This window comes from Arachis ipaensis, chromosome B6, assembly GCF_059453495.1.
Source record: "Arachis ipaensis isolate K30076 ecotype BB chromosome B6, ASM5945349v1, whole genome shotgun sequence".
Classification (NCBI taxonomy): Eukaryota; Viridiplantae; Streptophyta; class Magnoliopsida; order Fabales; family Fabaceae; genus Arachis; species Arachis ipaensis.
This window is the reverse complement of record NC_142441.1, coordinates 52092040-52164128: the sequence shown is the minus strand read 5'-3', so window position 1 is coordinate 52164128 and position 72089 is coordinate 52092040. Positions and strand designations below refer to the sequence as shown.

The 72089-nt window shown below is 39.0% G+C and overlaps 1 non-coding gene across 1 annotated transcript; it reads left to right on the top strand.

Annotated features, from left to right (window-relative positions):
* Positions 1 to 49538: 49538 nt before the first annotated feature.
* LOC148555567 (small nucleolar RNA R71) lies at positions 49539 to 49646 on the top strand. The gene has a single exon (XR_015888319.1). It is a non-coding gene; the product is annotated as a small nucleolar RNA R71 (small nucleolar RNA).
* Positions 49647 to 72089: the final 22443 nt, after the last annotated feature.

Sequence of the window (72089 nt, the reverse complement as noted above, 5' to 3'; positions counted from 1 at the left end):
GCTCAAGTCTCTCCCCCATACATACACACCATAGGCACATAGTTTATTTATTTTCTTTTCTTGAGACCTTGGTGTCCAGCACCTCTTTGGGTTACTAAATGCTCTGTAGTGAGGGTTACTCTTGATAGTGGACTTTCAGCTGATAATCCCGAGTTAGTTAACCCAAGTTACCAAGTGATAAGGAACCCCTAAGAGCTTATTCATCCAAGTAGATCCCTCACACAGGAGCACCACAGACACATGCCTCAAGATTAAAACCATTGGTGCCTAGCCTTATTGCTTACTCTTTTTTTCTTTTATTTTTCAACCTTTATTGTTCTTTCCCTTTTTCTTATTAGGATCTTCTTATTTAGCTAGTCTCATGGGGTGTGTTCAAAGCATATGATTCAGGACAGATAGTTGTCTTCCCACCTTGTGGTTGAACCAACTTAGCTAACTTATGACCACACCACAAACTCAGGAACTTACTCCATAGTATGAACTCTACTCTGGTCTTTTATAAAACACTCATTCTCTTTTCATTTGATTCAAAAGGGACAAGCATACTAGTAAGCAAAGTAAGGATGCAATAATGACATTCAGACTAGAAAACACAGCCTTAATCAATAAAAAGTTTAAAAGACAGAATTGACATGCTTATTCACAAGGAGAAAGCACACATACATACAAAGAACATAGAAGACAATCATGAAAATTAAAGTGCTGGAAATAAGTAAGAGGAGAAAGGAACTTTACCACCTTGTATTTTATCTTCATTGTTGTTGCCCTTTTCCTCCTATTCTTCCCCTTCCCACACCAGACATAGAATGATTGCTTATACTCAAGCAACAATTAAACAGTGGTGACGGGGTTTATGATGGATCATGAATGTCTTAAAATAAAGTGTGAGTATGCATGTGTTTCAGCAAGCAAGATTATGGATCACAACAAAAGCACATGAAGTAAAACAGAGACAATTTTGATTGCATTAATAAGTGGTGTTGGCATGGTACTTTGCATGAAAGTTAAGTGGCAACACTAAACTTAGTGTGCCACTGTCAATCTAGAATGTTGCAAGTACACAGTGAATATTGAAATTCAAATTGTTGCATGGCAACACCAAACTTAGAGTGCAATCATATGCCAAATTATTGAAAGTAAACTAAGCAAAGCAAGGAAATGTTACCTACGGTTGGGTTACCTCCCAACAAGCGCTCTTTTAATGTCATTAGCTTGACATGTTGTTCACGACTTTCTTCCTCTTCTTCTAGTTTGTTAAGAGGAATGGCCTCAAGAGGAAAGAGGAGCCAGTTAATACCCCTTGTTTTGAGTGCCTCTCCCCAGCAAGCCTTCTTCTGTTGTTAGCTTGAGTAAACTTGCTTGTTGGGGTAGGGGTGGGATGGCTTTTGGTTGACCTTTTCTTCTTCATGAATATTGTCCTCCTTTTCTTGGTCACCATCCTTTTGTTAGTGTTCATGTTGATTGCCTTTACCACCTTGATTTCAGGATTTGGGTATTGTATGATGGGTGGAGCATCCTCTTCATCAAGAACTTCTTGAATTGGTGGTTCAATGAACTCACCCTCTATGCAACTCTCTATTTCATTGGAGTGTAGGCTCCCTTGATTGACTTCCTCTCTTATTCTTGACCTTTGAATGAACTCCTCTGTTTCTGGAGAGAGTGAAGTGGTCTCTCTTTGTGATCTCAGCTCTTCAATGAGTTGTTTTTCAGAATAGAGTTGTGCATTCTCCCTCAATTTTTCTTCATGGTCCCTTTTTGCTATTTTCTCCTCTTCGATTGTTTTTATTATTTCTTCAAGGAGGAGTTCTATCCTAGTGAGTCTCTCCTCTACTCTACTTTTTCTGAGTTCTTCAATGATGAGTTCAACCCTAGCAAGTTTATCTAAAGGAGGTTGGGTAGATTGTAATGGTTGGGCGGGATTGGCTTGTGAATGGCATTGGTTGTTTTGTGGTTGTGTGTTCTCAAAGTGGTATGACTCTTGTGGGTAGTGGATTGAGTTTTATGGATGGTGAAATGAATGGTATGGATTTGGGATAGACTTTTGTGCTGAGGCATACTCAAATGATGAAGAATTTAGGCATGTAAAACTTGGAAGTAAGGTTGTATAATTGAGAGGTGATGGATCTTGATGAATGGGGTATGAATGAGTGAAATCTCTTTGATTATGATCTTCCCAGCCATAACTTGAGTAGTGATTAATTTCACCAAAATATGGACCATTTTGTGGCTCTGGAAAGTACCCCATTTCATGTTCTTGATACTCCCACCCACCATGAGCATAGTAAAGTGAATCATTATGTGGTGGTGGAGAGTTTCCCATGAAATTTGATTGACTAAAATATGATGGATGCTCCTTTCTTTCCTGCAGAAAGCTCTGTCTCAAACAATAATCACCAAAAGAAATTGGAATCTCCATTGTCACAGATGAGGAAATTCCCAGTGAGGCAATATCACAAACAGTTAGTTAGCAAAAGAAAATAAAGAAGCAAAAGAAAATAAAGACAAAAGAAAAGTGTCTAATCTAGTAAATCAATCAACCGGTAGTTTGTTAATCACAATTAATCCCCGGCAACGGCGCCATAAACTTGATGCACGGAAAACTTGTCTCGCAACAAATTTCCTTCGGCAAGTGTACTAAATTGTCGTCAAGTAATAACTCACAAAAGAGTGAGGTTGAATCCCACAGAGATTAACGGATTAAGCAATCAATGGTTAATTGATTATCCTAGTTAGACGAATCATATTGGAGTAATAAGCAACAAGGAATTGTAAATTGACAGAAAAGTAAAGAAAGCAATAAAGTGCAGAAAAATAAAATGGCAAGAAAAGTAAATGTAAGAACTAAAAATAAAATGAACATTGGGATCAAGAGATATTGCAATCCTCCGGATCAAATTCATTCTCATCTCTTCCTCAATCAATGCATTCATTGAACTCCTTAGCAATCTTAAGTGGTCGAATTACAATTCCTTGTAATTCAATCTCTCAAATCTTGATCAATAGCCAATTCCTTGGTCAATTGCTCATGAGAAGAGATGAAGTATGGTCACTGATTATACCACATGTATTTCCCAAATCAAGTGTTGGAAGGATTATAGTCACATATCCATCCAAACCCAATTTGGTCCAGCATGAGAAAGCATTTCTAGCATGATCTCTTCATTCCTCTTTCAAGGTTCAGAAGAGATCCAAGTATGAATAGTTTCTTTTCCAAGATAACTATCCAATTGGATGAAGATCAAAAGCTCTCTAGTAAAATCAAGAAGAAAGAAAGAAGAAGAAGAATAAGAACTACACTTAATCCATTGAATCACAATAGAGCTCTCTAACCCAATGTAAAGAGTTAGTTGATCATTGCTCTACTGGTATGCGAAATTGTTACTCAGGTTGTGAATTGTTGTTCGAAATTGATTCCCTGGAAATGGCACCAAAAACGGATGCACAGAACCATGATCTAAACATATCTTCACAACTTCGCATAACTAACCAGCAAGTGCACTGGGTCGTCCAAATAATAAACCTTACGTGAGTAAGGGTCGATCCCACTGAGATTGTTGGTATGAAGCAAGCTATGGTCACCTTGTAAATCTCAGTCAGGCGGATATAAAATAGTTATGGAGTTTTCGAAATTAATACTAAAATAAGGATAGAAATACTTATGTAAATCATTGGTGAGAATTTCGGATAAGTGTATGGAGATGCATTCATTCCTCTGAACCTCTGCTTTCCTGCTGTCTTCATCCAATCCGTCTTACTCCTTTCTATGGCTGGCTTTATGTAAGGATGTCACCGGTGCCAATGACTACTTTCAATCCTCTCAAGAAAATGGTCCAAATGCTCTGTCACAGCACGGCTAATCGTCTAGAGGCATCACCCTTGTCGTTGGTTGCATCCTATTCCTCTCTATGAAAATGGTCCGATGCGCTGTCACTGCATGGCTAATCATCTTGGAGGTTCTCGATCATACTATAATAGAATTTACTATCCTTTTGCGTCTGTCACTATGCCCAGCACTCGTGAGTTTGGAGTTCGTCACAGTCATTCAATCCCAGAGTCCTACTCGGAATACCACTGACAAGGTTTAGACTTTCCGGACTCTCATGAATGCCGCCATCAATCTAGCTTATACCACGAAGATTCTGATTAAGAGATCTAAGATATACTCATTCAATCTAATGTAGAACGGAAGTGGTTGTCAGGCACGTGTTCATAGGGAATGATGATGATTGTCACGTTCATCACATTCAGGTTGAAGTGCGAATGAATATCTTAGAAGCAAAATAAGATGAATTGAATAGAAAACAGTAGTACTTTGCATTAATCTTTGAGGAACAGCAGAGCTCCACACCTTAATCTATGGAGTGCAGAAACTCTACCGTTGAAAATACATAAGTGATGAAGGTCCAGGCATGGCCGAATGGCCAGCCCCCAAACATGATCAATAAATCAAAAGATAATCCAAAGATGATTCTTAAGATGTCTAATACAATAGTAAAAAGTCCTATTTATAATAAACTAGCTACTAGGGTTTACAGAAGTAAGTAATTGATGCATAAATCCATTTCTGGGGCTCACTTGGCGTGTGCTTGGGCTGAGCTTGAATGTTACACGTGTAGAGGCTCTTTCTGGAGTTGAACGCCAGGTTGTAACCTATTTCTGGCGTTCAACTCTGGTTTGTGACTTGTTTCTGGCGTTTAACTCTAGACAGCAGCGTAGAACTGGCGTTCAACGCCCTTTTACGTCATCTAAACTCGGCCAAAGTATGGACTATTATATATTGCTGGAAAGCCCTGGATGTCTACTTTCCAACGCAATTGGAAGCGTGCCATTTTGAGTTCTGTAGCTCTAGAAAATTCACTTTGAGTACAGGGAGGTCAGAATCCAACAGCATCAGCAGTCCTTCTTCAACCTCTAAATCTGATTTTTGCTCAAGTCCCTCAATTTCAGCCAGAAAATACCTGAAATCACAGAAAAATACACAAACTCATAGTAAAGTCCAGAAATGTGAATTTAACATAAAAACTAATTAAAACATCCCTAAAAGTAACTAGATCCTACTAAAAACATACTAAAAACAATGCCAAAAAGCGTATAAATTATCCGCTCATCACAACACCAAACTTAAATTGTTGCTTGTCCCCAAGCAACTGAAAATCAAATAGGATAAAAAGAAGAGAATATACTATAAATTCCAAACTATCAATGAAACATAGCTCTAATCAGATGAGCGGGACTTGTAGCTTTTTGCCTCTTGAATAGTTTTGGCATCTCACTTTATCCATTGAGGTTCAGAATGATTGGCATCTATAGGAACTCAGAGTTCAGATAGTGTTATTGATTCTCCTAGTTCAGTATGATGATTCTTGAACACAGCTATTTTATGAGTCTTGGCCGTGGCCCTAAGCACTTTGTTTTCCAGTATTACTGGATACATAAATGCCACAGACACATAATTGGGTGAACCTTTTCAGATTGTGACTCAGCTTTGCTAAAGTCCCCAATTAGAGGTGTCCAAGGTTCTTAAGCACACTCTTTTTTTTTTTGCTTTGGACCTTGACTTTAACCGCTCAGTCTCAAGTTTTCACTTGACACCTTCATGCCACAAGCACATGGTTAGGGACAGCTTGGTTTAGCTGCTTAGACCTGGATTTTATTCCTTTAGGCCCTCCTATCCACTGATGCTCAAAGCCTTGGGATCCTTTTTATTTGCCCATGCCTTTTGGTTTTAAGGGTTATTGGCTTTTTGCTCTTGCCTCTTGGTTTTAAGAGCTTTTGGCTTTTTCTGCTTGCTTTTTCTTTTTCTTTCTATTTTTTTCGCCTATATTTTTTTTTCTGCAAGCTTTGTTCTTTGCTGCTTTTTCTTGCTTCAAGAATCATTTTTATGATTTTTCAGATTATCAAATAACATGTCTCCTAGTCATCATTCTTTCAAGAGCCAACATATTTAACATTCTTAAACAACAACTTCAAAAGACATATGCACTGTTCAAGCATTCATTTAGAAAACAAGAAGCATTGTCACCACATCAATATAATTAAACTAAGTTCAAGGATAAATTCGAAACTCATGTACTTCTTGTTCTTTTGAATTAAAACTGTTTTCATTTAAGAGAGGTGATGGATTCATAGGACATTCATAACTTTAAGACATAGTTACTAACTACTAATGATCATGTAATGAAGACACAAACATAGATAAGCACATAACATAGAAAACGAAAAACAGAAGCAATAAGAACAAGGGATGAGTCCACCTTAGTGATGGTGGCGTTTCCTTCTTGAGGAACCAATGATGTCCTTGAGCTCTTCTATGTCTCTTCCTTGTCTTTGTTGCTCCTCCCTCATTGCTTTTTGATCTTCTCTTATTTCATGAAGGATGATGGAGTGCTCTTGATGTTCCACCCTTAATTGTCCCATGTTGAAGCTTAGTTCTCCTAGGGAGGTATTGATTTGCTCCCAATAGTTTTGTGGAGGAAAATGCATTTGAGGCATCTCCGGGATCTCATGGTGATGAGATTCATGCGCCTCTTGAGCTCCATGAATGGGCTCTCTTGCTTGCTCCATCTTTTTCTTAGTGATGGGCTTGTCCTCTTTAATGAGGATATCTCCCTCTATGTCAATCCCAGCCGAATTGCATAGGTGGCAAATGAGGTGAGGAAAGGCTAACCTTGCCATAGTGGAGGACTTGTCAGCCACCTTGTAGAGTTCTTGAGGTATAATCTCATGAACTTCCACCTCTTCTCCAATCATGATGCTATGGATCATGATGGTCCGGTCTATAGTAACTTCAGACCGGTTGCTAGTGGGAATGATTGAGCATTGAATGAACTCCAACCATCCTCTAGCTATAGGCTTAAGGTCCAGTCTTCTTAGTTGAACCGGTTTGCCTTTTGAGTCAATCTTTCATTGAGCTCCTTCTACACATATTTCCATGAGGACTTGGTCCAACCTTTGATCAAAGTTGACTCTCCTTGTGTAGGGGCGTGCGTTCTCTTCCATGTTTGGCAAGTTGAACGCCAACCTCACATTTTCCGGACTAAAATCTAAGTATTTCCCCCAAACCATGGTGAGATAATTCTTTGGGTTCGGGTTCTTACTTTGATCATGGTTCCTAGTGATCCATGCATTAGCATAGAACTCTTGAACCATTAAGATGCCGACTTATTGGATGGGATTTGTTAGAACTTCCCAACCTCTTCTTTGAATTTCATGTCGGATCTCCGGATACTCATTTCTTTTGAGTTTGAAAGGGACCTCGGGGATCACCTTCTTCTTGGCCACAACATCATAGAAGTGGTCTTGATGGGCTTTGGAGATGAACCTTTCCATCTCCCATGACTCGGAGGTGGAAGCTTTTGTCTTTCCTTTCCCTTTTCTAGAGGATTCTCTGGTCTTAGGTGCCATCAATGGTAATGGAAAAACAAAAAGCTTAGGCTTTTACCACACCAAACTTAGAATTTTGCTTGCCCTCGAGCAATAGAAGAAAGAATAGATGAAGAAGAAGAAGAAATGGAGGAGAGGGAGAAGGGGTTGTGTGTCGGCCAAGAAGAGAAGAGAGGGTTGTGTTGTATGAAAATGAGGAAGAATGGAAGGCTTTATATAGGGGAGGGAGGGGGGTTAAGTTTCGGCCATATAGGGTGGGTTTGGGTGGGAAATTGATTTTGAATTTTGAAGGTAGGTGGATTTTATGAGGTAGGTTTATAGGGAAGAGTGGATGGATGTGAGTGGTAAAGAGGTGATGGGAAGAGGGATTGAGGTGATTGGTGAAGGGTTTTGGGGAAGAGTGTTTATGGGATTGTGTGAAAGAGGGGTGAGAAGAAGTGAGTGGAGGTAGGTGGGGATCCTGTGGGGTCTACAGATCCTGAGGTGATCCTATGGGGTCCACAGATCCTGAGGTGTTCAAGGATTTACAATCTTGCACCAAATTAGGCATGCAAAATGCCCTTGCACACAACTCTGGGCGTTCAGCGCCAGGTTGGTGCTTGTTCTGGGTGTTGAACGCCCATTTGTAGCTTATTTCTGGCGTTGAACGCCAGAACCATGCTTGTTCTGGGCGTTCAGCGCCAGCTCTCCTCCAGGGTGCATTTCTGGCGTTCAAACGCCCAGATGCTGCCCATTTCTGGCATTCAGCGCCAGAACCATGCTCTGTTCTGGCGTTGAACGCCAAAAACATGCTTCTTACTGGCGTTTAAACGCCAGTAAGGTCTTCCTCCAGGGTGTGATTTTTCTTCTGCTATTTTTGATTCCGTTTTCAATTTTTATATTTATTTTGTGACTCCACATGATTATGAACCTAATAAAACATGAAAAACAAAAATAAGATTAGATAAATAAACATTGGGTTGCCTCCCAACAAGCGCTTCTTTAATGTCAATAGCTTGACAGTGGGCTCTCATGGAGCCTCACAGATGTGCAGAGCTTTGTTGAGACCTCCCAACACCAAACTTAGAGTTTGGATATGGGGGTTTAACACCAAACTTAGAGTTAGACTGTGGGGGCTTTGGTTGACTCTGCTTTGAGAGAAGCTTTTTCTGCTTCCTCTCCATGGATGCAGAGAGAGATCCTTGAGTTGTAAACACAAGGTTGTCCTCATTCAATTGAAGGATCAATTCTCCTCTGTCCACATCAATCATAGCTCTTGCTGTGGCTAGGAAAGGTCTTCCTAAGATGATGGATTCATCCTCTTCCTTTCCAGTATCCAGGACTATGAAATCAGTAGGGATGTGAAGGCCTTCAACCTTTACTAACACGTCCTCTACTTGTCCATAAGCCTGTTTTCTTGAATTGTCTGCCATCTCTAATGAGATTTTAGCAGCTTGTACCCCATAGATTCCCAGTTTCTCTATTACAGAGAGGGGCATGAGGTTTATCCCTGAACCAAGGTCACATAGAGCCTTAAAGATCATGGTGCCTATAGTACAAGGTATTATGAACTTTCCAGGATCCTGTCTCTTCTGAGGCAATGTCAGTTGATCCAGATCACTTAATTCATTGGTGAACAAGGGAGGTTCATCTTACCAAGTATCAATACCAAATAATTTGGCATTTAGCTTCATGATTGCACCAAGGAACTTGGCAGCTTGCTCTTCAGTAACATCCTCATTCTCTTCAGAAGAGGAATACTCATCAGAGCTCATGAATGGCATAAGGAGGTTCAATGGAATCTCTATGGTCTCTAGATGAGCCTCAGAGTCCTTTGGTTCCTCAGAGGGAAGCTCCTTATTGATCACTGGATGTCCCAGGAGGTCTTCCTCCTTGGGATTCACGTCCTCTCCTTCCCTTACAGGTTCGGCCTTAGTGCTTATGTCAATGGCCTTGCACTCTTCTTTTGGATTCTCTTCTGTATTGCTTGGGAGAGTACTAGGAGGGATTTCAGTGATCCTTTTACTCAGCTGGCCCACTTGTGCTTCCAAATTTCTAATGGAAGACCTTGTTTTATTCATGAAACTTACAGTGGCCTTAGATAGATCAGAGACTAAGTTTGCTAAATTAGAGGTATTTTGTTCAGAGTTCTCTGTCTGTTGCTGAGTGGATGATGGAAAAGGCTTGCTATTGCTAAACCTGTTTCTTCCCCCATTTTTAAAGCCTTGTTGAGGCCTTTGATCCTTCCATGAGAGATTTGGATGATTTCTCCATGATGGATTATAGGTGTTTCCATATGGTTCACCCATGTATTTTAACTCTGCTATTGCAGGGTTCTCAGGATCATAAGCTTTTTCTTCATAAGAAGCCTCTTGAGTACTGTTGGATGTAGCTTGCATTCCATTCAGACTCTGAGAAATCATATTGACTTGCTGAGTCAATATTTTATTCTGAGCCAATATGGCATTCAGAGTATCAATTTCAAGAACTCCTTTCTTCATAGGCGTCCCATTACTCACAAGATTCCTCTCAGAAGTGTACATGAACTGGTTATTAGCAACCATGTCAATGAGTTCCTGAGCTTCTCCAGGTTTTTTCTTTAGGTGAATGGATCCACCTGCAGAAGTATCCAATGACATTTTAGCTAATTCAGACAGACCATCATAGAATATATCCAGGATGGTCCATTCTGAAAGCATGTCAGAAGGACACTTTTTGGTCAGCTGCTTGTATCTTTCCCAAGCTTGATAGAGGGATTCACCTTCTTTCTGTCTGAAGGTTTGAACATCAGCTCTAAGCTTGCTCAGCTTTTGAGGAGGAAAGAACTTGGCTAAGAAAGCCGTGACCAGCTTATCCCAAGAGTTTAGGCTGTCTTTGGGTTGAGAGTCCAACCATATTCTAGCTCTGTCTCTTACAGCAAAAGGTGAAAGCATGAGACTATAGACTTCAGGATCTACTCCATTAGTCTTAACAGTGTCACAGATCTGCAAGAATTCAGTTAAGAACTGAAAAGGATCTTCAGATGGAAGTCCATGAAACTTGCAGTTCTGCTGCATCAGAGAAACTAGCTGAGGTTTCAGCTCAAAATTGTTTGCTCCAATGGTAGGAATGGAGTTGCTTCTTCCATGTAAATTGGAATTAGGTGCAGTAAAGTCACCAAGCATTCTCCTTGCATTATTGTTGTTGGGTTCGGCTACCATCTCCTTTAGTTGTTCGAAATTTTCAATAAGGTTGTCTCTAGATTGTTGTAATTTAGCTTCTCTTAGTTTTCTCTTCAGAGTCCTTTCAGGTTCTGGATCAGCTTCAACAAGAATGCCTTTTTCTTTGTCCTTGCTCATAAGAAAGAGAAGAGAAAAAGAATAGAAGAGGAATCCTCTATGTCACTGTAAAGAGGTTCCTTATTGTTAGTAGAAGAAGAGAAGCAGAAAAAAATTCGAACACAGATAGAAGAGGGGGTTCGAATTTGGTGAGTGATGTGAGGAAGAGATGTTGGTAGATGAATAAATAAATAAAAGGAGATGAGAAAGAAAGAATTTCGAAAATAATTTTTGAAAAAGAGTTAGTGATTTTCGAAAATGGTTTTTGAAAAATGTTAGTAATTTTCGAAAATTAAGATTTAAAATTTGAAATAATTAGTTAATTAAAAAGAAATTTTGAAAAAGAGGGAGATATTTTCGAAAATTAGAGAGAGAGAGTTAGTTAGGTAGTTTTGAAAAAGGTAGGAAACAAACAAAAAGTTAGTTAGTTAGTTGAAACAAATTTGAAAATCAATTTTGAAAAGATAAGAAGATAAGAAGTTAGAAAAGATATTTTGAAATCAAATTTTTGAAAAAGGTAAGATAAGAAGATATTTTTGAAAAGATATGATTGAAATTAGTTTTTGAAAAAGATTTGATTTTTTTAAAAATCACAATTAATGACTTGATTCACAAGGAATCACAAGATATGATTCTAGAACTCAAAGTTTGAATCTTTCTTAAGAAGCAAGTAACAAACTTGAGATTTTTGAATCAAAACATTAATTGTTATTGTTATTTTTGAAAATTTGATATAAAAATAAGAAAAAGATTTTTTGAAAAATATTTTTATAATTTCGAAAATAACTAAGAAAAATGAACAAGATTTGATTTTTGAAAAAGATTTTGAAAAAGATAAGATTTTTAAATTGAAAATTTGATTTGACTCATTAAAACAACTAGATTTTTAAAAATTTTTTAAAAAGTCAAATCTAATTTTCGAAATTTTAAGAGAGAAAAAGGGAAAGATATTTTTTTATTTTTGAATTTTTATGATGAGAGAGAAAAACAAGAAAAATGATGCAATGCATGAAAGTTATGGATCAAAATAATGAATTCATGCAAGAATGCTATGAATGTCAAGATGAACACCAAGAACACTATGAAGATCATGATGAACATCAAGAACACATTTTTGAAAAATTTTTAATGCAAAGAAAACATGCAAGACACCAAACTTAGAATTCTTTAATGCTTAGACATAAAGAATTCAAGAATGCATATGAAAAACAAGAAAAGACACAAAACATGCAAATGCAAAGATCAAACAAGAAGACTTAGCAAGAACAACTTGAAGATCGTGAAGAACACCATGAATGCATGAAATTTTCGAAAAAAATGCAAGATGCACATGCAATTGACACCAAACTTATAACATGACTCAAGACTCAAACAAGAAACACAAGATATTTTTTTGATTTTTAGGATTTTATAAATTTTTTTTTCTTTTAATTTTTTCGAAAATCATTTTGAAAAAGAAAAATAAGGATTCCAAAATTTTTAATATGAATTCCAGGAATCTTATGCTCTTTAGTCTAAAGCTCCAATCAAAGGGTCAGGCATGGCTTAATAGCCAGCCAAGCTTTAGAATGGAATTACGTCCATTGAGGTGATTAGTTGAAGACCAATCCCAAAGGAGTTTGGATATGGCTCTACAGCCAGCCAGGCTTCAACATGCTTCATGAAACTCTAGAATTCATTCTTTAAAAATTCTGAAGAAAAAAAATATAATTTTTGAAAACATTTTTATTTAAAAAAATTTTTTTTTTCGAAAACAAAGGAGAAGATTTTGAAAGATTGTTGAAAAAATTTTTGAAAATAAAACAAAAGAAAATTACCTAATCTGAGCAACAAGATGAACCGTCAGTTGTCCAAACTCGAACAATTCCCGGCAACGGCGCCAAAAACTTGGTATGCGAAATTGTTACTCAGGTTGTGAATTGTTGTTCGAAATTGATTCCCTGGCAATGGCACCAAAAACGGATGCACAGAACCATGATCTAAACATATCTTCACAACTTCGCATAACTAACCAGCAAGTGCACTGGGTCGTCCAAGTAATAAACCTTACGTGAGTAAGGGTCGATCCCACGGAGATTGTTGGTATGAAGCAAGCTATGGTCACCTTGTAAATCTCAGTCAGGCGAATATAAAATAGTTATGAAGTTTTTGAAATTAATACTAAAATAAGGATAGAAATACTTATGTAAATCATTGGTGAGAATTTCGGATAAGCGTATGGAGATGCATTCATTCCTCTGAACCTCTACTTTCCTGCTGTCTTCATCCAATCCATCTTACTCCTTTCTATGGCTGGCTTTATGTAAGGATGTCACCGGTGCCAATGGGTACTTTCAATCCTCTTGGGAAAATGGTCCAAATGCTCTGTCACAGCACGGCTAATCGTCTGGAGGCATCACCCTTGTCGTTGGTTTCATCCTATTCCTCTCTGTGAAAATGGTCCGATGCGCTGTCACTACATGGCTAATCATCTTGGAGGTTCTCGATCATACTGGAATAGAATTTACTATCCTTTTGGGTCTGTCACTACGCCCAGCACTCGCGAGTTTGGAGTTCGTCACAGTCATTCAATCCCAGAGTCTTACTCGGAATACCACAGACAAGGTTTAGACTTTCCGGACTCTCATGAATGCCGCCATCAATCTAGCTTATACCACGAAGATTCTGATTAAGAGATCTAAGAGATACTCATTCAATCTAATGTAGAACGGAAGTTGTTGTCAAGCACGCGTTCATAGGGAATGATGATGATTGTCACGTTCATCACATTCAGGTTGAAGTGCGAATGAATATCTTAGAAGCGAAATAAGATGAATTGAATAGAAAATAGTAGTACTTTGCATTAATCTTTGAGGAACAGCAGAGCTCCACACCTTAATCTATGGAGTGCAGAAACTCTACCGTTGAAAATACATAAGTGATGAAGGTCCAGGCATGGCCGAATGGCCAGCCCCCAAACGTGATCAATAGATCAAAAGATAATCCAAAGATAATTCCAAAGATGTCTAATACAATAGTAAGAAGTCCTATTTATAATAAACTAGCTACTAGGGTTTACAGAATTAAGTAATTGATGCATAAATCCACTTTCGGGGCCCACTTGGCGTGTGCTTGGGCTAAGCTTGAATGTTACACGTGCAAAGGCTCTTTCTGGAGTTGAACGCCGGGTTGTAACGTATTTCTGATGTTCAACTCTGGTTTGTGACTTGTTTCTGGCGTTTAACTCCAGACAACAGCGTAGAACTGGCGTTCAACGCCCTTTTACGTCATCTAAACTCGGCCAAAGTATGAACTATTATACATTGCTGAAAAGCCCTGGATGTCTACTTTCCAACGCAATTGGAAGCGCGCCATGTTGAGTTCTGTAGCTCCAGAAAATTCACTTTGAGTTCAGGGAGGTCAGAATCCAACAGCATCAGCAGTCCTTCTTCAACCTCTTAATCTGATTTTTGCTCAAGTCCCTCAATTTCAGCCAGAAAATACCTGAAATTACAAAAAAACATACAAACTCATAGTAAAGTCCAGAAATGTGAATTTAACATAAAAACTAATGAAAACATCCCTAAAAGTAACTAGATCCTACTAAAAACATACTAAAAACAATGCCAAAAAGCGTATAAATTATCCGCTCATCATCTACCAAAGTAGAAAAGAAAGAAATTGCAGAAAAGTAAAGATGAAGATTGAAACTGAAAATAAAACTTCCAAATTCATAAATGAAAAGTACAAAGAAAGAAAAGGAAAAGTGTGTGAGGGAAGGGAGTCCGAAGACCCCTCTTCCATCCCCTAATTCCCGAATTGTCCAGCCTTTCCCCGATGTTTTCAATGTAAAGACTAAGGCCTTTATATAGGCTCTCCTAAATTACAAAATGAAATTAAAAGCAAATTACAATTAAATGAAAATTCCTATTCTAGATGCTTCTTGTGGACTTGATTGGTTGACATTTGTGGGCTTGCTTGCTTGAGCTTTGAAGTGGACTTGAGAGAGAAGTGAGTCAAGTTGAGGTCCAGGTGCTAAAGTTAGTGCTAAAGTTAGCCACACTAATTCTAAAAGTGTGGCGTTAGTGCTAAAGTTATTGTGGCTAACGTTGCACTTGCTGCCCAGTTGGTGTTTTTGGGGCTTAAAAGATGCCTCTTGTTTGTACTTCAATTTCATGCCCACTATAGAGTATTATATATCGTTGGAAAGCTCTGAATGTCAGCTTTCTAATGCAACTGGAATCACCTCAATTGGACCTCAGTAGCTCAAGTTATGCTCCTTTGAAGTGGACATGGTCGCTGGCATAGTTGCTAGCGTTACTGGAAAACTTGAGTGCCAATAACGCTAGCGATCAGGGCTTCATTATTGCCGGTTTCTGGAGCTCAAACGTATTGTCCACCCCATACTATTATATATTGTTGGAAAGTCCTGGATGTCTACTTTCCAATGCCTTTGGAAGCGCATCATTTGGAGCTCTACAACTCGAGTTACACTTCTTGGAAGGTGAAGAGGTCAGCTGGCCTTACTACAGGTTGATACCATGTTCACCTTTGCACTTTCGAGGCAGGTTTTCTCCCTCAAATTTAGTGTCAACCATGTAGTGCCATATATGCTTGGAAAAATCTGGAATCCGACTTTCCAATGCCACTGGAATTACCTTATTTGGAGCTTTGTGGCTCAAGTTATGCGTGTTTGAAGAAGGCATGGTCAGGCTGCCAGGTGGGACTTTTGCCCATGTTAACTACCACGTTAACTTAGTTAACGTGGGTCTTTTTGCTTCGCCAACGTTAGTGGAACTCACCTTTTCCACTAACGTTGGCGTTCCCCTTTCCTTCCACGTTAGTTCCCACGTTAATCTCACTAACGTGGGTCTTCTAGCCTTCGCAAACGTTAGTGGCATATACCCCTTTCGCAAGCGTTATTGGGGCTCACCTTCCCCATTAACGTTGCTTGGTGCCTTTTGTCCCTTCGTTAGAGTTTACGTTAGTGTAGCTAACGTGACTTTTAATGTGGGTCTTCATTCCATGCTCTCCTTCTTCAAAGTTAACGCCACTAACTTTTCTCACTAACGTTGTAGCTTTCCTTCCTTCCACGTTAGTTCCCACGTTAGTGTAACTAACGTAGCCACTAACGTGGCTCTTCTCTTCTTCTTTTGGCCTGAAATCAATCAAACAAAGTGCATCAAGGTCTTGCTCTTAATCATGGGATCATGCATCATCCAATTTATCATATAATTCATGCAAAATTCTCATGAAATCATGTAAAGTGCACAATGTATGCTTGAATCAAGATGTAAGTGAATATCTACCCAAAACTAGCTTATTTCCTAAGAAAATGCATGAAACTACCTTAAAAACAGTAAAGAAAAGGTCAGTGAAACTGGCCAAAATGCCCTGGCATCAATCTGATTTCGCAATTGGGGCAGTGTTAGGACAGAGGAAAGATAACTTGGTCTATGTGATATACTATGCCAGCAAAGTCCTTAATGATACTCAAAGAAACTATACCACTACTGAAAAGGAGTTGCTGGCAATAGTTTTTGCATTTGACAAGTTTAGATCATACCTCATTGGTGCCAAAGTGATTGTCTTCACAGACCACACAGCACTTAAATATTTATTTGCCAAGCAAGAATCAAAACCAAGACTAATAAGATGGATCTTATTGTTGCAGGAATTCAATATTGAAATGAGAGACAAGAAAGGAGTGGAGAACAAGGTAGCAGATCACCTATCTAGAATCCCTCATGATAAAGGAGGAACACATGATACAAATGTAAATGAGTTCTTCCCAGATGAACAGTTGATGACGATTCACAGAGCACCCTGGTTTGCAGATGTTGCCAATTTTAAGGCAACAGGGGCTTTACCTCCAGAAATCAACAAACATCAAAAAAGAAAGCTCATCAACGATGCAAAGTATTTTGTTTGGGATGAACCATATCTCTTCAAGAAGTGTTCAGATGGAATCCTGAGAAGATGTGTTTCGGAAGAAGAGGGACGAGAGGTCTTGTGGAACTGCCACGACTCGTGCTATGGAGGCCATTTTGGAGGGGATAGAACTGCGGCCAAGGTGTTACAAAGCGGATTCATTTGGCTCACCCTATTCAAGGATGCCAAAGAACTAGTAAAGAACTGCAATGAATGTCAAAGAGCTGGAAACCTACCCAAAAAAAATGAGATGCCACAGAATTTCATCTTAGAATTGGAACTATTTGATGTGTGGGGAATCGATTTCATGGGACCATTCCCAACCTCATATTCAAACAAGTACATCTTGATAGCAGTGAATTACGTTTCCAAGTGGGTAGAGGCTATTGCAACCCCAACGAATGACAACAAAGTGGTCATGAACTTCCTCAGAAAGAACATCTTTAGCCAGTTCGGAGTCCCACGAGCACTCATCAGTGATGGAGGGAGCCATTTTTGTAACAGACCACTAGAAGCTTTCCTCCTACGATACGGAGTGAAACACAAGGTTACCACACCTTACCACCCCCAAACCAGTGGGCAAACCGAGATATCTAATAGAGAGCTAAAAAGGATCTTGGAAAAGACTGTAGGGGCATCAAGAAAGGATTGGTCGAAAAAGCTGGATGATGCTCTTTGGGCATACAGAACGGCATTCAAAACACCAATCGGGATGTCCCCATATCAACTGGTGTATGGAAAGGCCTGTCATTTACCATTGGAGTTGGAACACAAAGCCCTCTGGGCTCTCAAGCTACTAAATTTTGATAGCGTTGTTGCTGGTGAAAAAAGGGTCTTGCAGCTGCAGGAAATGGAGGAATTCAGATCTCAAGCCTATGAAAATGCCAAAATTTATAAACAAAAGGCAAAGAGAAGGCACGACCTCCATCTGACACCCAGGAGCTTCGAGAAAGGACAGCAAGTGCTCTTCTACAACTCCAAATTAAGACTTTTCCCTGGGAAACTCAAGTCAAGGTGGTCAGGACCTTTTCTTGTCACAAAGGTCTCGCCATATGGACACATAGAAATCATGGAGGAAAGTTCAAGGAGGACGTTCACTGTGAACGGACAAAGGCTCAAGCACTACATGGGCAACATGGGGGAAAGCCCCAAAATGAAATATCATCTCAACTGATGGAGAAATCGTCGAGCTAGCGACGCTAAAAGAGCGCTTCGTTGGGAGGCAACCCAACCTAAGGTAGTTTTCTTTTCATGATCATCTCAATAAAGGGTATAAGTAAGTCCCCGTATTGTGAGGAGCTAAGTTTGGTGTTGCACACCAAAACAATCCAAGAGTGAATGTGTAATTCTAAGTTTGGTGTTCCACCAAGGATTTCAGTTAGAATCACATTACACCTCTTCAATGGCAAGTTGCTAGCCCCAAACAATCAGGGAAACCACTTAACAATAGTTTAGATTCTATCTTATAGTCAGTTTATTAATAAAAGCACATGAGGTTCTCTGCATATATTCAATCTGTGCATTAGGCAAGGAACTAAGTTTGGTGTTCGCACACCAAATGAAGTTCAGAAAATCATAAGTATACATGCATGCTAACTATCACTCAAGTGCTTGGGGAACAAGCAACTTCCAATAACTTCGCAGGAATTCAATCAACCTTCTGGAAAAATAGCGCACCACCACCCAAGGAGGCGAAGAAGGACGCAGAAGCTATAGATGATGACAACAAAGAGATAGACAGAAAGCACCACCAAAAGGTTGTATTGTGACTTGATTCATTGTGCTTGGAAATGTTAAAAATTGGAAGTCTGAATGTGCCCCTGATTAATAGTCACTCTTTAGCTTAAACCACTAGAATTTAATAATCGCTTTCCCTGCTTTTGTCATATGTGTGCTGGTTCAAGTTACCTGTTTTCATCTGCATCTTGCTTATTGTATGTTTGTCCTTTTAAACCAAATAAAAAGAGATGGTATGAAAGACCAGAGTGATGTTCAAATTGTGGAGTAGGTCCTTAAATTTGTGGTGTAGTAATCACTTAGCTAAGTTGGTTCACCAACAAGGTAGGAAGGCAACTATCTGTCCTAAATCATATGCTTGAAACACACCCCATGAGACTAGCTAAATAACAAGATCCTAATAAGAAAAAGGAAAAGAAAGAAAAGTAATAAGAAATAAGGCTAGGCACCAAGGGCTTGAATCTTGAGGGATATGTCTGTGGTGCTCTTGTACCAAGGATCTGCTTGGATGAATAAGTTCTTAGGAGTGCTTCATCACTTGGTAACTTGGGTTAACTAACCCGGGATTATCAACTGAAAATCCACTATCAAGAGCAACCTTACTACAGAACATTTAGTAACCCAAAGAGGTGCTGGACACCAAGACCTCAAGGAAAGAAAATAACAAACCATGTGCCTGTGGTGTGTATGTATGGGGGAGAGAGACTTGAGGGAGTAAGTCCTTAGGGGTGTTTCAACAGCTAGCACCTTGAACCAACTGGTTTGGAAGTGTTAGCTGAAAGCTTATCTTAAAGAGTCGCCCCCTCACAGAACACTTAGCCTAAGGATGCAATAAATCGTGGAAAGACAAAGGGATCAATAAATAAAAGTCTCAAAGGGTGAAATCAAGTGAGTATTCCAGGGCATGATAAAGGTCTGAAAGCCAATAAAGGAATGAACCTAAGTTGCTATGCATGAAACCCCATAAAACCAAGGACATGACTTCCAAAATAATGATTCATTTCTCTTGTCATTTCATTCATCATTCTCTTGTTCCAGTACTTGCTTAGGGACAAGCAAGCTTTAAGTTTGGTGTTGTGATGCTAGGACATTTTGGCCAGTTTCAGTGACCATTTCTTTATGGTTTTAGGGTAGTTTCATACACTTTCTTAGGAAATAAGCAAGTTTTGGGTAAATAATCATTTACATCTTGATTCAAGAAAACATTGTGAATTTTATATGATTTCATGAGAATTATGCATGAATTGAATGATAAATTGAAAGATGCATGATCTCATGGGTTAGAACCTAGCTTTGATGCACTTTATTTGCTTGATTTCAGGACAAAGGAAGCAAGGAAGATGCCACGTTAATAGCCACGTTAGTCCAACTAACGTGACCATTAACGTGGAAAGGAGGCTAGCTTACAACGTTAACGAGAAAAGTGAACACCAATAACGCATTCGTGAGCCATCATAGCCCACGTTAGTGTCCATGTTAACTACGTTAACGTGGAAGCTAACGTGGAAGAAAAGTAAAGCTCTAACGTTAGTGGTAAAAGTGAATGCCACTAACGTTGGGGAGAGGGGCACACTTAGCCACGTTAAGAGTCACGTTAACTCCATTAATGTGAACTCTAACGTGGGAGAAGCAATGAAGAGCCAACGTTAGTGACACTCACCTTTGTCACTAACGTTGGACTAAGCCTCTATTAGCCACGTTAGTTGCCACGTTAATTGCATTAACGTGGAAGCTAACGTGGAGGAAAGGATGATGAGCCAACGTTAGTGACACTCACCTTTGTCACTAACGTTGGAGATGGCTATCACTACCACGTTAGAAGTCACGTTAACCTAAATAACATGAACTCTAACGTGGAAAGAAGGGTGCTTGGAGCGTTAGTGACAAAGGTAAGTGTCACTAGCGCTCTCGAAGTTAAGGCATACCCATGTTAAGAGTCACGTTAGCTACACTAACGTGAACTCTAACGTAGGGAAGAAGGGGCCAAGGGCAACGTTATTGGAAAAGGTAAACGCCAATAACGCTCGTGATGGATCAAGAGACAACGTTAGTGGTCACGTTAGCGCCACTAACGTTGAAGTTAACGTAACTCATCTTGGGCTAGGAACGTTAGTGCAAAAGGTGATTGTCACTAACGTTCTCGAACTCACATTTTCACTTAACGTTAACGCCACTAACGTCCTAGCCAAAGTCCATGCCTACTTCACACTTTCTCTGCAAGTAAAGCTGAGCCCATTGAAGATTCCAAACTGCTTCAACTCAAGATCTAAAGGCCCATATCCAAGACTTGAAGAGCCAACTGGAAGATTAGAAGAGTAGTATATATAGGGGTATTTTGAACTAGGGAGGAGCTTTTGGATTGAGAGGACTACTCTCTGTATCATTTTACTTTCTCTGCAAATTCTAGTTTTACTTCAGAATGTACTCTCCATCTTTGCTTTCCATTCCCAGAGCCATGAACAACTAAACCCCTTTCATTGGGTTAGGGAGCTCTGTTGTAATTTGATGGATCAATAATAGTTTTCATTATTCTTCTTCTTTCTTTTCTCTTGATTTTACTTGAAAGCTTTCAATCTTTATCCAATTGGATAGTTGTCTTGGAAAAGAAACTATTCATACTTGGATCTCTTTTGAACCTTGGAAGAGGAATGAAGAGATCATGCTAGAAATGCTTTCTCATGTTGGACCAAATTGAGGTTTGGGCGGATATGGTGACATATAATTCTCCCAATACTTTGATTTGGAAATACATGTGGTATAATCAGTGACCGCACCTCATCTCTTCTCATGAGCAATTAGACCAAGGAATTGGCTATTGATCAAGATTTGAGAGATTGTGTTACCAAGGAATTGGAATTCAATCACTTAAGATTTCCAAGGAGATCAATGAATGCATTGATTGAGGAAGAGATGACAATGAACTTGATCCGGAGAATGCAACATCTCCTAAGCCCAATGAATTCCCCATTTCTGATCTTACCCATTCTCTTTAGTTTCTGCCATTTACTTTCATGCTAAATTCCCCATTCCCCATTTAAGATTCTGAAATTTACTTTCCATCATTTATATTCAGCTATTTATTTCCAGCATTTACATTTTTTGCCATTTACTTTCCCGCCATTTAATTTCCTGCAATTCTCATATCAAATTCTGCTAAGCTCAACTAGAACATTCCTCCAATTAAAGTTTCTTGACCAATCAATCCCTGTGGGATTCGACTTCACTCTGTTGTGAGTTTTTACTTGACGACAATTCGGTATACTTGCTGAGGGAAATCTGTTGAGAGACAAGTTTCCGTGCATCAGGACTCAACAGTTTCGTGCACGACCAAGGTGATGGAAGACTTCCACGCCGGTGGGAGAAGCGTGTATGGGAGCTGCGCAACTTGACAACCCAAACAGAGGCGCAGGGTGGAGTAGATCTTATGGACTTCGCACACCCTGCACGAGGGAGTATGGGTTTCAGGAACTGTGGATGAGGCAAAGGCTCGACGGTGGCAAGAGGACAATGAATCGACAGCAGAGGCGCAGCGGAGTAGCAACGGCAGTGTTCGCACGCTTCCAAGGACTCTTTGCGGGGTTCTGAAAAATTTGGGGAAGAATCAATTAGAATTTATAGGATAAATCAAAAAGGGGTAAAACAGAAATTTAGTTAATAGATCCTTACCTAGCGGCATTTCACTAAGCAATCGCCGCTGTTGTGGTGGCATTCGAAGAGATCCTTCTTAGCTTCCGCACCCTTGCTTTGCGGTGGCAAGGTGAAATGCCGCCAATTCTCTGCCGCTCTGCTCCGTTTCAAGCCTGGCGGCATTTTGTGATGCGATCACTGCTGATGTTGCAGCATGGCGAGGGAGTCCTGCTTGCGTAGCATGCATAGTGGCGGTGAGGTGTGAGGGCCCTAATTCTTTGCCGCTATGCTCCGCGCCTATTGTAGTGTATGCATTTGTCATAGAAAAAGAAAAAGAAATAGAAAAGAAAAAAAACAAAAGAAAAAAAATAAAATGAAAAAAATAATAAGAAGAGATAAAGGTTCTCCCAAAAAGAAAAGCAGAAAAAAATGAATAAGAAATGCATGTGTTTTGAAAGGAAACTAAGTCATGAATGTGTGTGAAAAGAAGTAATGGGTGGTTAGAATGCAGTTTTTGTGGGTTGATTGATATAGGTTGAGTTAGATACTTGAGCTAATCAAAGTTTCATTCCTTTAGTCCACATAGCCACATATTCATCTTACCCTTACCCCAAACCCCATTACAACCCTATAAAGACCTTATGATACTTGTATTCATGCATCAAATACTTGTTGATTATTAGATAAAAAGCAAATATTTGAAAGCATGATTAGAGGAGTCTTGAGTGATTAAAATCCTAAACCCCGAGTGATGAGAGTGTATACACGCCAAGTGATGGTTCGATCACTCGACTCTATGTCTCCACCTCTCTTATCATGCATTCTTTCAAGTTGCTTCATTTTGATGAGTTAAATCAATTCTTTGGATTTTGTTTGCATTGAATTACTGATGAATGGAAAATTGATAGTATAGAATTTCACAATTGAAATCTCGTCGAAGTATAGTTTCTAAACCAACAATAAACCTTTCGCACAAAAATTTGTTTGTCACAAGTACAAACCCCTAATGAATTTAATAACCGAAGTATTTAAACATCGGGTCGTCTCTCAAAGGAATTGTAGGGTAGTGTTCTTGTTATTGGCTATAGACATGTATATTTTGGAGTTTTGGATGAGAAATAAGAAAAGCAAATGGTAAAGGAAATCAAATGACAAAAAGGTCTTGGCAAGGTTTGATAGTCAAGGATCTCTATCCTTATCACTAACCACAATATGATAATTGCAAGGATCAATCTCACTAAGTCATCCTCTAACAAGTAAAGGAAAGTTAAATGAGCTATATCAATCCAAGTCCATAAGTCCTAGCTATTCACTAATTGAATTAATGAGAGCTATAGTCTATGGCTACCAACTATCAATCATTTGGACATTAGTAACTCAAGAATTCCTAAGTTACCTTCCCAAGCCAAGAACATAAAATTCTACTCTAACATCTTCTCAAGCATTTTGACAAATAATTGGAAGGCATAAAAGAAAAGCATAGTAGATTGACAACAAGAATGAAATCTAACAACACTTATTGCAAAGAATTAACAACAACAATCAAAGAGAACATTATTGACATGAATTACCTCAAATTGTATTGAAAGAAAATAGAAGGAATAAGAGTAGATCTACAACAAAGTATAGAAACAAAGTAGAAGAAATTACAACAAAAGAGTAGAAGAATAACATGTAACAATAAAGAATTGAAAAGTAGGAGAAGATGAAGGCATGAATTAAAACCTAGATCTAAGCTTATTATCCTTAACCTAATCTTAATCCTAGAGAGAAGTGAGAGCTTCTCTCTCTAAAACTAACTCTAAAAAAGATCCAACTAAAACTATTGAGATTAAGATTCATTCCCCTTAAATCCTTGGTTCTTTTAAGTGTTTTGGCGCCAAAGTTGGTTTATATTGGGCCCCACAGCTTCTCAGAATTTGCTGGGCACGTTTTCACTTTAAAATCACGTGCCAACATCGACGTGTATACGTACAGCACGCATGTGCGTCCATGGGGTTTTTACGATCCACGCGTGTGCGCCCAGTGCGCGTGCGCGTCCATGAGCACATCCAAATCTTTGGCTTTTCCATGTGTTCTCCACTTTGCATGCTTTCTCCTTCACTCCTTTGATCCATTCGTAGCTTTTTCAACCTGAAATCACATAACAAACAAATCAAGGCATCTAGTGGAATCAAAGGTTAATAAAAATCATCAAATTAAGGGTCTAAAAGCATGTTTTCACACTTAAGCACAAAATAAGGGAGAATCACAAAACCATGCTAATTCATTGAATAAATGTAAGAAAAGGTTGATAAAATACTCTAAATTCAACACAAGATAAACCCTAAAAACGAAGTTTATCAATTACTTCTTTGCTACGCCCTATATGTTTATACTCTTGCTTGGGAATTTGTTGTTTGTTTTCACAAAATCAATAGGACGTTATAGATAAATAGATATATATAGTATATACAAACTTGCATTGTAACACCCTACCATACAGAGACTTATGCTTAAGTCATAATTCAGAGATGGCAAGGTATTACGACCTCTAAAAATTAAAATTTAGTACATATAGTAGTGTGAATAAAGATTATAACTAGGAGCCTTTGAAGAAAAATGGATAAAAAAAACGCAATTTGAAAGTGCAACACTCCGATCGAAAACGTGACTAACAAGGATAAACCAACGTGAGATATTATATATACAAAGGAGTGTCAAAAACATGAATATCAAAATTCATAATCCGGTTGCGAAGATAACCGGTCCGAGCATAGCAATATATACAAGTAAATAAAATAGGAAACCCAAAGGGACATAAATACAATAAAACCTATTCTCCAAAATCCCCTCTATAAGTAGTCATCACGGTTTGTATTATTCAGTGGAGATAAAAGTATCTAAACAAGACATATAAACTAAAATAGAGTCCCAAGAACAAAGGATCTTCGCAGGTCCAGAAGTCTCCAGCATGCTTCAGCGAAAAGCTTCACGTCCTGCATCTGAAAACCACAAAATCCGCATGGGTGAGAACTAAAGGTTCCCAGCATGGTAACAATTCCCACATATATAACATGTAATATAAGAGGAAAGCCGAAGGCAATCCTAGAACTCCCACCAGATAAAATCAAAGCTTATAAACAAGCTAAACCATAAATGGCAACTGACTAAAGATCCTTCAGTCTAACTAATACTTCCCATTCCAAATCCTTCAAACCTCCCAAACACCACCAGGAGTATAATATGGCAAACACGGTTATATCAGACAAGAGATATACAAATAGGAACAGATAAGGCATTTAGGAAATTAGCAAGTAATATGCAGTCAATTAGACTATCTCAAACAAATCACGTAGTATGCAATATGATGAATTCCTGTCCCTAATGGCTGATGATATCATCTATCGGTTATATAGCCAACCCGACAAGTCTTGGTAGCTAACCATTGGACTGTCCCTCTGTCGCGCATCCCCAACTCGAGTTATACTCAACATAATCGTGATCATAATCATGTTCCATATCCAACACCCTCACTGGTGTATATTCCCAGGGGCGAGCTCATCCGGAACTTTCACAGTGTCTGGCCACACTTACGACATAGGATCAACAGAGTCTCGAGTCTCCACCTAGAGCACGTGGTGGCTAGCCACTGCTTTCTTCCAGGGAAACTCGTGTCTCAGATAGTGGAAGTGCAACATTCACATTTCATTCAATAGCATATATGTATTTCATACTAATCCATAATCAATAATGGCACCGCCGTAACACGGCAATAACTCAGCCATCCGGCTCATGGTTAAATCCATAACCAGCCAATTTATAACAACTACAGCCCTTAGGCTCATGGCACATACAGCACTTCCGCCACCATCCTCCGCATCTCATATAGTCATCTTTGATCATCATTGATCATAACTTTTTCCCTTGCTTCATTCGCATGTTACCACATCCCCTAGCTCCTTTCTCATTGCTAGGCATATCATAATGATTTAAGACATAAGGGGTGAGATCAGAGGCTTAAAAGTATGAGATTTTCCTTTGAAAACTCAAAAATCAACTTTGAGATGAAAACAGGGCCACGCGTACGCGTCCTCCACGCACACGCGTGGATGGCCAAAAGTTCATCGACGCATATGCGTCGCCCACACGCACGCGTGGATGGGAAAACAGTCAAGGGATGCCTACGCGTCAGCCACGCGTACACGTGGGTGTGTTTGTGCCCACGCACAAAACCGGCACAATGTTCATACAACTCTCGGGAATTTTGGCTGGGCAACCATTTTAGCACATCGATGCATACACGTGAGCCACGCGCACGTGTGGATGGCATTTTTCTGAAAAATGACGCATACACATCAAGCACGCCTACGCGTGGGGGTCATTCTGCTAAAAATTTTTCTAAGTTAAAAGTTGCAGAATTCACAAATTAAACCACCAATCTTCCAAGGGACATAACTCCTCCATTTTAAATTATTTTTGCCCGTTCTTCAAACGGTATAATCACCCCGGATCTATTTTCAGTTTTAAACAGATTTGGCATAAAATGGAGATCCGTAGTTCAAGTTACGTCCCATCAAAGTATGCCCAAAAACCACATTTTCATTCAAAACCACAATGTGCCATATTCAAAACATCCCAATTTCATCCCTTTTTGAAATCAACCAAATCATACCAATTTTAACCCTCTTTGAAATCAAGGAAGATATACCAAAAATTAACTCAAGCCTCTTCAACTCATACATTAGCATATTTAACACATTACAAGTTAACAACTCACCATTTCATCCGATCTCAATCAAATAGCCCAATACTAAATACATTAACATGGTATATACCCTTCCTCATCACAATTTCCAATCTCATCATTACTAATTAACCAACATTACATATAATCACTACCATGCTCACTCTCACATGGTTCCATCCACAATTCAACCCTAATCATTCATCAAGCATATATCATACCATGCATTTTTCTCATATATCACACCATCAAGGCATCAATATTCATAATCATATATATGACCACATCATATATTTCAACCATTCAACAACATCAACAATTCAATGCCTATCTTAGGGCCTTTAGCCTAAGTATTTCGTACCACATTACATTTTAGATACGAGAAACTGAGACCATATCTTAGCCAATTTACCAAGCTCAACTGGAGCACTTCCAAATCACTTGTCCACAAGCTCTCAAGGTCTCAACACCTCAACGAACATATTTTTATCACCAAAAATCCCTCTTCAAGCTTTTCAAAGCCTCAATCAAGCTCCAATACCCATATATACACAATCCTAAGCCACAATCATCATACCCATACACAACATCTCACTACCCAAACATCATAGAACAAAAATTTACACTAGGGTTGAGAATCTTACCACACCCAAGGTCTAAGGAGACAAGATTAATCTTCTTCAAGAGAGTTGGGTCCTATAACATCAAAGAGCCCAAAATCTTAACATTTTTGCTCATGAAACTCGAAATCAGAGCTGGAAATTCGAAGAGCAAACCATGGCTTACCTCAAGATTGATTGTATAGTTTTTGTAGAGCTCTCCGCGGTGAACTCGTGGCCACAAACAGTGTGGCAATTGGAGCTCTAGATCAAAAGTTATGGTGGTTTGAAGATCAACCAAGGGTTAGAACTTAGAGAGAGTGTTCTTCCCCCATTTTTGCCCCATTTCAGTGTGTTTTATTGATAAGTGAGGAGAGAGAGTGCTGAAATGAGTGTTTTAGGGTTTCATTTAGTTGGGCCAAGGGCCCACTATGGGACCGGTTGGTCCGGTTTGGCCCGTTCGGTCCAATCTTGGTCCGATTTCTACAAAATTGGTACCGAAATTCTCGTCTCAATCTCCTCTATCATATTTAGCCATAAAAATCACATTTTAGGTTTTCTAGAATAAATTATCATTTATGGGTTAATTAGCCATTAATTAACTGGGTTTTACATTCTACCCACCTAATTAGGAATTTTGCCCACAAAATTCAAATTCAATTACCTGAGAATAAGTGTGGATAGTCCGTTCGCATCTCCGACTCAAGTTTCCAAGTTTGTTCCTCAACACCGCCTTGACTCCATGCCACTTTGACTAATGAAACCTCTTTTTCATGCAACCGTTTGATACTAGTGTCATCAATTCTGACTGGAGTCACTGGAAGCGTCAAATCTTCTCTTAACTGAACCAATTTAGGTTCTAACATATGGCTAGCATCAAGAGTGTACTTCTGAAGCTGCGACACGTGAAACATGTCGTGCAGGATTGAAAGATGAGGTGGTAGAGCCATCTGATACGCCACCGATCCAACCCTTTCCAGGATCTGAAATGGACTGATGTATCGAGGATTCAACTTCTTTGCTTTAAATGCCCTTCCTACTCCTGTGGTTGGAGTAACTTTAAGGAAAACATGGTCTCCTTCCTCAAATTCCAGGGACTTTCGCCTTTGATCGGCGTAACTCTTCTGACAACTCTACGCAATGAGTATTCTATCTTGGATTTTCTTGACTTGTTCGGTGGTTTCAGCTATCATCTCCGGCCCCAACAAGCCTTTCTCTCCAGCTTTGTACCAGCATAGCGGAGATTGACATTTCCTCCCATACAAAGCCTCATACGGAGCCATTATGATGCTTGCATGGTAGCTATTATTGTATGCAAACTCTACTAACGGCATATATCGATCCCAACTCGCCAGTTGGTCCAAAACACAAGCTCTCAACATATCCTCTAGTGTTTGGATCGTCCTTTCAGACTGACCATCTTTTTGAGGATGGTAAGCCGTATTTAAGCTTAGTCGGGTTCCAAAAGCTTTCTGAGATGCACCCCAAAATCTCGAGGTGAAGCGAGGATCTCTATCAGTGACTATAGTAGCCGGTACACCGTGAAGTCTCACAATCTCTTTTATGTACAACTGTGCTAGCTCCTCAAGGGTGTAAGTCATCTGAATGGGTAAAAAGTGAGCTGACTTCGTCAGTCGGTCCACAATCACCCAGACAGCATCAAAACCGGACCTAGTCCTTGGCAACCCCGACACAAAGTCCATCGCAATGCTTTCCCACTTCCATTGCGGAACCTCTAAAGGTTGCAACATCCCGTAAGGTCTTTGATGTTCAATCTTTACCTTTTGACAAGTTAAGCACTTCGAGACATACTCCGCCACATCATTCTTCATACCTGGCCACCAAAACATCCTTTTAGGTCATGGTACATCTTAGTACTCCCCGGGTGAATAGAAAATCTGCTCTTGTGTGCTTCTTTTAGGATATCTTGCCTCAAAGTGCCAACATCCGATACAATGATCCTATCCTTGAATCTCCATAGTCTATCTTTATCCTTCGACACTCTCCACCATTTTCCTTGCTCAATAGCTGGTAACACCTTCCATAATGCATAATCATCTTTATGAGCCTTTTGGAGTTCAGATTTAAAGTCACTTGAGATCTCTAATCTACTCAAACACAGGGTTCCAGATACTTCCTGAGCACCAATCTTCAGGCTCTCGTATCCCTTGAGTAACTTCTCTTCTTGAAGCATCATCCAAGCCACATACAACAACTTCCGACTTAACGCATCCGCCACTATATTCGCTTTTCCCGGATGGTAATTTAGCTCAAAGTCATAGTCCTTCAGTAATTCCATCCACCTTCTCTGCCACATATTGAGCTCTTTCTGATCAAAGAGGTATTTCAAGCTCTTGTGATCAGAGAAAACTTGGAACTTAACCACATAGAGATAATGCCTCCACACCTTCAAGGCAAACACAATTGTAGCAAGTTCCAAATCGTGCGTATGGTAGTTTCCTTCATGAGGTTTCAACTGCCGTGAGGCATACGCCACCACATTACGATGCTGCATCAGCACGCACCCTGGACCTTTTTGTCAAGCATCACAGTACACCTTGAAAGGTTTGTTCGGCTCAGGTAACACCAACACAGGTTCAGCGGTCAACTTTTTCTTCAATGCCTGAAAGTTTTCCTGACACTCATAAGTCCAAACAAATTGCGCATCCTTGCGAGTTAACTTTGTCAATGGCAAAGCTGATTGCGAAAAGCCCTTGATAAATCTTCGGTAATAGCTAGCTAAGCCCAGAAAACTCTTTATCTCAGTTACTGTGGTTGGATGCTTTCATTCCATCACTGCCTCCACCTTGGATGGATCAACTACTATCCCCTGTTTACTCACTACATGCCCCAAAAACTTCACCTCACTCTTCCAGAATTCACATTTAGACAGTTTCGCGTAGAGTTTCTTTTCCTTTAGTATCTGCAACACGGTCCGCAAGTGTTCCGCATGCTCCTCTTCGGTCTTGGAATAAATCAGTATGTCATCAATGAAGACAACAACGAATTTATCCAGAAACAGACGGAAGACTCTATTCATATAATCCATAAAAACCGCAGGAGCGTTTGTCAACCCAAAAGACATTACAGTGTCTTCGTAATGACCATAACAAGTCCTGAAAGCGGTCTTAGGGATATCCTCTCCCCTCACCCTTATCTGGTGATAACCGGATCGCAAATCGATCTTGGTGAAAACCCCAGCTCCTTGTAACTGATCCATGAGATCATCAATTCTAGGCAATGGGTACTTATTCTTTATTGTGACCTTTTTTAGATGCCTGTAATCTACACAGAGCCGCATACTCCCATCCTTCTTCTTTACCAGTAGCACCGGCGCACCCCACGGAGAAACACTTGGTCGGATAAAGTTCTTACCTAACAGATCCTCCAACTGAGACTTTAGCTCGGCCATTTCCAGTGGTGACATCCTATAAGGAGCACTCGAGATTGGTCCAGCCCTTGGCACCAACTCGATAGCGAACTCAACCTTTTGGTTAGCAGGAAATTCATCAATATCATCGGGAAACACTTCTGGAAACTCACACACAACCGGAATTTGTTCCAATCTTTGATCATCACCCGAAACACCCGCGGTCAACAATAGAATACCCTGACATTCAGTCCCAGAGCAATTCACCATCATAGAATTCAAGTAGTAACTATTTGCCACAATCGGTCCTTCTGTATCTTCTGGCATGAAGCACACTATTTTTGTAGAACAGTCGAGCAGAACATGGTTCTTAAATAATCAATCCAATCCCAAGATAAGATCAAGACCGATCATTGGCAATCAGATTAAATTATGGACAAAATCATGCTGCTTGAACCTAAAGGAAACTTGCGGGCATCCTAGCCTAGTTACCATGGCTTCATGGGTAGCATTATACACTTTTAGTTCATAATCTAAGGCTACAATCTTCAATCCTAACTCATGGGCTTTTTCAAATGCAATGAATGAATGCGATGCTCCCGAATCAAATAAAGCATTTAAAGTTTGACCAGCCATTTCACAATTACTTCAGATTAATGTCTCAGATCCTTCGGCACTTATAGCTGAGGTGGTGAACACCCGACCAGTCTGCTGTGCCTTCCCAGTACTTTGTTTCTGCTTCTCTGGACAATTCGCGGCCTTATGTCCCGCCTTACCACAAGAATAGCACAAGCCCTACCTGGCCTTGCACGGGTCTCCCGGATGGTGACTTTCGCACCTAGCACATGCCTGCTCACTCTGAGGCTGCTTCCCAAATTTCTTTCCTTGGGAGTTGTTGTTGTTGTTGGACTTTCTGAAGGAGCCTCCCCGCTTGAAAGGCGGACCTCTAGGTGCAAAGTTCTTCCCTCGGTTCTGTGGGAATGATCCTTTGTGACTTCCTCTCTCAGCAGCCATCTTCTTAACACACTCTTCAGCAACCCTACTCTTATTCACCAACTCGGAGAAAGTCTTAATCTCCATTGGTCCCATTAAATTGAAGATATCACTCTGGAGTCCTGCTTCATACTTAATGCACTTCCATTCCTCATATTCCACCGGGTCTCCTGACACATACGGGAGAACCTGAACAACTCCTCAAACTTGTCAGTATACTCAGATACGGACATGGTACCCTGCTTCAGTTGCAGCAACTCAAGTTCCTTGGCCGTCCTGGAAGAAGTTGGAAAGTACTTCTTATAAAACTCTTCCTGAAAGGTATCCCAGGTGATACAGTCATCACCCTGCTGTAGGAGACGCCGGACTCCTTGCCACCAATGCGATACTTCCCAAGTGAGCAAATAGGTAGCAAACTCAACACGCTGCCCTTCAGGTACTACCTGCGCTTGCAGTGCTCGCTCAATAGCTTGAAACCATGTATCGGCTTCAGTTGGACTAGTAGTTCCCTTTAACTTAGGTGGATTACCCTTCAAAAATTTTGCCAATATCATCGGGCCCTGAGCTCCACCTCCGTCATTGCCATGGTTGTTCATCTGTTGTCCAAGGGCCGCAGCAGTAGCCTGCATAGCAGCCGCCATATTCTCCAACGCCGCCATAATGTTACTGGTGCACAAAATTGTGATCTCTGGTAATATGGCTCCAAAAACTTGGTGCTCTAATCTCAATTCATAATTTGTCACAACTTCGATACAACTAACCAGCAAGTGCACTGGGTCGTCCAAGTAATAAACCTTACGTGAGTAAGGGTCGATCCCACGGAGATTGTTGGTATGAAGCAAGCTATGGTCACCTTGTAAATCTCAGTCAGGCGGATAATAATTGATTATGGAGTTTTCGAAAATAATACTAATTAAACAGAAAATAGGGATAGAAACACTTATGTAATTCATTGGTGAGAATTTCAGATAAGCGGTAGAGATGCTTTCGTTCCTTTGAATCTCTGCTTTCCCGCTGTCTTCATCCAATCAGTCTTACTCCTTTCCATGGTTGGCTTTATGCAAGGGCATCACCGTTGTCAATAGTTACATCCCCTCCTCTTGTGAAAATGGTCTAAATGCTCTGTCATAGCACGGCTAATCATCTGAGGTTCTCGATCATGCTGGAATAGGATTCACCCTCCTTTTGCGTCTGTCACTACGCCCAGCACTCGCGAGTTTGAAGCTCGTCACAGCCATTCAATCCCAGAATCCTACTCGGAATACCACAGACAAGGTTTATACTCTCCGGATTCTCATGAATGCCGCCATCAATCTAGCTTACACAACGAAGATTCTGATTAAGAGATCTAAGAGATAATCATTCAATCGAAGGTAGAACGGAAGTGGTTGTCAGGCACGCGTTCATGGGGAATGATGATGATTGTCACGTTCATCACATTCAGGTTGAAGTGCGAATGAATATCTTAGAAGCGGAATAAGTTGAATTGAATAGAAAACAGTAGTACTTTGCATTAATCTTTGAGGAACAGCAGAGCTCCACACCTTAATCTATGGAGTGTAGAAACTCTACCGTTGAAAATACATAAGTGAAAATGGAGTTCATTGGTCTCGGCCCCTGAGGGGAACCGGAGTAACCAAGACTCTATGATCCGAAGATAAAACTCAGGATGTCTAATACAATAATAAAAAGTTCTATTTATAATAAACTAGCTACTAGGGTTTACAGAAGTAAGTAATTGATGCATAAATCCACTTCCGGGGCCCACTTGGTGTGTGCTTGGGCTGAGCTTGAATGTTACATGTGCAGAGGCTCTTTCTGGAGTTGAACGCCAGGTTGTAACGTATTTCTAGCATTCAACTCTGGTTTTTGACTTGTTTCTGGCGTTTAACTCCAGACAGCAGCGTAGAACTGGCGTTCAATGCCCTTTTACGTCATCTAAACTCGTTCAAAGTATGGACTATTAAACATTGCTGGAAAACCCTGGATGTCTACTTTCCAACACAATTAGAAGTACGCCATTTTGAGTTCTGTAGCTCCAGAAAATCTACTTTGAGTGTAGGGAGGTCAGAATCCAACAGCATCAGCAGTCCTTCTTCAACCTCTGAATCTGATTTTTGCTCAAGTCCCTCAATTTCAGCCAGAAAATACCTGAAATCACAGAAAAACACACAAACTCATAGTAAAGTCCATAAATGTGAATTTAACATAAAAACTAATGAAAACATCCCTAAAAGTAACTAGATTCTACTAAAAACATACTAAAAACAATGCCAAAAAGCATATAAATTATCCGCTCATCACAACACCAAACTTAAATTGTTGCTTGTCCCCAAGCAACTGAAAATCAATTAGGATAAAAAGAAGAGAATATACTATAAATTCCAAACTATCAATGAAACATAGCTCCAATCAGATGAGCGAGACTTGTAGCTTTTTGCCTCTTGAATAGTTTTGGCATCTCACTTTATCCATTGAAGTTCAGAATGATTGCAATCTATAGGAACTCAGAGTTCAGATAGTGTTATTGATTCTCCTAGTTCAGTATGTTGATTCTTGAACACAGCTACTTTATGAGTCTTGGCCGTGGCCCTAAGCACTTTGTTTTCCAGTATTACCACCGGATACATAAATGCCACAGACACATAATTGGGTGAACCTTTTCAGATTGTGACTTAGCTTTGCTAAAGTCCCCAATTAGAGGTGTCCAGGGTTCTTAAGTACACTCTTTTTCTTATTTGCTTTGGACCTTGACTTTAACCGCTCAGTCTCAAGTTTTCACTTGACACCTTCACGCCACAAGCACATGGTTAGGGACAGCTTGGTTTAGCCGCTTAGACCAGGATTTTATTCCTTTAGGCCCTCCTATCCACTGATGCTAAAAGCCTTGGGATCCTTTTTATTGCCCTTGCCTTTTGGTTTTAAGGTTTACTGGCTTTTTACTCTTGCCTCTTGGTTTTAAGAGCTTTTGGCTTTTTCTGGTTGCTTTTTCTTTTTTTCTTTCTATTTTTTTCGCTATTTTTTTTCTGCAAGCTTTGTTCTTTGCTGCTTTTTCTTGCTTCAAGAATCATTTTTATGATTTTTCAGATTATCAAATAACATGTCTCCTTATCATCATTCTTTCAAGAGCCAACATATTTAACATTCTTAAACAACAACTTCAAAAGACATATGCACTGTTCAAGCATTCATTCAGAAAACAAGAAGCATTGTCACCACATCAATATAATTAAACTAAGTTCAAGGATAAAGTCAAAACTCATGTACTTCTTGTTCTTTTGAATCAAAACAGTTTTCATTTAAGAGAGGTGATGGATTCATAGGATATTCATAACTTTAAGACATATTTACTAACTACTAATGATCATGTGATGAAGACACAAACATAGATAAGCACTTAACATAGAAAATGAAAAATAGAAAGTGAGAACAAGGAATGAGTCCACCTTAGTGATGGTGGCGTTTTCTTCTTGAGGAACCAATGATGTCCTTGAGCTCTTCTATGTCTCTTCCTTGTCTTTGTTGCTCCTCCCTCATTGCTTTTTGATCTTCTCTTATTTCATAAAGGATGATGGAGTGCTCTTGATGTTCCACCCTTAATTGTCTCATGTTGGAACTTAATTCTCCTAGGGAGTTGTTGATTTGCTCCCAATAGTTTTGTGGAGGGAAATGCATTAGAGGCATCTCCGGGATCTCATGGTGATGAGCTTCATGCGCCTCTTGAGCTCCATGAATGGGCTCTCTTGCTTGCTCCATCTTTTTCTTAGTGATGGGCTTCTCTTCCTCAATGGGAATATCTCCTTCTATGAAAGCTCCAACTGAGTAACATAGATGGCAAATAAGATGAGAAAAAGCTAGCCTTGCCATGGGGGAGGACTTTTCGGCTATTTTGTAGATATCAAGGGAGATGACTTCATGAACTTCTACTTCCTCTCCAATCATGATGCTATGGATCATGATGGCCCGATCCACAGTAACTTCAGATCGGTTGCTAGTGGGGATGATGGAGCGTTGGATGAATTCCAGCCATCCTCTAGCTACAGGCTTGAGGTCCAGTCTTCTTAGTTGAACCTGCTTGCCTTTGGAGTCAATCTTCCATTGAGCTCCTTCCACACATATGTCCATGAGGACTTGGTCCAACCTTTGATTAAAGTTGACCCTTCTAGTGTAGGGGCGTGCATCTTCTTGCATCATAGGCAAGTTAAACGCCAACCTCACATTCTCCGGACTAAAATCTAAGTATTTCCCCCGAACTATTGTAACATAGTTCTTTGGATTTGGGTTCTTATTTTGATCATGGTTCCTAGTGATCCATGAATTGGCATAGAACTCTTGAACCATTAGGATGCCGACTTGTTGGATGGGGTTTGTTAGAACTTCCCAGCCTCTTCTTTGGATTTCATGTCGGATCTCCGGATACTCATTTTTCTTGAGTTTGAAAGGGACCTCGGGGATCACCTTCTTCTTGGCCACAACATCATAGAAGTGGTCTTGATAAGCTTTGGAGATGAATCTTTCCATCTCCCATGACTCGGAGGTGGAAGCTTTTGTCTCCCCTTTCCCTTTTCTAGAGGATTCTCCGGTCTTGGGTGCCATCAATGGTAATGCAAAAACAAAAAGCTTATGCTTTTACCACACCAAACATAGAATTTTGCTCGCCCTCGAGCAAGAAAAGAAAGAATAGATGAAGAAGAAGAAGAAATAGAGGAGAGGGAGAAGGGGTTGTGTTTCGGCCAAGAAAGGGAAGAGAGGTGTGTGTTGTGTGAAAATGAGGAGTAATGGAGGGCTATATATAGGGAAGGAGGGGGGTTAAGGTTTCGGCCATATAGGGTGGGTTTGGGTGGGAAATTGATTTTGAATTTTGAAGGTAGGTGGTGTTTATGAGGTAGGTTTATGGGGAAGAGTGGATGGATGTGAGTGGTGAAGAGGTGATGGGGAAGAGAGATTGAGGTGATTGATGAAGGGTTTTGGGGAAGAGTGTATATGGGATTCTGTGAAAGAGGGATGAGAAGAAGTGAGTGGAGGTAGGTGGGGATCCTGTGGGGTCCACAGATCCTGAGGTGATCCTGTGGGGTCCACAGATCCTGAGGTGTTCAAGGATTTACAACCTTGCACCAAATTAGGCATGCAAAATGCCCTTGCACACAACTCTGGGGGTTCAGCGCCAGATTGGTGCTTGTTCTGGGCGTTGAACGCCCATTTGTTGCCCATTTCTGGCGTTGAACGCCAGAACCATGCTTGTTCTGGGCGTTCAGCGCCAGCTCTTCTCCAGGGTGCATTTCTGGTGTTCAGCGCCAGAACCATGCTCTGTTCTGGCGTTGAACGTCCAAAACATGCTTCTTACTGGCGTTTAAACGCCAGTAAGGTCTTCCTCCAGGGTATGATTTTTCTTCTGCTGTTTTTGATTCCGTTCTCAAATTTTTGATTTATTTTGTGACTCCACATGATCATGTTCCTATAAAAACATATAACTAATAAAAATATAATTAAATAAAAATTGGGTTGCTTCCCAACAAGCGCTTCTTTAATGTCAATAGCTTGACAGTGGGCTCTCATGGAGCCTCACAGATGTGCAGAGCTTTGTTGAGACCTCCCAACACCAAACTTAAAGTTTGGATATGGGGGTTTGACACCAAACTTAGAGTTTGGTTGTGGCCTCCCAACACCAAACTTAGAGTTTGACTGTGGGGGCTTTGTTTGACTCTGCATTGAGAGAAGCTTTTTACGCTTCCTCTCCATGGATGCAGAGAGAGATCCTTGAGTTGTAAACACAAGGTTGTCCTCATTTATTTGAAGGATCAATTCTCCTCTGTCCACATCAATCATAGCTCTTGCTGTGGCTTGGAAGGGTCTTCCAAAGATCTTGAATTCATCCTCACACTTCCCAGTATCTAGGACTATGAAATCAGCAGGGATGTAAAGGCCTTCAACCTTTACTAACACGTCCTCTACTTGTCCATAAGCCTGTTTTCTTGAATTGTCTGCCATCTCTAGTAAGATTTTAGTGGCTTTGATGAGCGGATAATTTATACGCTTTTTGGCATTGTTTTTAGTATGTATTTAGTAGAATCTAGTTACTTTTAGGGATGTTTTCATTAGTTTTTATGTTAAATTCACATTTCTGGACTTTACTATGAGTTTGTGTGTTTTTCTGTGATTTCAGGTATTTTCTGGCTGAAATTGAGGGACTTGAGCAAAAATCAGATTCAGAGGTTGAAGAAGGACTGCTGATGCTGTTGGATTCTGACCTCCCTGCACTCAAAGTGGATTTTCTGGAGCTACAGAACTCAAAATGGCGCTCTTCCAATTGCGTTGGAAAGTAGACATCCAGGGCTTTCCAGCAATGTTTAATAGTCCATACTTTGAACGAGTTTAGATGACATAAAAGGGCTTTGAACGCCAGTTCTACGCTGCTGTCTGGAGTTAAACGCCAGAAACAAGTCACAAACCAGAGTTGAATGCCAGAAATACATTACAACCTGGCGTTCAACTCCAAAAGGAGCCTCTGCACGTGTAACATTCAAGCTCAGCCCAAGCACACACCAAGTGGGCCCCGGAAGTGGATTTATGCATCAATTACTTACTTCTGTAAATCCTAGTAGCTAGTTTATTATAAATAGAACTTTTTATTATTGTATTAGACATCCTGAGTTTTATCTTCGGATCATAGAGTCTTGGTTACTCCGGTTCCCCTCTGGGGCCGAGACCAATGAACTCCATTTTCACTTATGTATTTTCAACGGTAGAGTTTCTACACTCCATAGATTAAGGTGTGGAGCTCTGCTGTTCCTCAAAGATTAATGCAAAGTACTATTATTTTCTATTCAATTCAACTTATTCCGCTTCTAAGATATTCATTCGCACCTCAACCTGAATGTGATGAACGTGACGATCATCATCATTCCCCATGAACGCGTGCCTGACAACCACTTCCGTTCTACCTTCGATTGAATGATTATCTCTTAGATCTCTTAATCAGAATCTTCGTGGTGTAAGCTAGATTGATGGCGGCATTCATGAGAATCCGAAAAGTCTAAACCTTGTCTGTGGTATTCCGAGTAGGATTCTGGGATTGAATTGTTGTGACGAGCTTCAAACTCGCGAGTGCTGGGCGTAGTGACAGACGCAAAAGGAGGGTGAATCCTATTCCAGCATGATCGAGAACCTCAGATGATTAGCCGTGCTGTGACAGAGCTTTTGGACCATTTTCACAAGAGGAGGGGATGTAACCATTGACAACGGTGATGCCCTTGCATAAAGCCAGCCATGGAAAGGAGTAAGACTGATTGGATGAAGACAGCGGGAAAGCAGAGATTCGGAGGAACGAAAGCATCTCTACACGTTTATCTGAAATTCTCACCAATGAATTACATAAGTGTTTCTATCCCTATTTTCTGTTTAATTAGTATTATTTTCGAAAACTCCATAATCAATTATTATCCGCCTGACTGAGATTTACAAGGTGACCATAGCTTGCTTCATACCAACAATCTCCGTGGGATCGACCCTTACTCACGTAAGGTTTATTACTTGGACGACCCAGTGCACTTGCTGGTTAGTTGTATCGAAGTTGTGACAAATTATGAATTGAGATTAGAGCACCAAGTTTTTGGAGCCATTACCAGAGATCACAATTTCGTGCACAAAGTTTTTGGCGCCGTTGCCGGGGATTGTTCGAGTTTGGACAACTGACGGTTCATCTTGTTGCTCAGATTAGGTAACTTTCTTTTCTTTTTCTTTTCAAAAAGTTTTCAAAAATCTTTCAAAAATTTTTCTTTTGTTTTTGAAAAAAAAATAAAAATAAAAATGTTTTCAAAAATATATTTTTCTTCAGAATTTTTAAGAATGAATTCTATTGTTTCATGAAGCATGTTGAAGCATGCTGGCTATAAAACCATGTCTAAATTCTTTTGGACAGAAGTTTTGCCTTAAAATTGAATGAATTACACTCATATTTTTACTAAAGCTTGGCTGGCTATTAAGCCATGCCTGACCCTTTGATTGGAGCTTTAGACTAAAGAGCATAAGATTCCTGGAATTCATATTAAAAATTTTGGAATCCTCATTTTTCTTTTTCAAAATGATTTTCGAAAAAAAATATATATATATACAAAAATCCAAAAAAATCAAAAAATTCAAAAAAAATAAATAAATATTTCATGTTTCTTGTTTGAGTCATGTGTCATGTTATAAGTTTGGTGTCAATTGCATATTCATCTTGCATTTTTCGAAAAATTCATGCATTCATGGTGTTCTTCATGATCTTCAAGTTGTTCTTGGTAAGTCTTCTTGTTTGATCTTGATGTTTTCTTGTTTTGCATCTTTTCTTATTTTTCATGTGCATTCTTGCATCCATAGAGTCTAAACATGAAAGATTTCTAAGTTTGGTGTCTTGCATGTTTTCTCTGCATATAAAAATTTTCAAAAATAAGTTCTTGATGTTCATCTTGACATTCAAAGTGTTCTTGGTGTTCATCTTGACATCCATAGCATTCTTGCATGCATTCATTGTTTTGATCTAAAAATTTCATGCATTGCATCTTTTTCATGTTTTTCTCTCTCATCATAAAAAAAACTCAAAAATCAAAAAAATATCTTTCCCTTTTTCTCTCATAAAATTCGAAAATTTGAGTTGACTTTTTCAAAAATTTTTAAAATCTAGTTGTTTTCTGTGAGTCAAATCAAATTTTCAAATTTTATCTTTTTCAAAATCTTTTTCAAAAATCAAATCTTTTTCATTTTTCTTATCTATTTTCGAAAATTCCAAAAATATTTTTCTTAATTTTACATCATATTTTCGAAAATATCTTCAACAATTAATGTTTTGATTCAAAAATTTCAAGTTTGTTACTTGCTTGTTAAGAAAGATTCAAACTTTGAGTTCTAGAATCATATCTTGTGATTTCTTGTGAATCAAGTCATTAATTGTGATTTTTAAAATCAAATCTTTTTCAAAACTAATTTCAATCATATCTTTTCAAAAATATCCTCTTATCTTATCCTTTTCAAAATTTGATTTTAAAATATCTTTTCTAACTCCTTATCTTCTTATTTTTTTTCAAAATTGATTTTCAAATTTGTTTCAACTAACTAACTAACTTTTTGTTTGTTTCTTATCTTTTTTCAAAACTACCTAACGAACTCTCTCTCTCTCTCTAATTTTCCAAAATATCTTCCCTCTTTTTCAAAAATTCTTTTTAATTAACTAATTATTTTAATTTTTGACTTTTTATTTTCGAAAATTACTAACCTTTTTCAAAAACTATTTTCGAAAATCACTAACTCTTTTTCAAAAATTATTTTCGAAATTTTCCCTCTCTCATCTTATTCTATTTATTTATTCATCTACTAACATCTCCTCACCTCACATCTCTGCTCTCCTCACCCTTGTGTTTCTTTCCTTACATTACATTCTTTGTCCCCTTCCTTTCTTCCACTCACACAGGGACTTCTATACTGTGGTATAAAGGATCCCTATTACTATTATTATTATTTTTTTTTGTGCCCTCTTCTTTGTCATATGAGCAGGAGCAAGGACAAAACTATTCTTGTTGAAGCAGATCCAGAACCTGAAAGGACTCTGAAGAGGAAACTAAGAGAAGCTAAATTACAACAATCCAGAGAGAACCTTTCAGAAATTTTCGAACAGGAAGAGGAGATGGCAGCCGAAAATAATAATAATGCAAGGAGAATGCTTGGTGACTTTACTGCACCTAATTCCAATTTACATGGAAGAAGCATCTCCATTCCTGCCATTGGAGCAAACAACTTTGAGCTGAAACCTCAGCTAGTTTCCCTGATGCAGCAGAACTGCAGGTTTCATGGACTTCCATCTGAAGATCCTTTTCAGTTCTTAACTGAAATCTTGCAGATATGTGATACTGTTAAGACCAATGGGGTTGATCCCGAGGTCTACAGGCTTATGCTTTTCCCGTTTGCTGTAAGAGACAGAGCTAGAGTGTGGTTGGATTCTCAACCCAGAGATAGCCTGAACTCTTGGGACAAGCTGGTCACGACTTTCTTAGCCAAGTTCTTTCCTCCTCAAAAGCTGAGCAAGCTTAGAGTGGATGTTCAAACCTTCAGACAGAAAGAAGGTGAATCCGTTTATAAAGCTTGGGAAAGATACAAGCAGCTGACCAAAAAGTGTCCTTCTGACATGCTTTCAGAATGGACCATCCTGGATATATTCTATGATGGTTTATCTGAGCTATCAAAGATGTCATTAGATACTTCTACAGGTGGATCCATTCACCTAAAGAAAACGCCTACAGAAGCTCAAGAACTCATTGACATGGTTGCTAATAACCAGTTCATGTACACTTCTGAGAGGAATCCTGTGAATAATGGGACGCCTATGAAGAAGGGAGTTCTTGAAATTGATACTCTGAATGCCATATTGGCTCAGAACAAAATATTGACTCAGCAAGTCAATATGATTTCTCAGAGTCTGAATGGAATGCAAGCTGCATCCAACAGTACTCAAGAGGCATCTTCTGAAGAAGAAGCTTATGATCCTGAGAACCCTACAATAGCAGAGGTGAATTACTTAGGTGAACCTTATGGAAACACCTATAATCCATCATGGAGAAATCATCCAAATCTCGCATGGAAGGATCAACAAAAGCCTCAAAAAGGCTTTAATAATAGTGGAAGAAATAGGTTTAACAATAGTAAACCTTTTCCATCATCCACTCAGCAACAGACAGAGAACTATGAACAAAATACCTCTAATCTAGCAAACTTAGTCTCTGATCTATCTAAGGCCACTGTGAGTTTCATGAATGAAACAAGATCCTCCATTAGAAATTTGGAAGCACAAGTGGGCCAGCTAAGTAAAAGGATCACTGAAATCCCTCCTAGTACTCTCCCAAGCAAAATAGAAGAAAATCCAAAAGGAGAGTGCAAGGCCATTGACATAAGCACCATGGCCGAACCTGTAAGGGAAGGAGAGGACGTAAATCCCAGTGAGGAAGACCTCCTGGGATGTCCAGTGATCAATAAGGAGTTTCCCTCTGAGGAACCAAAGGAATCTGAGGCTCATCTAGAGACCATAGAGATTCCATTAAACCTTTTTATGCCATTCATGAGCTCTGATGAGTATTCCTCTTCTGAAGAGAATGAGGATGTTAATGAAGAGTAAGTTACTAAGTTTCTTGGTGCAATCATGAAGCTGAATGCCAAATTATTTGGTATTGAGACTTGGGAAGATGAACCTCCCTTATTCACTAATGAACTGAGTGATCTGGATCAACTGTCATTGCCTCAGAAGAAACAGGATCCTGAAAAGTTCTTAATACCTTCTACCATAGGCACCATGATCTTTAAGGCTCTGTGTGACCTTGGTTCAGGAATAAACCTCATGCCCCTCTCTGTAATAGAGAAACTGGGAATCTTTGGGGTGCAAGCCACTAAAATCTCTCTAGAGATGGCAGACAATTCAAGAAAACAGGCTTATGGACAAGTAGAGGACGTGTTAGTAAAGGTTGAAGGCCTTTACATCCCTGCTGATTTCATAGTCCTAGATACTGGGAAGTATGAGGATGAATTCATCATCCTTGGAAGACCCTTCCTAGCCACAGTAAGAGTTGTGATTGATGTGGACAGAGGAGAATTGATCCTTCAAATAAATGAGGAGAACCTTATGTTTATAACTCAAGGATCTCTCTCTGCATCCATGGAGAGGAAGCATAAAAAGCTTCTCTCAAAGCAGAGTCAAACAAAGCCCCCACAGTCAAACTCTAAGTTTAGTGTTGGGAGGCCACAACCAAACTCTAAGTTTGGTGTCAAACCCCCATATCCAAACTTTAAGTTTGGTGTTGGGAGGTCTCAACAAAGCTCTGCACATCTGTGAGGCTCCATGAGAGCCCACTGTCAAGCTATTGACATTAAAGAAGCGCTTGTTGGGAGGCAACTCAATTTTTATTTAATTATATTTTTATTAGTTATATGTCTTTATAGGTACATGATCATGTGGAGTCACAAAATAAATAAAAAATTTGAGAACGGAATCAAAAACAGCAGAAGAAAAATCACACCCTGGAGGAAGACCTTACTGGCGTTTAAACGCCATTAAGAAGCATGGTTCTGGTGCTGAACGCCAGAAATGGGCAGCATCTGGGCGTTTGAATGCCAGAAATGCACCCTGGAGAAGAGTTGGCGCTGAACGCCCAGAACAAGCATGGTTCTGGCGTTCAACGCCAGAAATGGGCAACAAATAGGCGTTCAACGCCCAGAACAAGCACCAATCTGGCGCTGAATGCCCAGAGTTGTGTGCAAGTGCATTTTGCATGCCTAATTTGGTGCAAGGTTGTAAATCCTTGAATACCTCAGGATCTGTGGACCCCACAGGATCAGCTCAGGATTTGTGGACCCCACAGGATCCCCACCTACCTCCACTCACTTCTTCACATCCCTCTTTCACACAATCCCATATACACTCTTCCCCAAAACCCTTCACCAATCACCTTAATCTCTCTTCCCCATCACCTCTTCATCACTCACATCCATCCACTCTTCCCCATAAACCTACCTCATAAACACCACCTACCTTCAAAATTCAAAATCAATTTCCCACCCAAACCCACCCTATATGGCCGAAACCTTAACCCCCCCTCCTTCCCTATATATAGCCCTCCATTACTCCTCATTTTCACACAACACACACCTCTCTTCCCTTTCTTGGCCGAAACACAACCCTTTCTCCCTCTCCTCTATTTCTTCTTCTTCTTCATCTATTCTTTCTTTTCTTGCTCGAGGGCGAGCAAAATTCTAAGTTTGGTGTGGTAAAAGCATAAGCTTTTTGTTTTTCAATTACCATTGATGGCACCCAAGACCGGAGAATCCTCTAGAAAAGGGAAAGGTAAGACAAAAGCTTCCACCTCCGAGTCATGGAAGATGGAAAGATTCATCTCCAAAGCTCATCAAGACCACTTCTATGATGTTGTAGCCAAGAAGAAGGTGATCCCCGAGGTCCCTTTCAAACTCAAGAAAAATGAGTATCCAGAGATCCGACATGAAATCCAAAGAAGAGGCTGGGAAGTTCTAACAAACCCCATCCAACAAGTCGGATCCTAATGGTTCAAGAGTTCTATGCCAATGCATGGATCACTAGGAACCATGATCAAAGTAAGAACCCGAATCCAAAGAATTATGTTACAATGGTTCAGGGGAAATACTTAGATTTTAGTCCGGAGAATGTGAGGTTGGCATTTAACTTGCCTATGATGCAAGAAGATGCACGCCCCTACACTAGAAGGGTCAACTTTAATCAAAGGTTGGACCAAGTCCTTATGGACATATGTGTGGAAGGAGCTCAATGGAAGATTGACTCCAAAGGCAAGCTGGTTCAACTAAGAAGACTGGACCTCAAGCCTGTAGCTAGAGGATGGCTGGAATTCATCCAACGCTCCATCATCCCCACTAGCAACCGATCTGAAGTTACTGTGGATCGGGCCATCATGATCCATAGCATCATGATTGGAGAGGAAGTAGAAGTTCATGAAGTCATCTCCCTTGATATCTACAAAATAGCCGAAAAGTCCTCCCCCATGGCAAGGCTAGCTTTTCCTCATCTTATTTGCCATCTATGTTACTCAGTTGGAGCTTTCATAGAAGGAGATATTCCCATGGAGCTCAAGAGGCGCATGAAGCTCATCACCATGAGATCCCGGAGATGCCTCCAATGCATTTCCCTCTACAAAACTATTGGGAGCAAATCAACACCTCCCTAGGAGAATTAAGTTCCAACATGGGACAATTAAGGGTGGAACATCAAGAGCACTCCATCATCCTTCATGAAATAAGAGAAGATCAAAAAGCAATGAGGGAGGAGCAACAAAGACAAGGAAGAGACATAGAAGAGCTCAAGGACATCATTGGTTCCTCAAGAAGAAAACGCCACCATCACTAAGGTGGACTCATTCCTTGTTCTCACTTTCTGTTTTTCATTTTCTATGTTAAGTGCTTATCTATGTTTGTGTCTTCATTACATGATCATTAGTAGTTAGTAACTATGTCTTAAAGTTATGAATATCCTATGAATCCATCACCTCTCTTAAATGAAAACTGTTTTAATTCAAAAGAAAAAGAAGTACATGAGTTTCGACTTTATCCTTGAACTTAGTTTAATTATATTGATGTGGTGACAATGCTTCTTGTTTTCTGAATGAATGCTTGAACAGTGCATATGTCTTTTGAAGTTGTTGTTTAAGAATGTTAAATATGTTGGCTCTTGAAAGAATGATGATAAGGAGACATGTTATTTGATAATCTGAAAAATCATAAAAATGATTCTTGAAGCAAGAAAAAGCAGCAAAGAACAAAGCTTGCAGAAAAAAAAATAGCAAAAAAAAATAGAAAGAAAAAAAGAAAAAGCAAGCAGAAAAAGCCAAAAGCTCTTAAAACCAAGAGGCAAGAGGAAAAAGCCAGTAACCCTTAAAACCAAAAGGCAAGGGCAATAAAAAAGATCCCAAGGCTTTGAGCATCAGTGGATAGGAGGGCCCAAAGAAATAAAATCCTAGTCTAAGCGGCTAAACCAAGCTGTCCCTAACCATGTGCTTGTGGCGTGAAGGTGTCAAGTGAAAACTTGAGACTAAGCAGTTAAAGTCAAGGTCCAAAGCAAAAAAAAAAGAGTGTGCTTAAGAACCCTGGACACCTCTAATTGGGGACTTTAGCAAAGCTAAGTCACAATCTGAAAAGGTTCACCCAATTATGTGTCTGTGGCATTTATGTATCCGGTGGTAATACTAGAAAATAAAGTGCTTAGGGCCACGGCCAAGACTCATAAAGTAGCTGTGTTCAAGAATCAGCATACTGAACTAGGAGAATCAATAACTCTATCTGAACTCTGAGTTCCTATAGATGCCAATCATTCTGAACTTCAATGGATAAAATGAGATGCCAAAACTATTCAAGAGACAAAAAGCTACAAGTTCCGCTCATCTGATTGGAGCTATGTTTCATTGATAGTTTGGAATTTATAGTATATTACCTTCTTTTTATCCTATTTGATTTTCAGTTGCTTGGGGACAAGCAACAATTTAAGTTTGGTGTTGTGATGAGCGGATAATTTATACGCTTTTTGGCATTGTTTTTAGTATGTTTTTAGTATAATCTAGTTACTTTTAGGGATGTTTTCATTAGTTTTTATGTTAAATTCACATTTCTGGACTTTACTATGAGTTTGTGTGTTTTTCTGTGATTTCAGGTATTTTCTGGCTGAAATTGAGGGACTTGAGCAAAAATCAGATTCAGAGGTTGAAGAAGGACTGCTGATGCTGTTGGATTCTGACCTCCCTGCACTCAAAGTGGATTTTCTGGAGCTACAGAACTCAAAATGGCGCGCTTCCAATTGCGTTGGAAAATAGACTTCCAGGGCTTTCCAGCAATGTATAATAATCCATACTTTGAACGGGTTTAAATGACGTAAAAGGGCGTTGAACGCCAGTTCTACGCTGCTGTCTGGAGTTAAACGCCAGAAACAAGTCACAAACCAGAGTTGAATGCCAGAAATACATTACAACCTGGCGTTCAACTCCAGAAAGAGCCTCTACACGTGTAACATTCAAGCTCAGCCCAAGCACACACCAAGTGGGCCCCGTATTCCGAGTAGCTAGTTTATTATAAATAGAACTTTTTATTATTGTATTAGACATCCTGAGTTTTATCTTCGGATCATAGAGTCTTGGTTACTCCGGTTCCCCTCTGGGGCTGAGACCAATGAACTCCATTTTCACTTATGTATTTTCAACGGTAGAGTTTCTACACTCCATAGATTAAAGTGTGGAGCTCTGCTGTTCCTCAAAGATTAATGCAAAGTACTACTGTTTTCTATTCAATTCAACTTATTCCGCTTCTAAGATATTCATTTGTACCTCAACCTGAATGTGATGAACGTGACAATCATCATCATTCCCCATGAACGCGTGCCTGACAACCACTTCCGTTCTACCTTTGATTGAATGATTATCTCTTAGATCTCTTAATCAGAATCTTCGTGGTGTAAGCTAGATTGATGGCGGCATTCATGAGAATCAGGAAAGTCTAAACCTTGTCTGTGGTATTCCGAGTAGGATTCTAGGATTGAATGGTTGTGACGAGCTTCAAACTCGCGAGTGCTGGGCATAGTGACAGACGCAAAAGGAGGGTGAATCCTATTCCAGCATGATCGAGATCCTCAGATGATTAGCAGTGCTGTGACAGAGCATTTGGACCATTTTCACAAGAGGAGGGGATGTAACCATTGACAACGTTGATGCCCTTGCATAAAGCCAGCCATGGAAAGGAGTAAGACTGATTGGATGAAGACAGTGGGAAAGCAGAGATTTAGAGGAACGAAAGCATCTCTACACGCTTATTTGAAATTCTCACCAATGAATTACATAAGTGTTTCTATTCCTATTTTCTGTTTAATTAGTATTATTTTCGAAAACTCCATAATCAATTATTATCCGCCTGACTGAGATTTACATGGTGACCATAGCTTGCTTCATACCAACAATCTTCGTGGGATCGACCCTTACTCACGTAAGGTTTATTACTTGGACGAACCAGTGCACTTGCTGGTTAGTTGTATCGAAGTTGTGATAAATTATGAATTGAGATTAGAGCACCAAGTTTTTGGAGCCATTACCAGAGATCACAATTTCGTGCACCAGGCTTGCATCCCAAAGATTCCCAGTTTCTCTATTACAGAGAGGGGCATGAGGTTTATTCCTGAACCAAGGTCACACAGAGCCTTAAAGATCATGGTGCCTATGGTACAAGGTATTAAGAACTTTCCAGGATCCTGTTTCTTCTGAGGCAATGTCAGTTGATCCAGATCACTCAGTTCATTAGTGAACAAGGGAGGTTCATCTTCCCAAGTCTCAATACCAAATAATTTGGCATTCAGCTTCATGATTGTACCAAGAAACTTGGTAACTTGCTCTTCATTAACATCCTTATTCTCTTCAGAAGAGGAATACTCATCAGAGCTCATGAATGGCATAAGGAGGTTTAATGGAATCTCTATGGTCTCTAGATGAGCCTCAGATTCCTTTGGTTCCTCAGAGGGAAACTCCTTATTGATCACTGGACGTCCCAGGAGGTCTTCCTCACTGGGATTTACGTCCTCTCCTTCCCTTACAGGTTTGGCCATGGTGCTTATGTCAATGGCCTTGCACTCTCCTTTTGGATTTTCTTCTGTATTGCTTGGGAGAGTACTAGGAGGAATTTCAGTGATCCTTTTACTCAGCTGGCCCACTGTGCTTCCAAATTTCTAATGGAGGATCTTGTTTCTTTCATGAAACTCACAGTGGCCTTAGATAGATCAGAGACTAAGTTTGCTAGATTAGAGGTATTTTGTTCAGAGTTCTCTGTCTGTTGCTGAGTGGATGATGGAAAAGGTTTACTATTGTAAACCTATTTCTTCCACCATTATTAAAGCCTTGTTGAGGCTTTTGTTGATCCTTCCATGAGAGATTTGGATGATTTCTCCATGATGGATTATAGGTGTTTCCATAAGGTTCACCTAAGTAATTCACCTCTGCTATTGCAGGGTTCTCAGGATCATAAGCTTCTTCTTCAGAAGATGCCTCTTGAGTACTGTTGGATGCAACTTGCATTCCATTCAGACTCTGAGAAATCATATTGACTTGTTGAGTCAATATTTTATTCTGAGCCAATATGGCATTCAGAGTATCAATTTCAAGAACTCCCTTCTTCATAGGCGTCCCATTATTCACAGGATTCCTCTCAGAAGTGTACATGAACTGGTTATTAGCAACCATGTCAATGAGTTCTTGAGCTTCTGCAGGCGTTTTCTTTAGGTGAATGGATCCACCTGCAGAAGTATCCAATGACATCTTTGATAGCTCAGATAAACCATCATAGAATATATCCAGGATGGTCCATTCTGAAAGCATGTCAGAAGGACACTTTTTGGTCAGCTGCTTATATCTTTCCCAAGCTTCATAGAGGGATTCACCTTCTTTCTGTCTGAAGGTTTGAACATCCACTCTAAGCTTGCTCAGCTTTTGAGGAGGAAAGAACTTGGCTGAGAAAGCCGTGACCAGCTTGTCCCAAGAACTATTTCATGGTTTATCTTGTGCTCAATTGAGTGGTTTTTATCTACTCTTTATCCACTTATTCATACTATTTGCATGGTTTTACATTTGCCTTCCTAATTATGTGCTTTAATTGAAAACATGCTTCTTTGATCTTATATTTGCTTATTATTAATCCTCTCTTATCAACATTAGATGCCTTGATATGTGTGTTAAGTGTTTTCAGAGATTATAGGGCAGGAATGGCTCAGAGGATGGAAAGGAAGCATGCAAAAGTGGAAGGAATACAAGAAGTTGGAGAAATTGCTAAGCTGTCCAGCCTGACCTCTTCGCACTCAAACGGCTATAACTTTAGCTACAGAGGTCTAAATGACGCGGTTTCAGTTGCGTTGGAAAGATAAGGTCCGGGGCTTCGATTTGATATATAATATGATATAGTTTCTCTGACCCTAGGTGACGCAATCGCGTGATCCATGCGGCCGCGTCGCAGTGACGGAAAACCAGCATGGCAAAATTCGAAACCAGCAAATTCTGGACAGTTTTTGACCCAGTTTGCCGCCCAGAAAACACATATTAGAGGCTATAAAGTGGAGGAATGCATCCATTCATAGAGAGGCCTTCATAATTCACAATTTTAGGAGTAGATGTAGTTTTTAGAGAGACAGGTTCTCTCCTCTCTCTTAGGATTAGGATTTTGGACTTCTCTTAGTTTTAGGAGTGACTCTGAATCCCAGGTTCTTTATTTTTATTTAATTTATGAACTCTTCCATGTTACATATAATTTTCTTAATTAATGTTATTTGAGGTATTTCAATTTATGATTGATGTTATTGTTGCTTTACATCTGAAGGCATTTTTATTCCAGTTGATTTACTTTTTCCCTTTTGGTTTTGGTTAAGAAATCAGTAACTCAGGAGTTATCCAACTCAACAGCATAATTGTTAATTGTTATCTCGCCAATTGAATTGAACTTCAATAATCTCAATCTTTTCTTAGGAAATAAATAGGATTCGAAGATCAAACTAATTACTCCCTTGACTTTCCTTTACTTTAGTAAAGGTTGACTAAGTGGAATTAAGATTTAATTTTCATTATCATTGATAAGGATAACTTGGTCTGGACTTCCAATTTCTCTTACCTTACTAAGAGTTTAGTTTACAGTTATTTATTTATTTTATTTGTCATTTAAATATACCTGTGCCCATTGCCCAAACTCAACATTCCCCAAAAACACACTTTTTCATAATCAATAATAAGAACATACTTCCCTGCAATTCCTTGAGAAGACAACCCGAGGTTTAAATACTCGGTTATCAATTTATTTAGGGGTTTGTTACTTGTGACAACCAAAACGTTTGTACGAAGGGATTTCTGTCGGTTTAGAGACTATATCTACAACGCGACTATTTTTATGAAATTCTTTACTGGCAAAAATCCCAACGTCAGTCACATAATCATCACATTCATCATGTTCTTGGGTGCAAATGAATATCTTGGAGAAGAAATAGACTTGAGTTGAATAGAAAAATAATAGTACTTGTATTAATTTATGAAGTACAGCAGAGCTCTACACCTTAATCTATGGTGTGTAGAAACTCCACCGTTGAAAATACATAAGAACAAGGTCTAGCCATGGCCGAGAGGCCAGCCTCTAAAACGTCATCAAAGGATCAAAAGATAATCCCCAGATGAAAATACAATAGCAAAAGGTCCTATTTATAGAAAACTAGTAGCCTAGGATTACAGAAATCAGTAATTAATGCATAAATCTTCTTTCGGGCCCACTTGGTTTGTGCTTGGGCTGATCATTGAAGCTCCCATGTGTAGAGACTTTTCTTGGAGTTAAACACCAGCTTTTATGCTAGTTTGGGCGTTTAACTCTAGCTTTTGTGCCAGTTCTGGCATTAAACGCCAGAATTCTTGAGCTGACTTAGAACGCCTGTTTGGGCCATCAAATCTCGGGCAAAGTATGGACTATTATATATTACTGGAATGCCCAGGATGGCTACTTTCCAACGCAATTGAGAGCGCGCCAATTGGGCTTCTGTAGCTCCAGAAATCCACTTCGAGTGCAGGGAGGTCAGAATCCAACAACATCTGCAGTCCTTTTTCAGCCTCTGAATCAGATTTTTGCTCAGGTCCCTCAATTTCAGGCAGAAAATACCTGAAATCACAGAAAAACACAGAAACTCATAGTAAAGTCTAGAAGAGTGATTTTTATTTAAAAACTAATAAAAACTAACTAAAATATACTAAAAACATACTAAAAACAATGCCAAAAAGCGTATAAATTATCCGCTCATCAACGAGCCTCACGGCGATTCTTCGAACGGCCACGTGTAGAGATATTTTGACAGCAGAAGGGGCATTCTTTCGATGACACTCTAGTCTGACATTATCTGATAGTTAGTCTCTCACTTGTTTTAGTACACCCGAGAGCTAGGAGCTATATAGTAGTTAGGCTAGCCTGGGCGCCAGTTTAGCGGCTTTTTGTATGGGCCAGGCCCCAGGAGTGTCGTGTAAATATTAGCTGCGTAGGATGACGAGGATGTAAACTGACTTGATCTTGTGTAAACGCTACATATTTTGTTATAGTGTACATGATGTATATTATCAGCTATGTTTCTATGTTTCTTTATGCTTCCTTTTTATTTCTCTCAATATATGCCTGTTTATTTTACCTTGTTATCCGCAACGATATAAAAAAAAAGTTACTCGTAAAACTGGCATCGCTCTAACAAAGAACAGGCTCATATATTAAAAAAGAGTTAATAATTAGGAGGGATAAGTTAGTAACACTTAGCTTCTTGTATGACCATGGCATACTGAGTGTTGGGTCGTTACAACAAGTCCTGGTAGCTAACCGTTGGACTGTCCCTCTGTCGCGCATCCACAACTCGAGTTATACTTAACATAATCGTGATCGTAATCATGATCCATATCCAACACCCTCACTGGTGTATATTAACGGGGGCGAGCTCATCCGGAACTTTCACAGTGTCCGGCCACACTTACGACGTAGGGTCAACAGAGTCTCGAGTCTCCACTTGGAGCACGTGGTGGCTAGCCACTGCTTTCTTCCAGGGAAACTCGTGTCTCAGATAGTGGAAGTGCAACATTCACATTTCATTCAATAGCATATATGCATTTCATACTCAACCATAATCAATAATGGCACCGCCATAACACGGCAATAACTCAGTCATCCGGCTCATGGTTAAATCCATAACCAGCCAACTTATAACAATTACAGCCCTTAGGCTCATGGCACATACAGCACTTCCACCGCCATCCTCCGCATCTCATATATTCATCTTTGATAATCATTGATCATAACTTTTCCCTTTGCTTCATTCGCAAGTTACCACATCCCCTAGCTCCTTTCTCATTGCTAGGCATATCATAATGATTTAAGACATAAGGGGTTATATCTGAGGCTTAAAAGTATGAGATTTGGCTTTTAAAACTCAAAAATCAACTTAGAGATAAAAACAGGGCCACGCATACGCGTCCTCCACGTGCACGCGTGGATGGCCAAATGTTCATCGACGCGTATGCATCACCCACGTGCACGCGTGGATGGAAAAATAGTCAAGGGACGCCTACGCGTCAGCCACGCGTACGCGTGTGTGCGTTTGTCCCGCATGCACAAAACTGGCACAGTGTTCGTGCAACTTTCGGGAATTTTGGCTAGGCAACCATTTTAGCACATCGACGCGTACGCGTGAGCCACGCGCACGTGTGGATGGCATTTTTCTGAAAAACGACACATACACGTCAAGCAGGCCTACGCGTGGGGGGTCATGCTGCCAAAAATTTTTCTAAGTTAAAAGCTGCAAAATTCATAGATTAAACCCCCAATCTTCCAAGGGACATAACTCCTCCATTTTAAATCATTTTTCATCCGTTCTTCTAACGGTATAACCACCCCGGATCCAATTTCAGTTTTAAACATATTTAGCACAAAACGGAGATCTCGAGTTCAAGTTACGTCCTATCAAAGTATACCCAAAAACTATATTTTCATTCAAAACCACAATGTGCCATTTTCAAAACATCCTAATTTCATTCCTTTTTGAAATCAACTAAATCATACCAATTTCAACCCTCTTTGAAATCAAGGAAGGTATACCAAAAATTAACTCAAGCCTCTTCAACTCATACATTAGCATATTTAACACATTACAAGTCAACAACTCACCATTTCATCCCATCTCAATCAAATAGCCCAATATTAAATACATCAACATGGCATATACCCTTCCTCATCACAATTTCCAATCTCATCATTACCAATTAACCAACATTACACATAATCACTACCATGCTCACTCACACATGGTTCCATCCATAATTTAACCCTAATCATTCATCAAGCATATATCATAACATGCATTTTTCTCATATATCACACCATCAAGGCATCAATATTCATAATCACATATATGACCACATCATATATTTCAACCATTCAACAACATCAATAATTCAATGCCTATCTTAGGGCCTCTAGCCTAAGTATTTCCTACCACGTTACATTTTAGATACGAAAAACTGAGACCATACCTTAGCCGATTTCCTAAGCTCAACCGGAGCACTTCCAAATCACTTGTCCACAAGATCTCAAGGTCTCAACACCTCAAAAAACATATTTTTATCACCAAAAATCCCTCTTCAAGCTTCTCAAAGCCTCAATCAAGCTCCAACACCCAATTATACACAATCCTAAGCCACAATCATCATACCCATACACAACATCTCAATACCCAAATATCATAGAACAACAATTTATACTAGAATTGAGAATCTTACCACACCCAAGGTCCAAGGAGACAAGATTAATCTTCTCCTTCAAGAGAGTTGGGTCCTATAACATCAAAGAGCCCAAAATCTCAAAATTTTTGCTCATGAAACTCGAAATCAAAGCTGGAAATTCGAAGAGTAAACAGTGGATTACAGATGAGCGGATAATTTATACGCTTTTTGGCATTGTTTTTACATAGTTTTTAGTATGATTTAGTTAGTTTTTAGTATATTTTTATTAGTTTTTAATAAAAAATCACATTTCTCGAATTTACTATGAGTTTGTGTATTTTTCTGTGATTTCAGGTATTTTCTGGCTGAAATTGAGGGACTTGAGCAAGAATCAGATTCAGAGGTTGAAGAAGGACTGCAAATGCTGTTGGATTCTGACCTCCCTACACTCAAAGTGGATTTTCTGGAGCTACAGAACTCCAAATGGCACGCTCTTAATTGCGTTGAAATGTAGACATCCAGGGCTTTCCAGAAATATATAATAGTCCATACTTTGCTCGAGTTTAGATGATGCAAACTGGCATTCAACGCCAGCTCCATGCTGCATTCTGGAGTTAAACGCCAGAAACAGGTTGCAAAGTGGAGTTAAACGCCAGAATCAGGTTACAAACTGGCGTTCAACTCCAAGAGAAGCCTCTACACGTGTAAAGCTCAATGCTCAGCCCAAGCACACACCAAGTAGGCCCCAGAAGTGGATTTCTGCATCATTTACTCATTTCTGTAAACCCTAGTAACTAGTTTAGTAAAAATAGGACATTTTATTATTGTATTCAAAGGTTTTGGTGTCTCCGGTTCCCCTCTGGAGCCGAGACCAATGAACTCCATTATCACTTATTTATTTTCAATGTTAGAGTTTCTACACACCATAGATTAAGGTGTGGAGCTCTGCTGTTCCTCATGAATTAATACAAAGTACTATTGTTTTTCTATTCAATTCAAGCTTATTCTGATTCTAAGATATCCATTCGCACTTCAATATGAATATGATGATCGTGACAGTCATCATCATTCCCAACCTATGAATACGTGCCTGACAACCACTTCCGTTCTACCTTAGATTGAATGAGTATCTCTGGGATTCCTTAATTAGAATCTTCGTGGTATAAGTTAGAATCCATGGACGGCCATTCTTGAGATCCGAAAAGTCTAAACTTAAAACTTGGTGCGCAGAAATTGTGACGATTCAATTCCTTGGTAACGGCGCTAAAAACTTAATACACACGTTCATAATCTTAGTTCTTTGTCACAACTTCGCACAACTAACCAGCAAGTGCACCGGGTCATCCAAGTAATAAACCTTACGTGAGTAAGGGTCGATCCCACGGAGATTGTCGGCTTGAAGCAAGCAGTGGTCACCTTGTAAATCTCAGTCAGGCGGATTCAATTGATTATGGAGATTTAGTAATTAAAAGATAAATAAAATATAAAATAAAGATAGTGATACTTATGTAATTCATTGGTGAGAATTTCAGATAAGCGTATAGAGATGCGTTCGTTCCTCCTGAACCTCTGCTTTCCTATTGTCTTCATCCAATCATTCATACTCCTTTCTATGGCAAGCTGTATGTTAGGCGTCACCGTTGTCAATGGCTACATCCTGTCCTCTCAGTGAAAATGGTCCAATGCGTTGTCACTGCATGGCTAATCATCTGTCGGTTCTCGATCATACTGGAATAGGATTCATTGATCCTTTTGCGTCTGTCACTACGCCCAACACTCGCGAGTTTGAAGCTCGTCGCAGCCATCCCTTCTCAGATCCTACTTGGAATACCACAGACAAGGTTTAGACTTTCCGGATCTAAAGAATGGTCGTCCATGGATTCTAACTTATACCACGAAGATTCTGATTAAGGAATCCCAGAGATACTCATTCAATCTAAGGTAGAACGGAAGTAGTTGTCAGGCACGCGTTGATAGGTTGGGAATGATGATGACTGTCATGATCATCACATTCATATTGAAGTGCGAATGAATATCTTAGAATCATAATAAGCTTGAATTGAATAGAAAAACAATAGTACTTTGTATTAATTCATGAGAAACAGCAGAGCTCCACACCTTAATCTATGGTGTGTAGAAACTCTACCATTGAAAATACATAAGTGATAATGGAGTTCATTGGTCTCAGCCCCAGAGGGGAACCGGAGTCACCAAAAACTTTGAATACAATAATAAAAAGTCCTATTTATACTAAACTAGTTACTAGGGTTTACAGAAATGAGAAAATGATGCAGAAATCCACTTTTGGGGCCCACTTGGTGTGTGCTTGGGCTGAGGATTGAGCTTTAGACGTGTAGAGGCTTCTCTTGGAGTTGAACGCCAGTTTGTAACCTGTTTCTGGCGATTAACTCCACTTTGCAACCTGTTTCTGGCGTTTAACTCCAGAATGCAGCATGGAGCTGGCGTTGAATGCTAGTTTGTGTCATCTAAACTCGGACAAAGTATGGATAGATATATATTGCTGGAAAGCCCTGGATGTCTACTTTTCAACGCAATTGAGAGTGCGCCATTTGGAGTTCTGTAGCTCCAGAAAATTTACTTTGAGTGTAGGGAGGTCAGAATCCAACAGCATCTGCAGTTCTTCTTCAACCTCTGAATCTGATTTTTGCTCAAGTCCCTCAATTTTAGCCAGAAAATACCTGAAATCACAGAAAAACACACAAACTCATATTAAAGTCCAGAAATGTGATTTTTTATTAAAAACTAATAAAAATATACTAAAAACTAACTAAATCATACTAAAAACTATGTAAAAACAATGCCAAAAAGCGTATAAATTATCCGCTCATCACAATACCAAACTTAAATTGTTGCTTGTCCCCAAGCAACTGAAAATCAAATATGATAAAAAGAAGAGAATATACTATAAATTCTAAAATATCAATGAAACTTAGTTCCAATCAGAAGAGCGGGACTTGTAGCTTTTTGCCTCTTAAATAGTTTTGGAATCTCACTTTACCCATTGAAGGTCAGAATGATTGGCATCTATAGGAACTAAGAGTTCAGATAGTGTTATTGATTCTCCTAGTTCAGTATGTTGATTCTTGAACACAACTACTTTATGAGACTTGGCCGTGGCCCTAAGCACTTTGTTTTCCAGTACTACCACCGGATACATAAATGCCACAGACACATAACTGGGTGAACCTTTTCAGATTGTGACTCAGCTTTGCTAAAGTCCCCAATTAGAGGTGTCCAGGGTTCTTAAGCACACTCTTTTTTTTGCTTTGGACCTTGACTTTAACCGCTCAGTCTCAAGTTTTCACTTGACACCTTCATGCCACAAGCACATGGTTAGAGACAGCTTAGTTTAGCCACTTAGGCCAGGATTTTATTCCTTTAGGCCCTCCTATCCACTGATGCTCAAAGCCTTGGATCCTTTTTATTTACCCTTGCCTTTTGTTTTTAAGGGCTATTGGCTTTCTGCTCTTGCCTTTTGGTTTAAAGAGCTTTTGGCTTTTTCTGCTTGCTTTTTTTTTCTTTTTCTTTCTTTTTCTTTTTTTTGCTATTTCTTTCTCTCTTTTTTTTTGCTGCAAGCTTTTGTATTCACTGCTTTTTCTTGCTTCAAGAATCATTTTTATGACTTTTCAGATTATAAAATAACATTTCTCCTTTTCATCATTCTTTCAAGAGCCAACATATTTAACATTCATAAACCACAATATCAAAAGATATATGCACTGTTCAGGCATTCATTCAGAAAACAAAAAGTATTGTCACCACATCAAAATAACTAAACTAGTTTTAAGGATGAATTCAAAACCATGTACTTCTTGTTCTTTTGTTTTTAGAACATTTTTTCATTTAAGAGAGGTGATGGATTCATAGGACATTCATAACTTTAAGGCATAGACACTAGTGATCATATAGTAAAGACACAAACATAAATAAAACATAAAGCTCAAAAATCGAAAAACAGTAAAATAAATAGACAAGGAGATTAAGGAATGAGTCCACCTTAGTGAGGGTGGCGTCTTCCTCTTCTTGAAGAACCAATGGTGCTTTTGAGCTCCTCTATGTCTCTTCCTTGTCTTTGTTGCTCCTCCCTCATAGCTCTTTGATCTTCTCTAATTTCATGGAGGATGAAGGAATGCTCTTGGTGCTCCATCCTTAGTTGTCCCGTGTTGGAGCTTAATTCTCCTAGGGAAGTGTTGATTTGCTCCCAATAGTTTTGTAGAGGAAAATGCATCCCCTGAGGCATCTCAGGGATTTCATGGTGGGGAATTTCCTCATACTCTTGTTGAGGTCCATGATCTCTTGTTTGCTCCATCCTTTTCTTAGTGATGGGCTTGTCCTCTTCAATGAGGATGTCTCCCTCTATGTCAAATCCAGCCGAATTGAAGAAGTGGCATATGAGGTGAGGAAAGGCTAACCTTGCCCAAGTGGAGGACTTGTCAGCCACCTTGTAAAGTTCTTGAGGTATAATCTCATGAACTTCCACCACCTCTCCAATCATGATACTATGGATCATGATGGCCCGGTCTATAGTAACTTCAGACCGATTACTAGTAGGAATGAAAGAGCGTTGAATGAACTCTAGCCACCCCCTAGCCACTGGTTTGAGGTCATGCCTTCTTAATTGAACCGGCTTGCCTCTTGAGTCAATTTTCCATTGAGCTCCTTCCTCACATATGTCTATGAGAACTTGGTCCAATCTTTGATCAAAGTTGACCCTTCTTGTGTAGGTGCGTGCGTTCTCTTCCATCATTGGCAAGTTGAACGCCAGCCTTACATTTTCCATACTAAAATCTAAGTATTTCCCCCGAACCATGGTAAGCCAATGCTTTGGATTTGGGTTCACACTTTGATCATGGTTCCTAGTGATCCATGCGTTTGCATAGAACTCTTGAACCATTAGGATCCCGACTTGTTGAATGGGGTTGGTGAGAACTTCCCAACCTCTTCTTCGAATCTCATGTTGGATCTCCGGATACTCATTCTTTTTGAGCTTGAAAGGAACCTCAGGGGTCACTTTCTTCTTGGCCACAGCTTCATAGAAGTGGTCTTGATGGACCTTTGAGATGAATCTCTCCATCTCCCATGACTCAAAGGTGGAAGCAATTGCCTTCCCTTTCCTCTTTCTAGAGGTTTCTCTGGCCTTAGGTGCCATATATGGTTATGGAAAAACAAAAAGCTATGCTTTTACCACACCAAACTTAAAATGTTTGCTCGTCCCCGAGCAAAAGAAGAAAGAAAGTAGTAGAAGAAGAAGAAAATGGAGGAGATGGGGGAAGAAGATGTATTCGGCCAAGGAGAAGAAGAGAGGGTTGTGTTATGTGAAAATGAAGAAGGAGTGAGGGGTTTATATAAGAGTGACGGGGGTGTAGGGTTCGGCCATTAGGGTTGGGTTTGGAAGGGAAATTAGTTTGAATTTTGAAGGTAGGTGGGGTTTACGGGGAAGAGAGGATGGATGTGAGTGGTGAAGAGGTGATGGGAAAGAGTGATTGAGGTGATTGGTGAAGGATATTTAGGGAAGAGAGTTATGAAAAGGTGTGAAGAGGAGAGAAGAAAAAGTGGGGATCCTGTGGGGTCCACAGATCCTGAGGGCAAAAACTTGGTGCGCAGAAATCATGATGGTTCCATTCCTTGGTAATGACGCTAAAAACTTAATATGCACGTTCATAATCTTAGTTCTTTGTCACAACTTCGCACAACTAACCAGCAAGTGCACTAGGTCGTCTAAGTAATTAATCTTATGTAACGACCCAATTTCTGGTACGTCATGATCATACTAGAAACTGAGCGCTACCAACTTGTCTACCTATCTATTATCTATTATTTATTATATGAGCCTGATTCGTTGTTAAAAGCGTAGTTATTTTGTGAGGTACTTTTTTTTTAAAACATTTGGATTAATAAACAGAATCATTCATAATCAATTCACAGATAATAATAGATAAAATAGTTATAAACAACTACACATAAATACATCTCAAGCATTTGTTAACATTCCGTGATCCAGCCTTTATTAGAGTAAAGATCTTTAGTTAGAATACCCCTAGATATAGCTAAATAATATCTATATACATATATATCTATATATATATATATATATATATATATATATATATATATATATATATATATATATATACAACATCCCAGGCCCTGACCTGTTCAAGAAGTCCCTAAGCTGGCGCCCAGGCTAGCCTAGACTCTATACTCACCTAGTCCCTCTAAACTACTAAAGCGAGGGAAACTACGTTCTAGGTCTTCAAAACTCAAGTCAAGTGGAACGTCATCAAAAAAATAGAACATCATCTGCTACTCCTCTGCACGATCAGACTTTTCCACAAGACGTCTCTCTGGTACCTCATGAAGTAGCCACATAATAGGAATCTCGTACACAGGATTTAGGTTAAAGTGCGCATACGAACGGGGTGCAGACGTTGGCTGGTCTCACAGTATATACATGTAAACAGAGAACCATATTTACCCTAGACTCCGAAGACTATCTAGAGCAGAATCCTCTTCTTGCGAACAGTCATCAGCGAACTATGGTAAGGTACTCTTACTTCCATCTGAAGGGGGAAGGGAGAGAGAAGGGGTAAGAACTGGGGAGTTCTTAGTAGGGTCGGGGTTATTAGTTAAGTTCATTAATTTGTGTCGCTTAGCAGATATATATAGCAGAATACCAAGAAGTGGTGAACAGAAGAAACAGATAAATAGAGAAAATAGAAAGAAAAACACAAACAAAAGAATACAATAAAACAAAACACAGACACAGAGAATAGAATGAAAACAAAGAAAGCATACATTCAAACAACAATCATAACAGAGGAAATGCGCAACCAAGTATGATGCATGTCTGTCCTATGCAGGCCATGAGCTCACGTGTCGGTTTACACCCTGCAACCCAACATTACCCAGGAACTAGTCCTAGATATGGCTTTATTTTCTGTAGGTGAACTTCGGCCTACAGAAATAGCACTCCCGTAAGTGAACTTCGGCTTACAGGAATAGTTTAAGCACAACACAACAACTTTCTATAGGTGAACTTCGGCCTATAGAAATGACACCTCTGTAAGTGAACTTCGGCTTACAGAAATGGTTTAATCACAACAACTTTCTGTAGGTGAACTTCGGCCTACAGAAATAGCACCTCTGTAAGTGAACTTCGGCTTACAGAAATAGCGCCCCTGTAAGTGAACTTCGGCTTACAGGTATCACAACTCTCTGTAGGTGAACTTCGGCCTACAGGAGCAACACCCTGAGATACACAATTGATATTTACTGCAGGTGAACTTCGGCCTACAGGAATAACAACTTACTGTAGGTGAACTTGGGCCTACAGGACCTCTAGGGCCAATAGAAAAGCATCAGATGAACATATAATAGAATATCATGCCACAAGGCTTAACTCTTTATCTTTATACTCTTCTCCTCTATTCTCTTTGTTATATTACTCTTTTCTCATTATCATCATTCAATATCATTCTCATTGTTCATCATTACTTTCACATTCTTATGCAGTACTTCTTTCTTTCTCTGTATCTCTTTACTCTGTTTTAATTACTTTGTTCTCTGCATCTCTTTTCTCTTCTCTGATTACTCTTTTCATCTGTATCTATATTACTCTTTTTCTCTTTATCTCTTTACTTTACTCTGGTTACTCTGTTCTCTGTGTTTCTTTACTCTGCTCTGATTTCTCTGTTTAACGTATGTATTTAAAGCTTATGTAAATTTCGGTATGAATAGTTAGTCCGTCCCAGGTATAGGTTCATTAAGTCTATACTGAAACAGTTTAACTTTTCATATAATACCTAACCCTAGTCACGACTCAAGTACTAACTAAGTTGCCCTAGTTCGTTTACTATTCTCTGTCTATTTTTCTGTCATTAAAACTTTACAGACTTTTTCTTCGATTTTTATCTTTTCTTCAACTTTTTATCTTTTATTTATCTTTGCCTCACTAATATGTTTTTACCACTCCCTAAGTGTTTTATGAAGGTAATTATGAGATTCTGCACTTAAAGTTGTCTTTCTAAAGCTTTTACAGAAAACTGCCTTTTTCGCATTATTTTATTATTTTTATTAAAATATTATTTTTAATTAAATATTATTATTTAATATTTTATTATTATTTATTATTTTATTAATATATTTTCGAAAATTAACTTTACCTTTAACCTTTAACCTTTAAAGTTCACTTTTTACCACCCGTAACTTTTAATATTTCTACTTTTACCACCCTAACTTTCAGAAATTACTAAATAACCCCTCAAACACCAAAATAATTACTTCCTTGCCCTTTTATGAATCAAAAAGGTGTTCTTCATTGTTCTTCACCACACTCAAAGTGTTCTTCATGTTCTTCATAAATTCTTCAGATTCTTTCTCTGTTTTTACCCGTTTTTCAGTCTTTTCAGCAACCGATTTTTACCATAATTCAAAATAAAATTGCAGCCACTAAAACCCCATCTTTTCTACATGATTTTAACACAAATTGAACCCCAATTTAAGGTCTAGGGTTCGTTTTTCCAGCAGCCATGAAGAACACAAATTCAAAGTTGAATATGATCAAATTTCATCAAATTTTCACCAAAATTTCAACAAGAATTACTCATACAAACAATCAATTTCAAGCACAGCCAAACCATATCATAATCACACAACTCAAACACAATCAACCAAGATTAAATTCGTCAATCCCTAGCTTGATTTGCTGCTCCGAATTCGGTTAGACTTTCAGGTGGTCCTTAAGCACTTTTTCCTCCTAAAACACATCAAGAACAACTTTAAATCCACAAACTCTCAACTGACCAAATATCCCTCAGCATGTTAGGAAGAGATATCTCACCTTAGACTTGCTGAAAATTAATGTTTCTTGGCCCTCAAGTCAAGTTAAGCATGATTCCTAAGGAAGAACATCAAGAAAACACATGTTTGGCATGGTTTTCCTTGAAAACCGAATTTAAATGGGAAAGGTACAGCCATCTAACCTTATTTCCAGCCTCGATAAGTTACATGGTTATGTAGAGGAAGAAGAGAGGATCATTTTGGTGAAATCGGAGTTTTGATTTGAGTTTTAGTTTAGAAGAAATCAAGATTTGAAGATTAAGTGTTCATGAAGTTTTCTCTCTTTTCTCTCCTTTCAATTTTGGCCAAAATGATGAAATGAGACAGCCTTGGAGGTCTTGGGGGTGTAAGGTGAGTTGTGATTGGTTGGCTTGGAGGTGGGTTAAAATAATATTAAAATATCTCAGGTGTACAACTACTAAAACTAGATGTATCAGAACACTTGTAAAAACATCTCTAAAAATTATTTTCTGAGCTACTAGCATAAATGACACTAGTAACATATTTATTATGAGAATAAAACATGAATAATGAGGCCTTAGCATTGTTAAAGTCAGCAGAGAGTGCTGGTGTTAAATTGCACCAGTAAACCGTAAACCCGGTTAAACCGATTTTTAGTTTTTAACAAAAACAGACCAGGTAACCTTATAATATCATTCAAGCATTTTCTAATACTAATATAATGATAATATTATACTATTATCTCTCTCCTCTCATGAATCGAGTCCGGTTCATCAAACAGAGACTATTTACGAAAATCAGAATCAAAACTGCCAACCGATACGGTTCAAAAACTTGGTTCTTCGCGATTGCATTATCGAGCTTGCCTCAAAGGAGGTTCTAGCTTAAGGATGACATAATGATAATGAGGATTGAGATACTTGATGATATAGCAGAGGTGTTCCCTTTACTGATCTTCTGGAGAAATCCGTACTTTTAGAAAAGATCTCATGTACTCGAAAATCAGGGTTGTTACATTCTACCCTCCTAAAAGAAAATTTTGCCCTCAAAATTTCACTCACGTGCAAGAATCCTTCTTCAAGCGGTCTATTTCCTTCAAGCCATCCTGATGAAGAGATCGGTCCGTTCCTTACAGCATCTAAATATCACATAGCCATGGCCTTGGAGATCATAACAGCTATAAGAATAGTTGTGCCTCTCACGAATTTGTCGTTCGGAACTTGATTAAACCATGCCTATTCATAGTCATTGAGGTCTTATCCGCACCAAACAATCAATATTAAGGTGATCAGTCTTAATATCTCAAGTTAAGCACGAACATTCCCAAAATGAGCACTCATAGACATTCATGCCAAATGTATCTTGAAGATACCCTAACAGCATGGGACACACAAGCAGAGTATGCAATGAAGCATAGTCAGTCCACTCCCCAGGCCCTATTGGGAACGAACTGCTCTGATACCAAATTGTAACGACCCAATTTCTGGTACGTCAAGATCGTACTAGAAACTGAGCGCTACCAACTTGTCTACCTATCTATTATCTATTATTTATTATATGAGCCTGATTCGTTGTTAAAAGCGTAGTTATTTTGTGAGGTACTTTTTTTTTAAAAACATTTGGATTAAAAAATAGAATCATTCATAACCAATTCACAGATAATAATAGATAAAACAGTTATAAACAACTACACATAAATACATCTCAAGCATTTGTTAACATTCCGTGATCCAGCCTTTATTAGAGTAAAGATCTTTAGTTAGAACACCCCTAGATATAGCTAAATAATATCTATATACATATATATATATATATATATATATATATATATATATATATATATATATATATATATATATATATATATATATATATATACAACATCCCAGGCCCTGACCTGTTCAAGAAGTCCCTAAGTTGGCGCCCAGGCTAGCCTAGACTCTATACTCACCTAGTCCCTCTAAACTACTAAAGCGAGGGAAACTACGTTCTAGGTCTTCAAAACTCAAGTCAAGTGGAACGTCATCAAAAAAATAGAACATCATCTGCTACTCCTCTGCACGATCAGACTTTTCCACAAGACGTCTCTCTGGTACCTCATGAAGTAGCCACACAATAGGAATCTCATACACAGGATTTAGGTTAAAGTGCGCATACGAACGGGGTGCAGACGTTGGCTGGTCTCACAGTATATACATGTAAACAGAGAACGATATTTACCCTAGACTCCGAATACTATCTAGAGCAGAATCCTCTTCTTGCGAACAGTCATCAGCGAACTATGGTAAGGTACTCTTACTTCCATCTGAAGGGGGAAGGGAGAGAGAAGGGGTAAGAACTGGGGAGTTCTTAGTAGGGTCGGGGTTATTAGTTAAGTTCATTAATTTGTGTCGCTTAGCAGATATATATAGCAGAATACCAAGAAGTGGTGAACAGAAGAAACAGATAAATAGAGAAAATAGAAAGAAAAACACAAACAAAAGAATACAATAAAACAAAACACAGACACAGAGAATAGAATGAAAACAAAGAAAGCATACATTCAAACAACAATCATAACAGAGGAAATGCGCAACCAAGTATGATGCATGTCTGTCCTATGCAGGCCATGAGCTCACGTGTCGGTTTACACCCTGCAACCCAACATTACCCAGGAACTAGTCCTAGATATGGCTTTATTTTCTGTAGGTGAACTTCGGCCTACAGAAATAGCACTCCCGTAAGTGAACTTCGGCTTACAGGAATAGTTTAAGCACAACACAACAACTTTCTATAGGTGAACTTCGGCCTATAGAAATGACACCTCTGTAAGTGAACTTCGGCTTACAGAAATGGTTTAATCACAACAACTTTCTGTAGGTGAACTTCGGCCTACAGAAATAGCACCTCTGTAAGTGAACTTCGGCTTACAGAAATAGCGCCCCTGTAAGTGAACTTCGGCTTACAGGTATCACAACTCTCTGTAGGTGAACTTCGGCCTACAGGAGCAACACCCTGAGATACACAATTGATATTTACTGCAGGTGAACTTCGGCCTACAGGAATAACAACTTACTGTAGGTGAACTTGGGCCTACAGGACCTCTAGGGCCAATAGAAAAGCATCAGATGAACATATAATAGAATATCATGCCACAAGGCTTAACTCTTTATCTTTATACTCTTCTCCTCTATTCTCTTTGTTATATTACTCTTTTCTCATTATCATCATTCAATATCATTCTCATTGTTCATCATTACTTTCACATTCTTATGCAGTACTTCTTTCTTTCTCTGTATCTCTTTACTCTGTTTTAATTACTCTGTTCTCTGCATCTCTTTTCTCTTCTCTGATTACTCTTTTCATCTGTATCTATATTACTCTTTTTCTCTTTATCTCTTTACTTTACTCTGGTTACTCTGTTCTCTGTGTTTCTTTACTCTGCTCTGATTTCTCTGTTTAACGTATGTATTTAAAGCTTATGTAAATTTCGGTATGAATAGTTAGTCCGTCCCAAGTATAGGTTCATTAAGTCTATACTGAAACAGTTTAACTTTTCATATAATACCTAACCCTAGTCACGACTCAAGTACTAACTAAGTTGCCCTAGTTCGTTTACTATTCTCTGTCTATTTTTCTGTCATTAAAACTTTACAGACTTTTTCTTTGATTTTTATCTTTTCTTCAACTTTTTATCTTTTATTTATCTTTGCCTCACTAATATGTTTTTACCACTCCCTTAGTGTTTTATGAAGGTAATTATGAGATTCTGCACTTAAAGTTGTCTTTCTAAAGCTTTTACAGAAAACTGCCTTTTTCGCATTATTTTATTATTTTTATTAAAATATTATTTTTAATTAAATATTATTATTTAATATTTTATTATTATTTATTATTTTATTAATATATTTTCGAAAATTAACTTTACCTTTAACCTTTAACCTTTAAAGTTCACTTTTTACCACCCGTAACTTTTAATATTTCTACTTTTACCACCCTAACTTTCAGAAATTACTAAATAACCCCTCAAACACCAAAATAATTACTTCCTTGCCCTTTTATGAATCAAAAAGGTGTTCTTCATTGTTCTTCACCACACTCAAAGTGTTCTTCATGTTCTTCATAAATTCTTCAGATTCTTACTCTGTTTTTACCCGTTTTTCAGTCTTTTCAGCAACCGATTTTTACCATAATTCAAAATAAAATTGCAGCCACTAAAACCCCATCTTTTCTACATGATTTTAACACAAATTGAACCCCAATTTAAGGTCTAGGGTTCGTTTTTCCAGCAGCCATGAAGAACACAAATTCAAAGTTGAATATCATCAAATTTCATCAAATTTTCACCAAAATTTCAACAAGAATTACTCATACAAACAATCAATTTCAAGCACAGCCAAACCATATCATAATCACACAACTCAAACACAATCAACCAAGATTAAATTCGTCAATCCCTACCTTGATTTGCTGCTCCGAATTCGGTTAGACTTTCAGGTGGTCCTTAAGCACTTTTTCCTCCTAAAACACATCAAGAACAACTTTAAATCCACAAACTCTCAACTGACCAAATATCCCTCAGCACGTTAGGAAGAGATATCTCACCTTAGACTTGCTGAAAATTAATGTTTCTTGGCCCTCAAGTCAAGTTAAGCATGATTCCTAAGGAAGAACATCAAGAAAACACATGTTTGGCATGGTTTTCCTTGAAAACCGAATTTAAATGGGAAAGGTACAGCCATCAAACCTTATTTCCAGCCTTGATAAGTTACATGGTTATGTAGAGGAAGAAGAGAGGATCATTTTGGTGAAATCGGAGTTTTGATTTGAGTTTTAGTTTAGAAGAAATCAAGATTTGAAGATTAAGTGTTCATGAAGTTTTCTCTCTTTTCTCTCCTTTCAATTTCGGCCAAAATGATGAAATGAGACAGCCTTGGAGGTCTTGGGGGTGTAAGGTGAGTTGTGATTGGTTGGCTTGGAGGTGGGTTAAAATAATATTAAAATATCTCAGGTGTACAACTACTAAAACTAGATGTATCAGAACACTTGTAAAAACATCTCTAAAAATTATTTTCTGAGCTACTAGCATAAATGACACTAGTAACATATTTATTATGAGAATAAAACATGAATAATGAGGCCTTAGCATTGTTAAAGTCATCAGAGAGTGCTGGTGTTAAATTGCACCAGTAAACCGTAAACCCGGTGAAACCGATTTTCAGTTTTTAACAAAAACAGACCAGGTAACCTTATAATATCATTCAAGAATTTTCTAATACTAATATAATGATAATATTATACTATTATCTCTCTCCTCTCATGAATCGAGTCCGGTTCATCAAACAGAGACTATTTACGAAAATCAGAATCAAAACTGCCAACCGATACGGTTCAAAAACTTGGTTCTTCGCAATTGCATTATCGAGCTTGCCTCAAAGGAGGTTCTAGCTTAAGGATGACATAATGATAATGAGGATTGAGATACTTGATGATATAGCAGAGGTGTTCCCTTTACTGATCTTCTGGAAAAATTCGTACTTTTAGAAAAGATCTCATGTACTCGAAAATCAGGGTTGTTACATCTTACGTAAGTAAGGGTCGATCCCACGGAGATTGTCGGCTTGAAGCAGGCTATGGTCACCTTGTAAATCTCAGTCAAGCAGATTCAATTGATTATGGAGATTTAGTAATTAAAAGATAAATAAAATATAAAATAAAGATAGTGATACTTATGTAATTCATTGGTGAGAATTTCAGATAAGCGTATAGAGATGCGTTCGTTCCTCCTGAACCTCTGCTTTCCTATTGTCTTCATCCAATCATTCATACTCCTTTCTATGGCAAGCTGTATGTTAGGCGTCACCGTTGTCAATGGCTACATCCTGTCCTCTCAGTGAAAATGGTCCAATGCGTTGTCACTGCATGGCTAATCATCTGTCGTTTTCTCGATCATACTGGAATAGGATCCATTGATCCTTTTGCGTCTGTCACTACGCCTAGCACTCGCGAGTTTGAAGCTCGTCGCAGCCATCCCTTCCCAGATCCTACTCGGAATACCACAGACAAGGTTTAGACTTTCCGGATCTAAAGAATAGCCGTCCATGGATTCTAACTTATACCACGAAGATTCTGATTAAGGAATCCCAGAGATACTCATTCAATCTAAGGTAGAACGGAAGTGATTGTCAGGCACGCGTTCATAGGTTGGGAATGATGATGACTGTCACGATCATCACATTCATATTGAAGTGCGAATGGATATCTTAGAATCAGAATAAGCTTGAATTGAATAGAAAAACAATAGTACTTTGTATTAATTCATGAGGAACAGGAGAGCTCCACACCTTAATCTATGGTGGGTAGAAACTCTACCGTTGAAAATACATAAGTGATAATAGAATTCATTGGTCTCACCCCCAGAGGGGAACCGGAGTCACCAAAACCTTTGAATACAATAATAAAAAGTCCTATTTATACTAAACTAGTTAATAGGGTTTACAGAAATGAGTAAATGATGCAGAAATCCACTTCCGGGGCCCACTTGGTCTGTCCTTAGGCTGAGCATTGAGCTTTACACGTGTAGAGGCTTCTCTTGGAGTTGAACGCCAGTTTGTAACCTGTTTCTGGCGTTTAACTCTACTTTGCAACCTGTTTTTGGCGTTTAACTCCAAAATACAGCATGGAGCTAGCATTGAACGCCAATTTGCGTCGTCTAAACTCGTTCAAAGTATGGACTATTATATATTGCTGGAAAGCCCTAGATGTCTACTTTCCAATGCAATTGAAGTTTTGTAGCTCCAGAAAAGCCACTTTGAGTGTAGGGAGATCAGAATCCAACAGCATCTGCAGTCCTTCTTCAACCTCTGAATCTGATTTTTGCTCAAGTCCCTCAATTTCAGCCAGAAAATACCTGAAATTATAGAAAAACACAAAAACTCATAGTAAAGTCCGAAAATGTGAATTTTTATTAAAAACTAATAAAAATATAATAAAAACTAACTAAATCATACTAAAAACTATGTAAAAACAATGCCAAAAAGCGTATAAATTATCCGCTCATCATAACACCAAACTTAAATTGTTGCTTGTCCCCAAGCAACTGAAAATCAAATAGGATAAAAAGAAGAGAATATACTATAAATTCCAAAATATCAATGAAACTTAGTTTCGATCAGATGAGCGGGACTTGTAGCTTTTTGCCACTTGAATAGTTTTGGCATCTCACTTTACCCATTGAAGTTCAGAATGATTGGCATCTATAGGAACTCAGAGTTCAGATAGTGTTATTGATTCTCCTAGTTCAATATGTTGATTCTTGAACACAGCTACTTTATGAGTCTTGGTCGTGGCCCTAAGCACTTTGTTTTCCAGTATTACCACTAGATACATAAATGCCACAGACACATAACTGGGTGAACATTTTCAGATTGTGACTCAGCTTTGCTAAAGTCTCCAATTAGAGGTGTCCAGGGTTCTTAAGAACACTCTTTTTTTGCTTTGGACCTTGACTTTAACCGCTCAGTCTCAAGTTTTCACTTGACAACTTCACGCCACAAGCACATGGTTAGGGACAGCTTGGTTTAGCCGCTTAGGCCAGGATTTTATTCCTTTAGGCCCTCCTATCCACTGATGCTCAAAGCCTTGGATCCTTTTTATTTACCCTTGCCTTTTTGTTTTAAGTGCTATTGGCATTTTGCTCTTGCCTTTTGGTTTAAAGAGCTTTTGGCTTTTTCTACTTGCTTTTTCTTTTTCTTTCTTTTTTTTCGTTATTTTTTTCTTTTCTTGTTTTTTTCTGCAAGCTTTTGTATTCACTACTTTTTCTTGCTTCAAGAATCATTTTTATGATTTTTCATATTATCAAATAACATTTCTCCTTTTTCCTTATTCTTCAAGAGCCAACATATTTAACATTCATAAACCACAATATCAAAAGACATATACACTGTTCAGGCATTCATTCAGAAAACAAAAAATATTGTCACCACATCAAAATAATTAAACTAGTTTCAAGGATGAATTCGAAACCATATACTTCTTGTTCTTTTATAATTAAAACATTTTTCATTTAAGAGAGGTGATGGATTTATAGGACATTCATAGCTTTAAGACATAGACACTTAAACACTAATGATCATATAATAAAGACACAAACATCAATAAAACATAAGGCTCAAAAATCGAAAAACAGTAAAATAAATAGACAAGGAGATTAAGGAATGAGTCCACCTTAGTGAGGGTGGTGTGCTCCTCTTCTTGAAGAACCAATGTTGCTTTTGAGCTCCTCTATGTCTCTTCCTTGCCTTTGTTGCTCCTCCCTCATAGCTCTTTGATCTTCTCTTATTTCATAAAGGATGATGGAGTGCTCTTGATGCTCCACCCTTAGTTGTCCCATGTTGGAGCTTAATTCTCCTAGGGAAGTGTTGATTTGCTCCCAATAGTTTTGTGGAGGAAAATGCATCCCCTGAGGCATCTCAGGAATTTCATGGTGGGGAATTTCCTCATACTCTTGTTGAGGTCCATGATCTCTTGTTTGCTCCATCCTTTTCTTAGTGATGGCCTTGTCCTCTTCAATGAGGATGTCTCCCTCTATGTCAATTCCAGCCGAATTGAAGAGGTGGCATATGAGGTGAGGAAAGGCTAACCTTGCCCAAGTGGAGGACTTGTCAGCCACCTTGTAAAGTTCTTGAGGTATAATCTCATGAACTTCCACCTCCTCTCCAATCATGATACTATGGATCATGATGGCCCGGTCTATAGTAACTTCAGACCGGTTACTAGTAGAAATGATAGAGCGTTGAATGAACTCTAGCCATCCCCTAGCCACTGGTTTGAGGTCATGCCTTCTTAATT